This window comes from Talpa europaea (assembly GCF_964194135.1).
Source record: "Talpa europaea genome assembly, chromosome: 10".
Lineage (NCBI taxonomy): Eukaryota > Metazoa > Chordata > Mammalia > Eulipotyphla > Talpidae > Talpa > Talpa europaea.
Genome location: NC_140077.1, coordinates 45,713,988 through 45,781,453, shown reverse-complemented (window position 1 = coordinate 45,781,453; position 67,466 = coordinate 45,713,988). Strand labels below are relative to the sequence as shown.

The 67,466-nt window shown below is 36.7% G+C and overlaps 2 protein-coding genes across 5 annotated transcripts in view; one reads left to right on the top strand and one right to left on the bottom strand.

Moving 5' to 3' along the window:
- DNAJC12 (DnaJ heat shock protein family (Hsp40) member C12) overlaps window positions 1-20,918 on the bottom strand; it is a gene marked incomplete at both ends in the record, with an annotated part of 31,996 nt that extends 11,078 nt beyond the window's left edge. Inside the window, 3 exons of the mRNA XM_084244910.1 lie at window positions 1,443-1,582; window positions 12,086-12,164; window positions 20,841-20,918. Of these exons, the coding sequence (XP_084101036.1) occupies window positions 1,443-1,582; window positions 12,086-12,164; window positions 20,841-20,918 (297 nt within the window). The remainder of the gene's footprint in view (window positions 1-1,442; window positions 1,583-12,085; window positions 12,165-20,840) is intronic.
- Window positions 20,919-45,329: 24,411 nt separating this feature from the next.
- Window positions 45,330-65,850, top strand: SIRT1 (sirtuin 1; the record flags this gene model as incomplete). 4 transcript variants are annotated; one of them, XM_084244432.1, is made up of 9 exons in its annotated part: window positions 45,330-45,726; window positions 47,052-47,168; window positions 48,657-48,898; window positions 50,613-50,765; window positions 57,879-58,026; window positions 58,671-58,750; window positions 59,517-59,703; window positions 61,137-61,694; window positions 65,522-65,850. In XM_084244432.1, the coding sequence occupies 9 exons, from the start codon at window positions 45,330-45,332 to the stop codon at window positions 65,848-65,850; spliced, it is 2,211 nt and encodes a 736-aa protein (XP_084100558.1). The 4 variants fall into 4 exon arrangements, with proteins under 4 accessions (XP_084100558.1, XP_084100557.1, XP_084100559.1 ...); XM_084244431.1 differs by having other exon boundaries at window positions 45,330-45,766; window positions 47,023-47,168; XM_084244433.1 differs by lacking the exon at window positions 47,052-47,168.
- Window positions 65,851-67,466: the final 1,616 nt, after the last annotated feature.

Here is a 67,466-nt window from a genome sequence, read left to right as displayed (position 1 = left end):
AAACCAAATGCTAGCCCAGCACACTATTTCAATTTTGTTGACAAGACAAATGATGCAGCCAGTAAGGAAATACCAATGTAATCATTGTAAGACCTCAAACAGTTCATAGTGAAACTAAATTCAAAGCAGAAATGATGTGTTTGGAGGCAGGAAATTAATATTTAATGGAAAGACTTTGGCAATATAAATTAGAGCTGGGATTTGGAGAAGAGTTTTTTAAAGATCCCTAGCTAACTTGATATTAGCAGGTAAAATTAAGTAACAGAGTTCAGTGGTTCATAAAGAAAAATGAACTATTAATCAAAATGCACTAGAATAGCAAAGGTCATTAATTCAGCTGCAGTTAACAGTAAGTCACACTCTGTAGAGAGGAAACATGGTTGTGCAGAGGTGGCAGAACAATATTTAGCCATGTCAACAAGGAATTTTGGATATACGCTATGTAAAAGAGTATGTGAAGTTAAGTTTTATAGTTTTTAAAAGATTGTCTTTATTGTACATATATGGTTAGTCCTTCATAAATAATTAGTCCACCTAAATAAATCTTACAAAAATGTGCTTCATTCCAAAATGAAGATGAATAAAACAGTCTTTATATTATGTACAGTGACTTTAAGAGGTTTACTTTGTACTTCCCTATTATTTCGAAGACCTTCCCTCACCATTACAGTTCTTTTTATGTGAAAAAGACAATTTGTTCATTCTTCTTAAAATAAAAACTAATAAGTAGTAAATGTAAATCTAACCCTAAAGAACTGTAACTTAAGAGATGTGATTCACACTATAGACTAATTCTAACAAGTTTCCTCAAAAACTTGCCTATAAGGTTTCTTCTATGTCTTATGCCATAGAAAATTGTCCCTATGAGGAAAAAAAAGCTAGATAGTAAATCATATCAAAAAATGTAAAAACCTTTAAAATTCCATTTTCTCTATAGTATTTAAAGGTCAGTATAAGAAAAAAATTAATGTATAACCATAATTAAGTAATTACTTTGATACTTAGGTTTTTAAACAGAATGAAGAGAGAGAGCACAATTTAGTTTTCTTTCTTCAACTTATGAAATTTATGACTTGAGAAGAGAAGAGGCTAATGCCAATATGAATTTAAAAGAATGCAGATGAATTTGCAATGATTCAATAGACAGCAGTATATGAGCAACTTGAGAAGCAGTGTTATCAGAATGTATAAAACAGTAAATGACAATGTGAAGTGTATATACTAAAGAGTCAAAGAAACTTTCTGGCACTGACCTACTGCCTCTGTGGTGAATTTGTCTTCAAAGAATTTTGTGGACCTTGATTTATACCCAGACTCTGTCAGCTGCTTGGTGTTCTTCCTCATATTGATTATCGACCCTTGAAGCTAATACATGAGTCTAATCCAGACTCATCCTATATCGCTTGCTTCATAAATTCACATCACCCCAGAAAGAAACCTACCGTTTTCACAGAGTCACTCAAAGCTTCCCACTGCTGGAATGGCATCGAGATCTGGCTCCTTCGCCAGTGGTCATAGCGAGCTCGACTCTCTTCATTAGTGAGAATTTCCTTTGCCTTCTGCAATTTCTGAAAAGTCTCCACTGGAAAACAAATCAAGAAATAAGCACTTCTCTCTTAGAGAAATTATGTTAAACTCCCAAACATTCAAACTGATCTCACTGAGATATGCTATTTATAATTATGTGACTGAGGACTAGCTCCCTTTGGCAAGCTTTAGGTACCTCACTTGTAAAAAATAAAAATACTAATAATAACATGGTAGGTAGTTGATAAATGGTAATTTTTGTCACTAATCTATTTGACCAGATGGCATACAATAAATTTTCATGGCTCTATTGGAAAAACATCTTGGAGACACATCTAATGTTTTTTCTGTTCCTGGGTGAAGTTAGATCAATATCACAAAGCAATGGTGTTTACGTATACCAGCAAAGAACAATCTGAAAATAAAATTAAGAAAATAATTTCATTTAGCATTAAAAATACTTAAGAAAAATGTTAGCAAAATAAATGCAATATACTGAAAACTTATAAAACATTGCTGAAAGAAGTTAAGTATTTAAATAAATGGAAAGCAATCCACACTCATGGGTTAGAGGACAACTGTGACATGTGGATATCCACATATAAAAGAATGGAGTTGGATCCCTCCCTCACACCATATACAAATGTTAACATATACAAATAATGTGATCAACATGAATCGTAAATCTAAATGTAAGAGCTAAAATGATAAACTCTGAAAAGACAACATATGAGTAAATCTTTGTGACCTTATTAAGCAATGGCTCCTTCGATATGTCATCAAAAACACCAGCACAAGCAACAAAAGAAAAAAATTATACTTCGGGCCTCCCTGGCACAGAGGCTGAGCGCTAGGTTGCGAAGCTGCCCGCAGCCTCTGCAGTGCCGGTTCAATCCCCGGCTGCTCCTGGCCACCGGAGGAGGGTCCACATGGTGCACAGACCTCTCCTGCTGCCCGCTGCTCCCCTCAGCAGTGTACTTCGGTCCTTCTGCCTGCTCTGCTTCCCGCTCTGGCTCTGGTGAATTCTCTCACCCTCCCGTGCTTCTGACTGTACCCAGTGCTTGTATAAATAAATAAATAAAGGTTTAAAAAAAAATTATACTTCATCAAAATGGAAACCTCTGCACTTGGAAGAAAGTGAACAGACAAGCTGTGGAATAGGTGAAAATATTTATAAATCAGAGATCTAATGCAGGATTTATAGCTCAAATTTATAAAGAACTTTTGCAACTCAATAAAATCAATAATCTAGTTTTAAAATGGGCAAAGTATTTGCACAGACATTTCTCCCAAGAAGATATACAAATGGCCAATAAGCACATGCGAAGATGCTTGACATCATTATCCATTTAGGAAATACAAATCAAAATCACAATAAGATATCACTGCATGGCCACTAAGATGGCTAAAATAAAAAAGATAATAACAAGGGTTGGAAAGGATGTGGAAAAATTGAAAGCTTCATATATTGCAAGTGGGATTGCCCAAAAGAGTGTAGCAACTTTGAAAAAGTTTGACAGTTCTTCAAAATGTTAAACAGAGTTATTATATAACCTAATAATTTCAACCCTAAATATATACACAAGAGAACTGAAAACATTCTTATAAAAAAATGCTTGCATACAAATGTTCACAGAAGCATTATATTCATATTAGCCAAAAAGTGAATACAATTCAAATATCTATCAACTGATACACAAATAAGCAAAATGTGGTATATCCATGCAATGGATATTACGTACTGATAGATGCTATGACATGGACAAGCCTTGAAAACATTGTGCTAAATGAAAGAAGCCTGTCACAAAAGGTCACATATTGTACGATACCATTTATATTAACTGTCCAGAAGAGACAAATCTGCAGAGTCAGTAAGTAGATAAGTGGTTGCCAAGATCTGGGCACAGGGAAATGGGAAGGTAATGAGTTTCTTTCCTTTCCACAACCTGATAAGATAGATGCTGTAGTTGTTGATCCTTTTTTACGAACCTAATACAGAAAGACGTTACTGTATCTTTGCCTAAAACTTCAAGTGATAGAGTCAGAATTCATATGCAAGTCAGACAGGCTCCCCAGCTATGCTCTCTAGGCAACACTTGACTGACTGCCTTCCTGCTCCTTCCATTTTCCTGCAGTGCATGTTACACTCTAATCTCCACTTTCTCCTCCACCTCTAGGGATAATAAAAATGTTATCATCCATCAGTAAGATTCAGGTCATGCCCTTGAAGAGTTCAGAGTCCAGTAAGGAAGCGGACAAATACACAAATCATTTCAATACAATGTGATAAATAGAAATACTGGTTCTACTTGGGGAGTCAGGAAATACTTCATTGGTTTTCTATATATTTGAATACATCTTTGACATTGTTTTTCTCACCTATCTCATCTCTAATACATTAGCAAACCCTTCTGGCTCTATTTTAAAATAAACCCAAGAGCTGACCTCTTATCACCACCTACACTGCCACAGCCCTGCTTTCAGTCATCTCTGCTTAACTGATCTCTCTGCCTTTGCCTCGATCTTGTTTCTACACAGCAGTTAGAGTAATATTTTTAAAATAAGTCACACAAGATCACGCCAATGACTTATCATTTCCCACATAATGAAATTGAAAATTCTTTCCTCGGCTGGTAGGCCTGACATGCTCTGCCTGCCTTATAGTCCTTTCTTCCTACTCTGACCTCACTTTCTTCTGCTTTCCCCCACATCCCCTTCAACAGCCATATTTGCTTTCTTGATGTTCCTTGAGTACATTAAGCACATTCCAGCCCCAAGACTTTAGCACTTGCTGTCCTTTCTGCCAGGAACTCTTCTACCCCTGGCACTCACAAGATTTATTTCTCCCAGGTGTCAGCTCAGCACTTGTTGAGGTCTGTCTCCTCTTCCAGAATAAAAACTCCACAAGGACAAAGACTATATCTGTTTTATCCTCTGCTCCACTGAAGCAGGACAGTAGGAGTCAGAAAGTATTTGCTCACTGAATGAATAAATGAATGCTTCCATTTTTTTTTTTACAGGTGCCTAATCCTCTTAATTTTTTTAATATTTATTTTTTACATCATTGTTCATTTTTAAACAATATTTGCTTTCCCCCCCAGGTGTAGTCCCCATAGAATTTCCTTCCCCAATGCACCCGTGCACCATCACCACAGTCCCCTGTGCTCCTCCCTCCCTCCCTCTGATCCCTCTCCCTCCTCCTCCCCTGAAGGATGTCTCTGGTTTATAATTGTCTGTTTTTGTTTTGTTGTGTTTTGCATTCGAATGCTTCCATTTTGGTGTGAATATAAAAATATCCATCCAGTGCTATTCCCTGAGCTCCAAGTACCAAAACTGATAACATATCCTCAAAACAGTTTGTAAATTTGGGACATTTTAACAGTATCATTGACAAAAACAAAACTACCTTGATAATGCTAAAAATACCTCATGAAAAGTAGTCAAGATCCTCTGGAACAGAAGGTATTAGGGCAAATGTGCAGTCAATACTGATGATATACCAACTGTAAAAATCCTGCAATGTTTCTATAGTTGGGAAAGAGCTACTGATCCCAAGCCCCTCGTGGCCTAAACATCATCACTTCCAGCACTCCCCCCAGCAGCCAGAGATACTGCTCACCATAGCAGGGCAATTCTAGAACCTGCTCCACAGCTGGACAGCATTGACACCTTACAAGCCATTAGCTATTTAATACGACCTCTCCAGGTAATGATAATAGTGAGTGTTAAAGGGAAGACCCTAAAGTTGGACCTATTGAAAGCTATAGGAAAACAAACAAATTAATAGCATCTCACCATATCAGCTCACCCTGGTGAGCAATTCCTTCTGTTACTGAAGACCATGTAAATGCCCCACTGTATAAATGAGCTGTCACTTTTCCCAACAGCAATAAAAGGTCCATGAAATTATCACTATGGATGCACATGCCAGTTACTACTAGAGCAGTGGCTGTAGAGATTTACATATTTATCTATGAGTCACCTTCTCTTTGTATATTACTGTTGGCCTCATTTCACAGTTTCCTGAACAAAAGAAGTCCATTTGGAATTGTTCTAATGTCAATCACTCAATAATTGATATAAGCAGAAAGCAAATGAGACTTTATCTTTCCCATTAGGTGACCTTTCCCTTGCTCCATCCTAGTCACCACATTTAATAAAATTGGGCTCTGGTTTATATTTGTCCTTTAATATACTGGCTAATCAAGTGAATCACACAAGATAAACATTTGCCAATTCTGAGAAGAGAAATCTCATTTTATAATCTTATATGAGCTAATGACACTGGAACGTTTGAGAGGCATTCTGACTTAATCCATAAGTGTACTTTGAAAACACACGGGTCTTTTTAAATTCATATCTTGCAACAAAACTTGTATTACTCTACCCACATTTTACATGTAGATCACTTATTGCTACTTGAGAAATAATAAAAATGTAATGTCAGAACATGCTTTGAAAAAAACCTGGGGGAAAATATACCAACTGTTAAGAGGGGTTTTCTGGCAGAAGATATAATAGCAGACTTTCACTTTCAATATCATTTATTACCATATGTTTTTTTTATTCTAAAGGGGGAAAGCAATAAAGAGTTTTTTAAGTAGGTAAACAATGAGACATTGAAATACATCAGTTAGCAAGGGACATAGAGCTCCCTTTCTTCAAAAATCCAAAGGCTTTTGAATCCTGTAAATCAATAATAAAAATACCATTTCACAGGTCCTACAGTAAGTCTGAAAGAAAAGTTAATAAAGCACTGTCCCAAAGCAGTTACTGTCATGAGACTGGCATAAGCAATAATCAGGAACTTTTGAACTTCATGACACAATTTCTATAACACAACCAGTCCTACCTACATGAACACAATTGAAGAAGAGAAGACATTTCTAAAGCCTTAGATTTTTATTTATGAAAGTAAGAATATTCTAACAGTTATTCATAAAAGGGAAAACTATCTCATTTTGTTAAATTTTACCTTGGAATATTGCATAAAATAAGAAAGTTCACTGAATCAAGATTGTCCACGTTCATTGAGCGCTTCCTGCAGCCAGTACTCATCTCCACAGCAGACACATTAGATAATATACTATTAATCTAACCATTTCACCTATGACAAATGCTAAGGCTTGAAGAGGTTCTTCTTGCCACCTACCATCTAAATGGAAGCTCAGAGCAATCTAGACAGACAGGTCTGTATTCACATCTACTAATCTATCATGCTAACAAATCCGTAAAGTGAATGGCAATGATGAGACTACATTTAATGGATCAAAAGTTATACAGATATCCCTCGCTGTTCAAAAGTTCACTTCACTCTTCCAAAGGGCCTATGGTGGTAACCATTTTCACTATATGAAAGAAACCTAAAGAGAATTTTCACTTTTAAGACAAAAGGCAAAAAGTTAAAATAGCATTTACAGTTTCCTTTGCAGAGAACTTTTATAGGGGCAGCACACACCCTGAAACTTCCCTTGGCACTGCTTTATACAAGCTGTGTGTTTATCTTATCTTTTCAGCTTTTACTATATGTTAGTGTTATTTTAGGTTTCATGTGTTATTTGGTATGATTTGGTAGGTTGTTTTTTGTCTGGAAACTGCTGAAATTTTTTTCCAAATTAATGGTAATTGCTTCTTCACTTTACTTTGGCTTAGGAAAGGTTTCGTAGAGATGCTCTACTTTTGGATGACAGTGGAGTTGGAGATGTGGGGAACCAGTACATACATACAAATTTAATTTCTTCTACCTGTGGTTGGTCTATTGGGTAGTCTTTCACCTTAATGAAAATAAATTTCAAAGTCTGTCTAACGTATTTCCAGATTTATGGCAAGCTAAAAATTCAGCAACAGGTTGAATTTTGGCTTAATATTTTAAAATATTTTTTATCAATAACCTTAATCCTTCTCTGAGTATAAAAAGAGCCAGTTAAATTTTAAGAAAGTCATGTTAATCCAATTTGAATAAATGGATACTTAAACAGATCTGAAAACAGTCCCTATCAAAGGTTGTATCATCAATCAACTGCTAGCCTGACAAGGGAGATATGATAACTGTGTACCTTTTCATTTTAAGCAATATGTACACAGTCCAGTACAACAAGTAACTTTAAGGTAGCCCATATGTGAAAACTACCATCACTATGGCAATGGAAATCTTAATGATTACACATGTAATGATTCATCATGTACCCTGAAAAGATATTGTTTTCCAGGGACAGAGAACAACTTAAAACCAGGCTTCACTGGAAAAAAAAAAAAAAAAAGTTAAAGAATAACCTGGGGTGGTGGCTGTTTTTCAAATGTTTATACTTTTGTTAGGACATCTATCCTAATATTAACTCCAGTTCAGAGAGGTAATAAATATGTCCATGAGTTCATTCATTCACTCATTCAAGAAATGATTTGTGCAAAGTAGGTGTCCTCCATTGCATGTGCTGTCCTAAGTGCAGGACATTCCACTGTTAACAAGATAAGCAGCCAGCCTATTTCACTGAATTTCCTGGACTACAATAAGCAAATAGGCAGCATGATACATAGACTTTGCTGCCTAATTTGGAAGGGGTTCTGAATAGTTGGGGCACACAGGACTTCCCAGAGGAAGTGATGGCTAAACTGAGACCTGATGCAGGAACATGACCTAACCAATCACAGCAGGGCAGGAAGGTGTGCAGGCATTCCTGCTCCAGGCAGAGGAAGCAAGGCTTTCTCAAGACTCTAGACCTGGAGAGTAGAAAACGTGGGTTTGTAGACAGAGAAAAACTGAGGATGGAAAGATAAGGCATGGGGAGAGGAGGAAGTACCACATAAAGGAGTATGTTCCTAAAGACCCAGTAATTACAAAAAGTGAACTATTACAGACATAACGTAAAGTGAAAGACGTCACACATAAAGGAGTACCTATATACTGTATGATTTCATTTATATGAAATTCAAAACTAAACAAGACTAATCAATGGTGACAGTGATCAAAGACTTGGAAAGGGTGCTAACTTTGAACAGAACATGAAAAGGGACTGGCAGGGAAATGTTATATATCTTCATGGGCAGTGTTAAACTGATATACACTGGCAAAAATTTACCAAGTTTACATTTATGATTTTTTTCACACTTCCTTAAACAAACTATGCCTTAAAGGGGGAAAATCCAATGGGTAAAAGTAATAGTTAAGTATCTAATAGAAGATGACTTCACAGATTAGAAAATGATCTATTTATATAAATCAAAGGGATCAGTAATTTCCAGAGAAAATTACTAAAAAGTTTTCAAATAGGAAAAATATTTTTTTCCACTGTACTGGAAAACAAACTATTCCCAACTCAATATGAGCTCTGAAAATTGTTCTGCCTAATGCTTTTCTTTTTTTTTTCTTTTTTTATTTAAATTTTATTTTTATATTCCCCATACAATTACAACCCCCTTATTTTGACCCCAAGCCCTGCTTTCCTCACCCCCCACCCCCCATAGAATGTCTCTGGTTCATTGTTGTTTGTTGATTTTGATATTAGGAAAAATATTTTTTTAATGAAGAGGAGTTTGGGGTTTATCATTTGTGCAATATGGAGCTATAGACAGGGATTAATCATAACATTTTCCCTATGAAAAATCAAAGTATATATATATACCTTATATGTATGCCAGTGTAGAAAGAAAATGAGAATAACCATAGTGAACAAGGCCTGTGAACAAAGGGGATAAGGATAGATGGTGGCTAGTGTGGAGAGTCAGAGATAGTACCTTCCTCCTCCCCGCAGTGTTCTCTATCCATCTTCCCCTAAAACTTCCAACTTGCTACTGTTGTAGAGTGCAGAACTCCTGGGGAGAAATATAAAGCCAAGGCAAAAAAACCCACAGCACACAGCATATTGAGATTCAGGGGAATATAACACCACATGGCATTGATGAAAGTGGCTAGGGAAAAGCAGGTAACCTATAAGGGAAATCCTATCAGGTTAACATCAGACTTCTCAGAGGAAGCCCTACAGACAAGGAAAGAATGGAACAATGTATTCAAAATACTTAACAATAAAATGCCATCCATGAATACTATATCCTGTAAGGCTCTCAATCAGACATGAGGGGAAAATAAAGGTCTTCCCAAATAGAAACTGAGAGTTTGCCAACACTCAACCTCCTCAACAAGAAATGCTGAAAGGGGATGTTTTATCTAAATCAAAGGGAAGAAAATCCACAAAAACTGAACAAGGAATTAGGTAGAAACAGAAAACTAAAGAAAAATAACAACATATCAATAACTACCCTAAAGGTAAATGGACTGTATTCATTAATCAAAGGCAGAGTGGTCAATTGGAGCAGAAAACAAAACCCAATTCCTGCTGTCTCTAAGGTCTAAAGATAAACACAGACTCACAGTAAAAGATTGGAAAAAAATCTTACAAGCAAACAAGAACCCCAAAGAATGCAATAACATCCATACTTATATCAGATAAAATATATCTCCAACTGAAAAAGTCAGCAAGGGACAGAAATAGACACTACAGAATGATAACAGATCATTACATCAGGAAGACATAATAGTCATCAATATATATGTACCAAATAAAGATGCATCAAACTAAGACAACTATTATCAAATTTAAAATCAGATATTGTCAGCAATACAATAGTAGTAAGAAATTTCAATACCTACTTTCACCAATGGACAGATCAACCATACAGAAAATCAATAAGGAAATAAGAACCTTAAATGAGGAATTAGATCACATGGACTTAATAAACATTTATAGGACACTGTACCTCCAAAAGCTGAATACACATTCTTTTCAAGAGCACACATAACATTCTCTGGGATAGGTCAAATGTTGGGTCACAAAACAAATGTCAATAAATTCATTTTATTTGTTTCATCTCAAGTTTGTATTCATCACAAGTATATTCTCTGATTACAATGGTATCAAAGTAGAATCAACCACAAAAAGAAAGCATTTCATTACTGAAACTCATATGGAACCAAAAAAAGACACTAAATAGCCAAAGCAATTCTGATTTAAAAAAAGAGGAAGAGTGGTGGTATCACAATCCCAGGCTTCAAAATATACTACAAAGCTGAAGTAATCAAAAGAGTATGGTACTGGAACAAAAACAGACACACATGGACCAATGGAGCCCAGAACTACATGCACACATCTAAGGACAGTTTAATTATAACAAAGGAACCAAGAGGATACATTGGAGAAAAGAGTCTCTTCAACAAATGATTTTGAGGAAATCAGACAGGCACATGAAAAAGAATGGAACTAGATCACCATCTCACACTTTACACAAATATTAACTCAAAATGGAATAAAGACAAGGATGTAAACCCAAAACTGTAAAATGCATTGAAGAAAACATTAGCTTAAGTGATGTCTTTGTGGATTCATTGCTGATGGCAAGAAAAACAAAAATGAATATAAACAAATGGGACTACATCAAACTAAAAAGCTTCTGCAAAGCAAAAAGATATAATAATAATAATAATAATAATAATAATAATAACAACTATCAGTCAAACAAAAAGACACTCTACTGAATGCGATAAAATAATTGCATACACCTGGCCTAGGAATAATATACCCAAAATATAGAAATAAATTCATATAACTCACAAAAATAAAAAAATTAAAAAATGGTCAGAAGAAGACATATAGATGACCTATAGGCATATGAAAAAAATGATCATCACTTACCATCAGGGAAATGCATATGAAAACCACAATGAGATACCTCATCAAAAAGATCAGAAACAACAAGTGTAGGCAAAAATTTGGAGAAAATGGACCTCTTATACACTGTTGGTGGTGATGTAGACTGGTCCAGCCCCCAGGGAAAACAGTGTGGAGGTTTCTCAAAATATTGAAAGTACATCTATCATATGATGTAGCAATTCCACTCCTAAGTATTTACCTAAAGAATGCAAAAACACTAATTTGAAGGGACATATGCACTCCTATGATCACTGCAGTACTGTCTACAACAGCCAAGTTATGGAAACAAACTAAGTGCTTAAGGACAGAGGAGTAGATCAGAAAAATGTGGTATATATACACCGTGGAATACTACTCAGCTATTAAAAAAAAGAAAGATGGACTCTTATCATTTTCCGCAACATAGATGGAGCTGGGGGAGATAATGTTAAGTGAAATAAGTCAGAAGGAGAAAGACATATACCAGATGGCTTCACTTATATGTAAAATATTAGAGAAACAAAACAAAGGATCATACAAAACCAAACCAATAACAAACCCTAGCAAAATGATTGTGGAATTAGTTTACAAGTGGGGCAAAGAGGATGGAAAATAAAAGTGGCATACTGGACTATAGCAGAGGATGGTGGCTGCCTTGGTGGTAGGTGTGATATTGTGACACAAATCTGAAGAGGTGTGTAACTATGACTCCAAATAACATACAGTGTTGTAAACCAACGTCACCACAATTAAATAAAAGATGGAAGGAATGAAAGAAGAGAGGAAAGGAGCAAGGAAGGGAGGGAGAGAATCAAGTTACTGTTCAATAATTTTTTTAATTCTACACATTATTCATTTTCATGAGAAACAGACATTACCTGCTTTGGAGTTTTCAGGATGCTTGTCAGGGTGACATTCCAGAGCTCTGACCTTAAATTCAGCCAGGATTTGTTCAACCTAAAACAAAAATTAATGTTTAAAATATGGAGTCAAACTTTCACATTATGAAGGAAGAAACTGGGTATCAGTTCTTCCCAAAATAGCCAAAATAGCCAACCCAAAAATTTTTTTACGATTTATTTATTTATTCAAGAACTGAGGTGCAGGCCAGAGGCATGGGAGGGTGAGAGGATTCACCAGAGACAGAGCGGGTAGCAGAACAGGCAGACTGACTGAACACATTGCTAAAGGGAGCAGCAGGCGATACAGCAGAGGTCGGCTACACCGTGTGGGTATCTCCCTGGCTGGCCAGGAATCGAACCGCGCTGCAGAGGCTGCAGACAGCTTCACAGTGCTGCGTTCAACCTGCTGCACCACCAGGAGGCCCCAACCCATATTTTTATGTTGATTCTTATATTTGCACTTTGATTTTTACTCTAAGAAATTATTTCCTCAATAACAAAATTCAGAAAGCATCTAATAAAAGCTCCTATTTAAATAACTGTGATTATGATTTAACTTACTAGTATATTTAGATGATAACTCAGGATACCTATGAGCTCAATATACTGAGGTCAGAAATGATCGGATAGGTTTATCCAAAGAATACTTGGAAGATGTACTCACACATCCAAATTGTTGAAAAGAGATTTAGCCATCATTCATTATTCAAGAGTGGCTATCCAGATTATAAATCATCCATTATAAAATTTCTTCCTCCTGCCTTTTGGCTCTTTTTTATCAAGAATTTCTCAATAAAAGAAGAAGGACAGAAGTCAAATTTGTTGATTATTACTAATTAGCACCTTGGTTAGAGATTTTGACTGGGAAAACAGAAACTCCAACCCAAACTAAAAGAACAATTGAGAGACATCTATGATTTGACTTGACTTCAGACACCAATCCAATCCCCATTATCATGAATTGGATTTATTAATCATAATTGCAAACACAACATGAGACAACAGTGATAGGTTATGTGACTCTCAAATCTGATTGCTTTATTTTAAATTCTAGTACTTCCTTAAGATTTTAATCAAGTTATGTAATTTCCACCTGCCTAGGCATCCTCATCTTTGCATTACATTAATAATGTAAGTACAGCACAACATAAAGCTTGCTAATAGTCAGAACACAATAGTAGTGTTTAATCAGTGGTTAATTAACTTGTCCAGAGTCATTTAAATGGTTACTAAAAAGCTAAGTTTTTGTTAACTAAGCAATTGGACTTCAAATCCAATAATCTTTTTATTTATTTTTTATATATATCTTTTTCATCATTTTTCATTTTTGCACAATGTATGCATTTTCATCTTGGTTATAATCCCCATACACTTCCCTCCCTGCTTGTTTTGATCCTACTCCCTTCTCCCCACCCTGTAGTGTGATGCTGGTTTATAGTTGCTTGTTGATCTTGATTTTTTAAAATTTTTGTGTAAAACTGTGGTGTAGGCCAGAGATGCAGGGGGTGAGAGGATTCACCAGAGACAGAGTAGGGAGCAGAACTGGCGAATTTACTGAAATACACTGGTAAGGGGAGCAATAGGCGAAACAGGAGAGATCTGCTGCACCATATGTGGGTTAGCTCCCTGGCCAGGGATGGAACTCAGGCCATAGTGGTGATAGCACTGAGCCTGGGTTAACCCCTAAGACACCAGGAAGGCATCAAATCAAATCATCTTAATCACTGTTTTATATGGCCAAATTCTTTAGGTTAAAAAATCCTATCAAATTCCATATTTACTACCCACTAACTAATGAAAGCAAATTACCTCTTGTGTGAGAAATGAATTCTCAAGCTGTTCAGCTCAATATTGTTATAAGATCACTGGAGAAACATTTTTATCAGTTCTATGTCATCTTTAATTAATTCTTAAAATTTTTCTTCACTTTTATTATCTATTATAGACAGATTGTAGAATCTGAATTTATAATACAAACTGTATTAGATATCCATATATATAAAGTTGAGACTGATAAGTCTTTTTTTTTTAAAGATTTATTTATTCATGCATACAAGAACTGGGGCACAGGCCAGAGGTGCAGGGGTGGTAAGAGGATTCACCAGAGACAGAGTGGGGAGCAGACCAGGCAGAATGACCAAAATACACTGCTGAGGGGGGCAGCGGGCAAGCCAGGAGAGGTCCGCCATGCCATGTGGGTAGCTCCCTGGCCGGGGATAGAACCTGTGCCACAGTGGATGCGGACAGCCTCATAGGTTGCCTCTTAACCCCTTGTACCACAAGGGAGGCCCGAGACGGATAATTCTTTTCCTTGTTAAGCAACTACTGAGAACCCAGTGGACTAACACGAAGAGATAAGACTTTCTGTTAGAACAGTAATTCCATTTTCTCTTCTTGGGTGCCGCCTTTAACTATCAGTCACCATAATCTGTTTATATAACAAAGAAATTAAAAATGAGACTTATTTAAAGAATTTTAAATATTAAAGATTCTAAAGATTCTAGTAATAGTATTTTTTAATTAACAAGTAATGCATGAATACACAAACTGAAAAAATTTCCTATCAATCCAGAATAAAAAGTAAAACTCTTTTACCCCTTTTCCACCAAGGTAACAGGTTACATCCTTTATGACACATTTTACACATTTATATACAGAACTATGTATATATCTTGAGAAGTTTTGATAACTTCGGGTAAAAGGATAAAATTAAAGCTATTGATCACAGGTAGAAAAATTGGGGGTTTTATCATTACTGCTGCTTTAATTTTCAATTTCTACTCAATTAGGCAATATTCTAAAATGTGGTATTAGTTCATAGAAACAAATGTGTCAAATAGTTAAATCTTAGTAATACTCTGTGATTATTTAGTTTCTTTTTTGTATTTTCTGCATTTTGCCAATATTATGTTTTTTAAAAATTAAGAATAGCCCCTGTCTGTCTCTCATTATTTCTTATAGTTTTACTGTTGCAAAGTTTACCACAAATCTCCTATATAGGACTGGCTCTGAGTAAAGGTTAAGTGTGTTGCTTTGTCTTGGGCACGCTCTATTTCTCTCCTGGCATCTCCATACCATGTGTCCAGTGCCAAGTGCAGCCCATGGGCAACTGAGGCCCTCCATGTCAAGGTCCACTGAATCCTGCCTTCTTGAGCCAGTGCCCAATGGCCTGGAAAACTACCTATCCTGTTAACCAATAAACACTAAAAACTGTTCAACTTTAGTCACAATCAAATAAATCAAAACCGCCAAAGAATGATAATGACCAGTATAATTAAGGATGCAAAAAATTAGCATTTCCTGCTTTCCTGGTGAGAATGTAAATAGATGAAAATTTTCTGGAAAGCAATTGTGAGGTTATACATATATATATATATACACACACACACACACACACATATATATATATGAAAGCTATATATTTAATTTTTCATACTCTTTGATCCAAAAATTCCAATTCTAGGAATTATTTCAATCAGAGGTGGGAAAAAGATTCAGTTATAAAATGATTCAATGAATAAATGCTATAAATTTTTTTTCTTTTTTAGTACTTTTTATTTCAATGTCTAACCTTGATAGGAATTTTATTTTTTGAGTGATGGGGTCACTCTTAGGGTGAAATTATAAAACCTTTCATCTATTACAACTATGCATAATCTTACATTGAATGAAGCATAGTTTTGTTGACAGGAATGCTCTTAGATTTTATTTGGCTTATTTTCCATTTAGAGTCCACGAAGAGCTAGCTGCCCTCTAAAAATTGTCCTTAATTGCATTGAATTGTATAAATTTATTTTTTAAAATATGCATATATAGCATTCTCTACTTTTAATATACAAAGTAAACTATATTAATATACTGTTTATCTACCTTCAGTGCTTCAGGAAGAATAAATTCCATCTGCTTTTTATTTTGTTATTTTATTACCATATGGAATTATACAATATGTACCTTATTCTTAAGTAGATAATTTGATTGAGATCAGTCAGCTAGGCACAGATGGCAAAAATGTCTAGTTATTTGAATTCAATTTGGCTTTCTTTTAAACTTATTTTTCCAGCTTATACATGAATAATCAAGTCTTGAGTGTTTTACAAAAATTTTACAAATTAGTTACAACTCTTTTTTAAATATAAATTATTTTATTTTATATAATTCTTACATCATTTTTCATTTTTGCATAATGTATGCATTTTCATTTTGGTTATATTCCCCGTACAATTCCCACCACCCTTATTCTGACCCTAATCCCTCTTCTCCTCCCCCCCATCCTCCACTGTAGTGTGTCTCTGGTCTATAGTTGCTTGTTGAGTTTGATCTTTACTTTATTATAGTCTTTTTCCTGGTCCCTTATTTAGGTTTTCTAGATTCCTGCTATGAGTGACACCATCCGGTATTTTTCTTTTTCTTTCTGACTTATTTTGCTGAGCATGATCCCTTCCAGCTCCATCCATGTTGCTGCAAATTGCATGAGTTTATCTTTTTTGATTGCTGAGTAATATTCCATTGTGTATATGTACCACATCTTCTTGATCCAGTCATCTATTTTTGGGCATTTGGTTGTTTCCAAAGCTTAGCTATTGTAAATAGTGCTGCTATAAACATAGGGGTGCAGGTGCCCTTCTGAATTAATGTTTCTGTGTCCTTTGGGTAAATACCTAGGAGTGGAGTTGCTGGATCATACGGAAGCTCTATCTTTAGTAGGTTAACAAATCTCCACACAGCTTTCCATAGTGGTTGGACCATAAAATGCTATAAATTTTAAACAACAATGTTGTATGAAAAGTAATAAGGTATTAATAGAATATTTGTTAAAGCTAATTGCAATATAACTATAGGCTGGTATATTTTACACTCATAAAAAGATCAATTTGTGGAAGACTTTGCATATGTATGTTGCTATGAGAAAAGACGAACTATGAGAAAAATAAAGTATTATGTGCAGTATAAATCCACGTTATACCTCAAAAGGATTATGTAACATTCATTTAATTTGTATGTTTGTGTGTATATATGTATATATATATATGCTAAGATTAATTAAGACTTATTATGTGCCAGACACTATTCTAAGCACTTTATATAATAGTCTCATTTAACTCTCATAACTCTATGAAGTGGGCACCATTCTTATTCCCATTTTGCATATTAGGAAACCAAATCAGAAAAATAAGATTAATTTTCCCAAGGGTACATAGCTAATAAGTTGCAGGGGCAGGATTTGAACCCAGGCATTCTGATTCCAAGCTCATATAAAAATACACATATAAATATATACACATATACGTGTGTACTTATTTACATAATGCAAAAATACAACATATATGCATATATAACAGACATGCACATGTCATGCGCCTAAATATTAAGCATTCTCAGGGTAACATTTTCTTTTTCTTTTTTAAGATTTATTTTCTTCAAGAACTGGGGTACAGGCTAGCGGCATGGGAGGGTGAGAGGATTCATCAAAGACAGAGCAGGGAGTAGAACAAGCAGAAGGACCGAAGTACACTGCTGGGGGGAGCAGCAGGTGAGACAGGAGAGGTCTGCCCTACTATATGGGTATATCCCTGGCTGGCTGGGAATCAAACCGGAGCTGCAGAGGCTGCAGACAGCTTCACAGCGCTGCGCTCAACCCGCTATGCCACTGGGGAGACCCCTTAAGGTAACAACTGCTGTGGTTTCTTTATACTTCACATTTCCTTTTTGAACATAGATTAATTTTAGAAATTAAATTTTAAAATTTCTATCAGTGCAATAACTTGATCTCGGCCAAGAAATACTCTCAAACACAATAGGAACTGATCTGATTCCCAGTTGGATGAATCTTCTTTAGTTTTTCAGGCCACACAAATGCCCCATTTCTCTCCCTACATGAATCTAAATTATGACCATCAAGTAAGACTATCTCAAGTCCCATCTCTTCTCTAACGTCTTTTGAGATATTCTTTAATTACTATTGTACTTATATGCAGTACCACACAGTTTGTTCTCAACCTCCTCTGTATTAACTTTGGTTTCTTGACTAGATACCAAATTCTTTATACACTCACACCATATTTCACCATTTTGTTTTATTTTGTTTTCTCCCATCACTTTTAGTCCCACATGATGGCACATGTTGAGTAAATATTTGAGCATAGACTGACAGATGTTCTTTAAATATCATGACTGGCATCAAGGGTATGCATACCTTAAAAGCCACCAAGCATCTGAAGGATGTCACTCTACAGAAGCAATGTGTGCCCTTCCATCGTTTACAATAGTGGAGTTGGTAATTATGCCCAGGTCACTGGGGCTAGATTAAGGGTTGATGGTCCTAAAGGAATGAATTATTGCTGCATATGCTTAAAAATCCATAAAGTAATGCTGAGATTGAAGGTCATGACAGACAAAGAAGGTCTAAGAAATATTCAGACTGGAGATGACTAAGGGAGCGTAACAACTAAGTGTAATAGAGAATCGTGGCTTGGATTATGGAAGCGAAAAGGGACATAGTTAAAAAATGATGAAATAAGAATAAGGCCTACACTTTAGATCACAGGTTGACTAACTTTGTCCCACAAGCCAAACCTGGTCCACTGCCTGTTTTTTAGATGAAGTTTTGCCCTGGTCATCATTTTCATATTATATAGCTTTCTCACAGTGGCAGAACTAAACAGTGGTGGCACATACCATAAATCCTGAAAACTATAAGATATTTGTTATCTCAGGGCTAGCATCAGTGTCAAGCAAGCAGGGTACCTAAGCTTATGGATCCTTTCTCCCCCACTCCTCAGGATTCTGCACTTTGGCAATTCTAAGAGTTAGCACCTCCTTAAATTTTGAGTCCTAAGCAGTCACTGCTCGCCTCACTCTTCCCTGATCTTGTCTATCTAGTCTGTTACCAGACAACTGTTTGCTGGCCCCTGTTAATACTATCGCACTATGTCAATACTATGTCAATTTTCTGGTTTTGATCATTATACCACCAATACATATGATGGTAACATTAAAGGAAGCTGTGTGTATCTCATTTCAGTTTGTAAGTAGAATCAAAATATCAAGTTGTCAAGATAATACTTTCATTATACTTTTAATATGTCACAGTATACACAGAGAAATGTGTCTACCACTGGTTACCACAAACAAAATTAAAATTGTAATAAATGATCTGCTATAAACATTATAAACAAGCAATTGAATCATTTTATTAGGTTTGGTCAAAACTAAATCTCCTTCTTGCAGACTGAAAAGACAATAGCATAAGTATAAAAGATGGACAAGGGGTCAAGAATGGGAATATAATGAAAATACAATGACTTTTATCACCTAGCATGACAAAGATTTTTAAAAATCCTAATTGTGAAATTATGTTCATTTGATTTTAAGAGTTCCTTCAAAAATTATTTAGCAATAGTCTAAAGCATGAATACCATACATGGTAAAAAAATGGTAATACATTTTCTCAATTGCTCCAAGCAAATTACCACCAGAATAAAAAAGAGTAACATATTATTCTAAAGGAAAAATATGCAACTAAAACATCATTATAACCTATCTTATGTGTTTAACATCAAAGTACCTAATATAACTTACTCCATGTAATAAAAAAAGAGATTTTAATCCTCTGTGTTCAATATTGCACCCTATTCTCATAATAAAAGTACACTGTATTACTAAATTTCAGTCTTATGAAACAAAGATAAATAGAAAAGCATTTTGCTTTAAGTGCTTTTAAATGCATTAAAGATAATAGTTATAAATACTTTTAATATATTTAATATATAATAGTGAATATATTTTGTATATATCTCAGTAATATTTAAAATATGAAACACTGGAAATAATGAAGTATTTAACAATAAAGAGAATAATTAACTGATTCAAATATTATGCAGTCATAAAATTGTGTATGAATTAATTAAAATGTGTATTAAGAGTGTTTAACAGGATGGAGAAATCCTTGTAATAATGTCCATGGATAAAAGCAAGAATCAACAAGTATATATAATATTATCCCAAACATGTCTTCCAAAACATACACACACACACACACACACACACACACACACACAGGAAAAAGACTGGAAATTAATATACCACACATTAACATTTACTTTGGGAAGTAGAATTATAAATGAGTTTTCCATAATTAAAAAAATGTACAACCTTTATATTTGGCTATAGGAAACTTTAAAAACATTATTCTCTTACAGATCAAGTAAACAGCTATAGAGTTCTCACATGATTTGTTTTAAAAGCTACTCTTTTAAGAAGTAATATCTCTTTTAGGAAGGAAAAACCATTTGACATATTCACAAAAAAGAATATTTCTTGGTTCATATGAAAATATGCTCATATGAAAATACATATTTTAATAAAACATTCCACAATAACTAATTGCTAGAAAATTATTTCATTTTAATTATAGTATAGTTTTTGTATAGTATGAAACACTGCCAATTACAATTACAATAAAATTCCAGAAATGTATTTTTAGTATATTGTGAAAGAGTATAAGGCCATGTGCCAGAACACACATATTTCACTCAGCAACTTGCATAAAATTTCATCAAACACTATTTAACATACAACACACATTTAAATTCTGAACTTTCTCTGAAACCAAAGTGTTTTTTAAAAATACAAGATTAGATTTTAGCAATGAGACTAAAACTTCCAATTTAAAACCTTAAATAAAAATTGTAAATACTGTTATGAAAAAGAACAGTTTTATCCACTGTCTTACCGAAGACAGTTCATCGCATCCCAGTAAGGCGTAGTAATCTTCAGTATCTTCTGACCTGTAATTCAGTATTGCATCCATTTAGATTACTAGATCAGCTTTTCTTCCTCCTGAAACAAGAGGCAAAATGCGTTTCAAACTAACAAGAAAAGTCCTTTTAAATCTGGCTTACAGCAGCACATTCCAAACGGCAGTAACCAGATTGGCTGGTCACAGACTACACAGCAGATGTCATCCCAGACCATTGTAAAAGCTATGTTTCATTGGTTGTTTACAAAAGAGAAACACTAGACCACGTGCCTGACTGTTGCAGTGCTGTCTGGGATCTGTAGTTTGACTTTAGGTAAGTGATGCCTATCAACCATAAGTCTTATGGGTTGACAAAGACTGTATTTTAGTCACAGTTAGCCATCTCTCCATCTCCTATGTTTTTTATCTTTTTCTTTCCTTTTTAAGAGATGAAGAAAATTGACGCTAAATGGTAAAATCTTAGGCTTTGTTAAATATGAGTAGCAGGAATTTTTCTGTGTGTTTAGAATTTTTCATAACTTTTAAAAGTTTTAAGAGTAGAAGATGAAATAAGTCAAATGGAGAAAGACAAGCACCTCATGATTTCATTTATACGTAGAGAGACTCATATAGAACTAAACAAACAGATGCACAAAATAAAACAAAAATAAACTTTTTAGACTATAAGATCAATTAGTGATTACCAGTAAAAAGGGGGTAGGTGCAGGTTAACTGGGTAAAAAGGGGTCAATTGTCTGAAGGATAGAACTGGACTTTTACTGGTGAACTTAATGTAGTATATACACATGTATGTATTTTTAATTATGCACAACTGAAATTTATGTTATCATTCAGTGTTATTTCCGCTTTTTTCAGAAAAAGGAAAAAAAAGGAAATTGCAAATTTTCATTCATTTCATATCATAGCATAAGTAATTTATTCACTTGACAAATAATTAATGAAAACCTTTTTTGTGCCCAGCAGATTGTAGGGAAAGGTATGCTAAACAAGTCTCAGTTCTTATAGTTTACATTTTGAATGGAAAGAGACAGACAAGAAACATCCAACAAAATCATTTAAAATAATGATTTGTGCTATAAAGGCAATAAAATAAAATAAAAGTCTTTCTCTTTTGTAAACAACCAATGAAACATAGCTTTTACAATGGTCTAGGATGACATCTGCTGTGTAGTCTGTGACCAGCCAATCTGGTTACTGCCGTTTGGAATGTGCTGCTGTAAGCCAGATTTAAAAGGGCTTTTCTTGTTAGTTTGAAACGCATTTTGCCTCTTGTTTCAGGAGGAAGAAAAGCTGATCTAGTAATCTAAATGGATGCAATACTGAATTACAGGACAATGAGGCGAACTCTGTGATGACTACAGTCAGACCACTATGCCATTTCACCTAAGCTGGCACTCTTCAGATTCAGGAGGGTCTAGTCTAAGGTGAGTCCAGGAAGTCTATATTTCAGCTCATTGTGGCCCTAGAAATTACAGTTCATGTCTAGGATTTAGAGAAGGCCAGTGGTCAGAGATACAACATTTTAAGTTTAGCCCTTTAGCCTTAACTGTTTAAATGCTCCCATAAATTCTCAACTTAAAAAAAAAAAAGCTTCATCAAGTCCACTTGTATGCATCTTTTTAAAGATTTCTTTCTTTCTTTTTTTTTTTTTTAAGATTTACAAGAACCGGGGTACAGGCCAGGTGCGCAGGAGGGCAAGAAGACTCACCAGAGACAGAGCGGGGAACAGAACAGGCAGACTGACAAAATAAACTGCTGAGGGGAGCAGCGGGCGAGACAGGAGCGCCATGTGGGACCCTCGCCAGCCTGCTGGGATGGAACTGGCGCTGCAGAGGCTGCGGACAGTCTCACAGCGCTGCGCTCAACCACCTGTGCCACCAGGGGAGGCCCAAAAGGTTTATTTCTGAAGACAAATAAAGCTTGAAGGTACTTTTTACTAATCCTTCATTATATATACACTCTTGTTAAAAGTTCTACATGAAATTTGAAAATAAAGTACAAATTAGGGCCTCCCCAGTGGCACAGCAGGTTGAGCACAGCTCTGTGAAGCTATCCGCAGCCTCTGCAGCACGGGTTCGATTCCCGGCCGGCCAGGGAGAGTCCCACTTAGCGCGGCAGACCTCTCCTGTTGCGAACGCTGCTCCCCTCCGTCTGCCTGCCTGTTCTGCTCCCCACTCTGTCTCTGGTGAATCCTTGATGATTCCACTTAAATGAAATCTCTGGAAGTCAAATTTGTAGAAACAAACAAAAAAAAAAATAGAGATTACCATGGGCTGGCTGAGGGTTGAGGGAGTTGTTTAATAGGTATGGAATTTCAATTGGATCAGGTCCTTGATGAAAACACTTGCACTGTGACTTTATAAGAGAAGCAGCACACCTTGAAAGGAAGTGCCCAACTAGACAGTCATGTTCTTCTTATTTTATAAACTAACACAAATTTCACATTCCTGTTTTGAAATTAATTTTCATTTACATAAATGTTATTCACCCTCAAAAATTTGGGATTTTTTTAAAAGACACAGTATTCCAAGGTTAGTAAGTAAAAAGTGGAAGTTTTGCCTCACATCCCCCTCTGCCCAGAGGGAAACAGTGTGAAAGAGTTGAGTTATTTTTCTTGTATTTTTCATATTTTTCTAAATGTTTATACTCCAGAACTTCTTTTAAATGTAGAGTATTGCACTGTGATATCCCCACTAATGCCTTATTCAAACAATAGCAAATGGTAAGAATATATCTTATAAACCTTCCAACTCAACTCTAAATTTCACCAATAAGACAAAAAACAAAAGGTTTGAGGTCATGTAAGAATACATTACATATGAATATAGTGTATATACTACATGTAAAATAGCCAAATGTCCATATAAAATACTTAAATTTCATTATTTATATAGTTATATATATTCCATTATATATTAGTTGTATATAAAACGATCAAATGACCTCTTATAGTACTTATCTTTTAGATTTAGCTAAACCTACATATTTAAAATCATATCATGTATTAATTTAGTAATAGTGCTTTTCTTCCATTGTATGAAAACTTGGTAAAATTAGAAGAATAAGCCATCTACCTTTTTTCCAAAAGGATGGTTTTGGAAAAAACTTTGCCTTATATTTGAATATACATAATATTTTCTCAATCTGGGGATTCTACTTTAATCATTCGTAGGTTTTAAAAACATTTGCATAATTTTTTCTCTTTAAGATGTGTATTGATTAGAAAGAATACTTGAATAAATATTAATGACCTTTGGGGGAGGTATTCAGAAAAAGGTAATAAAGCAAAATGAGCAGGAGATCTGAGAAAATTTGGAGGGCCTCTTTATTTGTTTCCCCAAATCAACCTTCAAAACTGCTGAAACATCTCATGGGAGGGTTGTTCTACCTAAGTAGGATGTCTGGAAAAAATCAACGTTTATAAAACTAAAGCTATTCTTCCTATACCAAAATAAATTACAGATAATCAAATAGTCCAGAAACTGTTAAAAAAATAATAAACATGATATACTAAGATTAGGCAAACACCTTTACAAGGCCAGAAAATACAAAAGCAAAACCGTAAGGTAAATAATGTGGTAGGTAAGAAAATTCACATTTCTCATAACAGAAAAAAGGCTGCTCCTAATTTCCCTAGAATGCAAATAAAAACAGACAAATCAGTATAAAAAGACACAGGTCCTGTAAAAAACTGGGCAAGGATATGACTAGTTTAAGAAATATAAATGACCAGTAAACATGAATCGAAATGCAACCTCACTCCTAATTCTCAACTATAATACTGTAAATCAGAGTCATAACTGTTCGCCTCTCAGACTAGCAAAATTTCTAGTTTGATAATATCCAATGCCAGAACAAAAGCCAAGTGAACATACTCACACACTGTTGGATAAGTGTATAAATTGGAACAATTTGTAAATTTGGTGGTATTTATCAACTTTTATAAAACATACCTCATAAACTACATATTTCTGTCTCCACGAATTTACCCTGTGGATTTACACCAAAATATGTTTAAGACGATCATTGCAACAATAATAATTGGAAACAACCAAAATGTCCCTGGATGGGATAGAGAAGAGGAGCAGTGGAAGAATAAATTATAGTATTTGTGGGATGTAACTATTTTATAGCCATTAAAAAGAGAATTAAAGTGCAAGTATGGAAAACTCTCTAGGATGAATTATCAAATGAAAAAATAAAGTTGACGAGAGTATTGTAGTATTATCTACTTCGTGTACTTTTTATTAACATGTACATTTGCGCTCAGCTTTTCCTCTAAAAAGCGGGTACGTTTTCTTTCCAGAGAAGGGAACCGGGGAGATACAGAAGGGAAGCTTTTAGTTTCAGTTTATACCTTTCTGTAATGTCTGTATAAAATCAAGGTAGTCGTCCCGTCTTTGTTATTTTCTTTATGCTCATTAGTACTTTAAAAGAGCAAACATCATTTTACATATGCTCACTGAAGAAAACCTTTAAATATATGCAACAAATACACGGTAGAATTTTACAGCAGAGCGCCTCAAGATTCAGGTGTCCTACCTTAGAGACGAGGATTAGGAACACCGCCCACTAGCCTCCCGCCCCAGGACTACAACTCCCACGAAGCATCGCGGGAACAGCGTGACGGAGGCGACCGGGGACGTCCTAGCCACTTCCGGCTACCAGAAAACCGTCCCTCCGGAAGTGCATTTAGAAAATGTTTTACTTCAAATTCCCTCGTCTTTAAGAGGGAAGGAAGAAAAAAAAGTGAAACTCAATCGTAAAGGGAAAGGCCTGGAAAATAAGAGTTTAAAAGCCCCAGAAGCTCAAAACGAGAGGAAGTCAGGCAGTCAATACATGGGCTCTGCGCGCCTCCTCAGTCCTCCGAGGCGCCGCTTCCCCGCTTCTCGCTTTTCCTCCCAATCTCGCGCCTAAGTTCCGTGCTACAATTTAAAATCGACCCGTTTCCGTTGCAGGGCTAACAAATCCGAGCCTCTACGGCGCAAAGCCCAAGTCCCAGAGACTCCCTGCAATCGTCAGTCCTGTAACACAGGCCCGGCTCCCTGCTCAGTCTGGGATCCTGGACTCAGTTCTGCTCTCGTGACAAAAGCGCCTCCGTTCTGACTTAATTCCTAGGAGCCTCTGCTCCTCAGAATTTACTGCTCTGTTGCGCATCATAAGATGCGGTGGAGGAGAAAACGGAGTCTTCCAGGACCTTAACTTCCCTAGGTTTTCGTCCCTCCATATGTAAAAAAGTCTGGTAAAATCCCTCCTCGACTATGAGAGCCAAAACGGCTTCTGCCACGATATTGGAAATGCCATAGAGAATCTTTCTGTTAAGTCAGACATAAAATAGTTTTTATAAATAATTCTCCCTAAAGGCTCTTGAAATGCTATGAGGTACTGGGGAGTAAGGTACTGGGTATGTCAATATACTCCATGCTCGGTTTTGCTAAGAACCTAAAACTGCTCTAGTGTTTTAATTTAAAAAATAATAGTAACAATAGGAGTGATAATTAACACCTCTACTACGCTTCTACCAGTGTTAAAGCTTTAAACCCTGTCTGACTCAAAGACTGTGGTGATGAAAATGGATAAAAAGCTACATCAAATCTGACCAGAACTTTAGCATATTTGAAAAAGCACTTGACTGGATGTTAGGAAGTCTGGTACCTTGTGTCAGCTATCCACTGTTTCCTTTTTGAGCCACACTTGATTGTGAAGGAGGATGCCACACCAAGGGCAATGATTTTCAGACTTAAAAGGTGCATATAAATCACCTAGTGATCTGGTTAAGGTGCAACTTCTGCTTCAGGTTGACTAGGTGATATCTGAGATTCTGCATTTCTAACACATGCACCCCACAACAGTGAAGTAAGTTTCTGTTGGTCTAGGGACCACACTTGAAATAGCAAAGGACAAGATAACCTCTGAGCTCCTTTCACACTTTTAACCACTCTCCATTTGATCATTTTTTCTTTTCTCTCAAGGAAACATTAACGGTTCTATGAAAGAGGAAAGTGACTAAAGATTCCTATCTGAATCCAAAAAGGCAAAGGAAAGAACTATTTAAGCTATGATAATAATGTCTCTGGAAGGATACACAAGCAGTTGCTTTCAGGGAGGGGGACTATGGCCCAAGTACTGGAATGGAAGGTAAAGTTTGCTGTATACTTTCCTGTCTTTTGAATTTTTACAGTATTTTCTGTATTTTCTACTTTTAGAAAATAATTCATTTTAAAACTGTCATAGAAAAGTGATTAATATGCCACTTGTTAGGAAAGAAGAAGTCGCCAAATTAATAGTTTGGATCTTCTATCACTACAACATAATTATTTTTAAAGGTAATGGAATTCCTTTAACAGTCACTTGCTCAGAAAACAAGCACTTCAGGGTCTCCCTGCCATTCACGTTTTTTCTCATCTCAAAAAAATTGCAGTGAAATACATTCGTAATGTAGTAGTCAAATCAGATAAGAAGGTAATTTAAGGAAATAGTCACTTAAGGGTATGAATCTGAACAAATCATGAGGTAACTTTGGCAGTAAAATCAGTGAGCTATGGTCCTATGAGTCCTGATTCCCAGAACTTTTCAGAGCAGTGGTCCTCTAGTCTGGCAACAGATTACAGTCACTTGGAAAGTTTTATATACGCATATGTATATATATATACATAGATAGATAGATAGATAGATAGATAGATAGATAGATAGATAGATATCACCACATTGTTACATATTTATGCACAGAAATACACACACACACACACAATGCCGAGACCCTGTAGACCAATTAAAAACATCTCAGGGAATGGAGCATGAACATGGATTTTTTAAAAAGTTTTCCCCAATCATTCTAATGTGCAGGAAGGTATAATCTAGACCAAGGATATTAATTTGATACATGGAAAAAAATAATGGAATAAAAACAAGAAACCTTTAATGAATGCTTTCTATGTCCTAAGCTCATGTACTCTAGTAATTCAGATAATTTGAATTCAATTCAAATTTGATTCAGAAATTTGATTTCAGATTTGATTCATAGATACCATATGATTTCTGTGAAAACCCAAACTTTTCAAGAGTGCTTGCTAAAAGGAATGGAAATTTAAATATAGAAAAATAAATACTCATGAACATCATAGCTCAGCAAAAATCTTAACTAGCTATCATCCTACTTAATAATCCTATGCCTCAATTGCCCTTTTCCATCTTTACAACGGTGGAGGGGGGTGCACTGATAGAGTGTCTACTTCACAGGGTTAATTTGAGGATTGAAAAGTAACAAAAATCAACGTCTCTGGTATCCAGTGACAGCTCCCTTAATGTCAGTTATTTTTATACTGGTAAAGAACTGCTAAAGGGTGGATTGGTTGGTGGTGGGGGGGGAGTTGTGAGGGGTTGTGATGATGAAAGTGAGTCCTTAGGCAAGGAAAACTATGTAGAAGGGTGAGCTGTCGAAGAGGGGAGTAAGGTAGCTTGTCTAGATGAAGAGAAGTTAGGCAAGAGTAGACTTAAGCAGAGACTCCGAAACAATGTTGGCCAGGACCTGGATATTTAAGCCATGCAGTTATAAGACAACCTCACTGGGGCCTCCCTGGTGGTGCAGGGGTTAAAGACAGAGCTCTCACAAGTTCGATGCCCGGCTGGCCAGGGAGCAACCCACATGGCACAGCAGACCTCTCTTGTCTTGCCCACTACTCCCCTTGGCATTGTATTTCAGTAGATCTGCCTGCTCTGCTCCCCCACTATCTCTGGTGAATCCTCTCACCCTCCCACACCTCTGGCTTACACCCCATTCTTGTATAAACAAATCTTAAAGAAAAAAAAAAAAAAAGACAAGCTCACTGGAGTGTTTTCCTCATGTTTTAATTTTAAAACCTAAAGACTTTACTGGCTCCTGCTTCATGACCGCAACAAATCAGTGCAATGATTTTTTGTTTATTTTCCCAAACCACCATTTCGGGAGGATTACATTATTTCAGGAACTCAAACTTCTGGGTGTTTCAGAGTTCCATTAAAGATATTTTAGTTCTCTCATAGGATGTTTGCACTCCCTCCCAGTTACTAGCACTACCTCATGCTCGCCACTAGAGGGACTAGAACCAAAGCAATCATCAGCTTCTAGATAAGGTATTCATTTTCCTTAATATTCAATATTTAGTATTACAATCTTTTCCATCTGAAGCATATTTCTTATTTTATGTATTTTTAAGTATTCATAAAATTAAATCCTACTGCGATATAGTAAATTAAAGATTCCTACCGACCCTTATCTCCAGCTCCCATACACAAACAGCCACTTAATAAGATTCTAATGTATACTTTCTGATATTTTCAGCTTATATACAGACATAAGTAATCTTTTATTTAAACCCATATTTATTCCTTAGCTACCACTCTTTGTTCCTCTCCTACCATTTTTTGCCTGTTATGTGAACTATATTTCAGATCTTCAAACTTGCCAAATGTGTTCCAACCTCAATACCTTTGCATTTACGACCTTATCTTCTTTGACCACTTTATTCCTCCAGGTCCTCCTCAGTCATGTGTCAACTCATATGTCACTTCCTCAGAGAGGCCTTTTATAACACTTATCAGGTAACTACACATAGTACAAGTCATTCTCCATCACCATGTTTTTGTTTTTTATACTTTCACTGCTTGAAATTACCTTATTTATATGTCTGCCTACCTGCTCACTACTAAAGTGTAATCTCCATGATAGCAGAAATCTTGACTACCTTGTTTACTTCCATATCCCCAGTATTTATAATATTAAAGACTTAAAAGTATTTGTTAATTAATTAAATAAATGAGTGCTGTACATACTATTCTACAACTTGGTTTTTCACTTAATAGATCTTACACAAGATGTATTTTACTTTTTGTGGATAGGCTAACTTATACTTTTTATATATTTCAGTCATTTCTAAGTTTTCAATTTAATATTCTTTAAGTTAGACATTTATATGGTGCAAAAATAAAACAACATTTAAAAAAGGAAAGTAAAGACACCAATTAATCAAAAATACCTTCTACAGCATTCCTATAGAATATATTAAATATCAATCATCCCCTTATAGTTTTTATTACAGTTCTCCAGTTCTTATCATAGACTAAATCAAGTATTTGGCTTATAAATAGACAGTTTACTAAATAAGGACATTTAAATGCAAAAGCATTTGCCTGGAAGATAGACCAGGAAGTAAAACAGAAGGGGAAACCACCAGCTTTTCTTAGTAGATGTCGTATATATAATAGTATATAGTGTTTCTCAACACTGGCATTTTGGATGATATAGGATTAGGACTGTCTACATGGCAGGGCATTTACCATTTAAGCTCTGAACCCATAAATGCTAATAGTTTTTTCCAATCATTGTGGCTGTGGAAAATTCCCCCATATATTTCCAAAATGCTGCATGGAGGTAAGGCATTGCTGATGAAATCTTCCAGTGCAACTCCTACATTTAAAAAATAAGGAAACAGGGGCCTCCCCGGTGGCGCAGAGGTTGAGCGCTGGGTTGCGAAGCTGGCCGCAGTCTCTGCAGTGCCGGTTCGATCCCCGGCTGCTCCCCGGCCACCGAAGGAGGGTCCCACAGTCCCACATGGCGCTTAGACCTCTCCTGCCGCCCGCTGCTCCCCTCAGCAGTGTCCTTTGGTCCTTCTGCCTGCTCTGCTCCCCGCTCTGGCTCTGGTGAATCCTCTCACCCTCCCGTGCTTCTGACTGTACCCAGTGCATGTATAAACAAACAAATAAACAATAAATAAATAAATAAATAAATAAATAAATAAATAAATAAAAATACATGCCTCTTAAAAAAAATAAAAAAAAAAATAAGGAAACAGGTTCAGAGAAGTCACTGAGATAGACGCTCTCACTTTTTCCCAAGTGTTCTGCCCATTGTTGAATGTAATACTTCACTCATTACTCAGGGTTAAAAGAAGAGCAGTTCTCCATTAGAATCCCTCCATTACCTGCCCATATCTTTCTTGCCTTTCTTCTCTATCCCTTTTTTTCTCATTTTGCAAAACGGTAGGTTCAAGATTCAAATTAAACCATTTCATCCATTTATTTTAACAGATTTATTGGATATATATAGATATGTTTCAGGCTGTGGACGAGGGACTAGAAACATAATGGCAAACAAAACAAACATGGCTCTAACCCTCATGGATAAAGTAGGGGAAACTGACAATTTTAAAGTAGAATAAATACATACAAATATATAATTACTAATTGTGATAATGAGAGAAATGAAAAGAACATAAGGGGAAACTTATTTAAAATTGTAGCACCAGGGAATGCCTGTGAGATGAAGTTACATTTGCGATAATGCCGGAAGGTGAGTAGGAGTTAAGGACAGTTGAGCAATACCCTAAGCAGAAAGGAACCAGGAAAGAAGATTGCCCTTGGAAAGTCATAATGAGCACAGGGTATGACTGAAAGACAATACTGAGGATTAAGAGGATGCAGGACCTCACTAACCACAAGAGGAGTCTGAATTGGGCCTCCCTGGTGACAAAGGGGTTAAGACACAGCCTATGAAGATATCCACAGCCTCTGCAAAGCCTCTGCAGCACAGGTTCAATCCTCAACCAGGAAGCTACCCACATGGTACAGCAGACCTCTCCATACTCACCTGCTGCTCCCTTCAGCAGTGTATTTCACTCAGTCTGCCTGTTCTCTTCCCCATTCTGTCTCTGGTGAATCCTCTCACCCCCCACCTCTGGCCTGGAACCCAGTTCTTGTATGAATAAATAAATTTTTTTTTTAAAAAAAAAAAGAGGAGTCTGAATTGTTTTCTGAGAATAAAGATACAAGTCACAAGAGTGGTTGCCAAAGGGGAAAGGATTGACTATGGCACAGAAAGAAACTTCCCAGGGTATTGGAAATGTCCCATATCTTGATTGGGGTGGTGGTTACAGGGGTATACTTATCAAAAACCTAAATTAATATTTGTGCATTTCACTATATGTACATTTTTACCTCAATTAAAGAAAAAGGATCACTATGGCCCCAGTTACTTAAGTGATGCAGTTCAGAGTATAAATTCCATAAAATTGAAATCATAGAAATTTTATTTTTAGTCTGAGGCTTATATTAAATTAAGGAATCTCTCAGCCCTCAGAGTACTATTTAATTCATTTAAAACTACTGAAAAAAAAAGGAAAAGAAAACAACTAATAAAGTAATCTCTTTACATCATTCCTGTGGAATATATGCTCTAAATATTACATATACCCTAATACGATATCTACCTTTGAGTTCTTACAGCAGACTAAGTCAAATTTTTTTAAGAGGCATGTATTTTTATTTATTTATGATTTATTTATTTGTTTGTTTGTTTGTTTTATACATGCACTGGGTACAGTCAGAAATGCGGGAGGGTGAGAGAATTCACCAGAGCCAGAGCGGGGAGCAGAGCAGGCAAAAGGACTGAAGTACACTGCTGAGGGGAGCAGTGGGCAGCAGGAGAGGTCTGCGCGCCATGTGGGACCCTCCTCTGGTGGCCGGGGAACAGCCTGGGATCGAACCCGCGCCGCAGAGGCCGCGGGCAGCTTCGCAACCCAGCGCTCAACCGCTGAGCCACCGGGGAGGCCCCTAAGTCAAATTTAATAGTAGGCTTCAGTGGACCTTACAGGACCCAATAACTGAGCAGCTTTAAAAAGACTGATGCCGGGTCTCCCGGATGGCGCAAGGGGTTAAGACGCAACCTATGAAGCTGTCCACAGCTACTGCAGCACAAGTTCGATCTCCGGCCAGTCTTTTGTCCAAATTAGTCTTCGAAAATATGATGTTGTATGAAACAAAATGATCCTATGTGTGAGTTTTCTTTTTTTTTTCTTTTTTTTGTTTTTCCTTTTTTTTTCTGGGACCCTCGTCGGTGGCCAGGGATTGAACTGGCACTGCAGAGGCTGCGGGCAGCCTCGCAACCCAGTGCTCAACCACTGCGCCACCAGGGGAGGCCCCTATGTGTGAGTTTTCTATGAATTTATTTTCCCATCTCTACTGCAGGTTCCCAAAATTCAGGAAATTCTCTTCTGAGTATCCCTCCACCTACCTCCCCTCATGAAGCACAGAACTTTTGCACTAGATAGGTGTAGAACAAATCCCTATTGAATTTAGAGTGCTTTAAGAAAAATGCTTCAATTCACTTAGTAATCTGCCTTCTGGAAGTAATGAGCTGGTAAAAGATGGTCTACAGGAAATAAATAGAATGGAGAATTGGGAAGCAAGAATTTGATTGCATCCAGGTAGAGGGACACCATTTCTAGTAGACTGTAGTACCAATGTGTGCCCACTGGAAGACCCTCTTCTACTGAGCTATCCTACCTGCCACATTCAGTGTTTAGGGGGGGGAGGACTGGCAGAGAATAAATATAGTAAGATATGGGTACTGACCAGGAGAACCCATTTTCTCGGTCCAAGGTACTGGAAGACTTTGCAGGGGACGTATAGGTGCACAGAATTCTAAGAAACTCTGTTCCCAGACCTTCAACTGTACCCTTTTGTAGCATAACTCAGGCTATCTCTCTTCATCTCCCTTCACAACAGCATTTTCCCACCTTACAAAGAAAAGTCACACTGAACATTACCGCAATATAGCAATGTCCCAAGTGTGAGAACTTCTATTTGTGAGAACTTGAGAATTTGAATTCTCAAGATGTCAAACAATCACACAATTAGAATGACCCCTTTAATGTTTTAATCAAAATGTCATACGTACTCCTTAGCTTCTTGCCTTCCCCAGACTTAAATGTATTTCTGTTAAGGATGCATCACTGATTCATAAATGGGGTGTATTTGCTTTGCTGGGATATTCAAAAATCAGTATGAACAATGGGAGAGGTGGAAATTCTTGCTTAACAACCTCTCTTCTTTTATCCCTTGGCTGGTGCTAAGAAAGTATTGTTCCCAAAGGAAAGTATAAGGAAAGCAAAGACAGCATAGTAAGAAATATTGAAAAGCGTTAAAATCGTTTTTATGAGGAATTTGTTTTGAAAATTCTCTTCATCTATTATAGCACTAATCCCTAGGATGTGTCACTAGCTGGGAAGCAGACACAATTGAATAACTGAAGCAGAACAGCATAGCAAGGATGATTCTCTTAAATGCAACTCAGAAGTTTCCTTGGAATAGCAAATTAATCAGAAGTTTTTGATTCTGACTAAACCCAAAAATAAACATTTTACATAATTTCTTTTAGATTCTATATGGATTATTTAAAATAATATAGTAATCACATGCTTTATTAAATTATATCAAAAATATTTATTCCCTTACTACAGACTATCTGTGTTAGTTTTCTATGCTGGACTGGAGTCCTGGCAGAGTTTAACTAAATCCACTACTTAGGATCTCACAGGTTTAAATCAAAGTATGGTCTGCAGCTTCCATCATAGCTGAAGCTCTTCTCCATGTCCATGCTTAATGGTTGTCAGAACTTAGCAGGTCTGTTACAAAACTGAGGTCTCAGCTTTCTTGTGAGGTGCCAGCTGGATTCTACTCTGCTCCTAGGGGCTAGGCAGTTCCTTGCCTAGTGGCCCTAGACAAGCACCTCAGGACATGGACCTAAGTTCTTCAAAGTCTTCAGAAGGTAACCAAATCAGGGAATGACTATCTTATCTTATTCACAGGCCTTCCCAGGAGGGTATAACAGGATGTGTAACCATTTTCACCTTATTTCCCCTTTTAGAATTATATTACTTTTTCTTTTTGCTAAATACATAGAAAAAATGTAAAAGTGGTATCCAGAAAATTTAATGGAATAATTTCGGGATTCATCTTTAATTAAAGGAATTGTTTCATAATTCTTATTTAACTATTACTCAAAATCAAATATCAAAGATCAATATGCACACATGCATTTGCTTGTAAGACCACTTTTATCATACCTCTAATTTTATAAGTAACATAATTTTAGCTATGCATTATATTCCATTATTGTAAATTAGGTAATAAAAGCCATTTAGGCTTATGATGTCTTATTTGCAATAAAAAAAAGATTAGGGGCATCCCTTGTGGTGCAAGAGGTTAAGTGTCAGCACTGTGAAGCTATCAGCAGCCACTGCAGCATGAGTTCGATCCTCAGTAAGGGAGCTAACGCACATGGCAAAGCAGACCTCTCTTGTCTCACCCACTACTCCCCTGAGCAGTGTATTTCTGTCAATCCACCTGTTCTGTTCCCCACTCTGTCTCTGGCGAATCCTCTTACCAGCCCACACCTCTGGCCTACATCCCAGCTCTTGTATGCATAGATAAATAAAAATAAATCTTTTTTAAAAAAGTAGATTAATTTATATTAGAATAAAGTTGATTTAATCTTATTTGGCTGCTTTTAGTGGCATGATACAGACTTATAAACTTTTTTTTTCTTGAACAAATTTCTATTTTTGAATCTATGTGTGACTTGAACCTACAAAGTCAGAGGAAATATCTTGTTCCAGAAAGTATTGTGCTTCTATGCCAGGGTTTTGACTGCCTAGGAATTTTGCCAGTTACCTGAAGGTGATATTAATCTTCATGGTAATTTTCCTTCCATGAGAAAATGGTGATTAAGTGTGATTTTAATTATCTACTTTATTTCTTTTCTTTACCACTGTTCTCATGGAGTCAAGGGATGGTTTACTAATTTACTAATTTAGGACATTTGAAATCCAACTACCTTAAATTTTCATTATAATTGCAACAGATGCTGTATTTTAAAATCCTACCTACCATGTTTTCTCAAGTATATTCCAATATTTATTGAATGCCTTCTATATGAATGATAAGTGATATATTCCCCAAGTTCTATATAGTCAGAAACTATGTATTTTTTGTCTTTGTTTATATTCCATTATGTATTGCAGTCCCCAATATGTAGTAGATACTTAAGAGAATTGAATTAAATGATTGATTGAAGACTAAAATCCTTAAAAGATTATCACCAAATAGGTAAGGTAATATAAATGCATAAATAGCCATTATAGTGCTAAATGTAAAAAATAATCATATAAATATCATCTACCAACTTCTATAAGAATAGAAATATTCAAAAATTAAAAAAAGTTAATATTTCAGGATGTACATAATACTCACAGTAAAGCAGATTTCTCTATTCTCCAAGTGCTGGCCCAATGATTATAGCATACTTTGGTTGTGTTTAAGGGACTTTGCTGTGTCTTTGAACTTGAGCCAGTACCTTCTGTGGAAATTCACAAGGTTAGTACAATGCTTCTGCCCCATTTGTTCTTCAGAGGGCTAGTAGGTATGCCATTAGCACGGAACATTATTAATCTGAAGTTAGCCTGTTAGCTCCAGAGAAATCTCTCCCACATGAAAGTCAGGCAAGATCATTAGACTATAGAGATTATTTTGATCTCTACCATTCTCTTTCAGATATGCAGTAATATTTAGAATGAGTAAATACTGCTCAAGGGGTTTCCCAGTATTAGGAATTGGTTGCCATATTAAAGATTATTACCCATCTTGGTTTACTCGGTTTGATTTCTTTTTTTTTTTTTTTAAGATTTATTTATTTATTTATACAAGCACTGGGTACAGTCAGAAGCGCAGGAGGGTGAGAGAATTCAGAGCCAGAGTGGGGAACAGAACAGGTAGACTGATGAAGTACACTGCTGAGGGGAGCAGTGGGCACATCAGGAGAGGTCTGTGCGCCATGTGGGAACTTCACCTGTGGCCGGGGATCAAACCAGTGCTGCAGAGGCTGTGGGCAGCTTCGCAGCCCAGCACTCAACCGCTGCACCACCAGGGGAGGCCCTCAGTTTGATTTCTTATTCTTCCTTTGAGGTACTAGCATCGAAACTTGACTGTATGAAGTTAAACAGTTTTAGTGATTAGGAAATTTATGATTCAATAAAAAAATTATTGAGTTCCTGTGCTATCTGGTAGGCATTAGGTGAAAAACTGAGACCAAATTGAAAAGAAATAAGTGGTCAATGACCATACAGTGTGTAAAGGGGTTATACATGTGCACATTCTTATGATATTTTCAAGTACTAATTTTAAAATTCTACTAATGAAACATTAAATAATTTATATAAATTTTAGTAGTATATGATTCAATATGTATATTGGTATATATATCATATATGTAGCTATTGCAAAATGATCACCATAAGTCTGGTTAACCGACCTATCACTACACACAGTTGAAATTTTTTTCTCGTGATAAGAACTTTTTAAGGTCTACTCTGTTAACAACTTTCAAATGTATAATACATTATTATTAGCTACAGTCACCATGCTATACATTACACCCCTAGGACTTATTCAACTTTACCTTCTGACCACCTTCAAAGTTGCTGCTTACAGTAACTTACTTTACTTATTTATACCCTTATAAAATGGTTTTATAATAGTTATCACAGTACACATTAAAGAAAAGGCATTTTCTGACAAAGTAAATCTAGGTGCTGATTAAATTGACAATAAGGACTAGCTTTGCTAGTTAGATTAGGCAGTGGACAATTTCTGTACTTATACTGCTCATTATAGCCATAAGCCATACATGGCTATTGAGCAATTTAAGTGTGGCAAATGTAATTAAGGAATAATGCTATTTTTAAATAAAAAAACCCCAAATTATAAATTTTATTTTGAAATGTTTTTATTATTTATCTAAACGAAACATATACTACATCAATTTCACCTGTTTCTTTTTTTTTTCTTTCTTTTTAAAAAAATTTTTATTTTATATATTTTTTACATCATTTTTAATTTTTTGCACAATGTAGGCATTGTGCATTTTCATCTTGGTTATAGTTCCTATACAATTCCCACCACTCTTGTTTTGATCCTACTCCCTTCTCCCCACCCCCCCTTTAGTGTGTCTCTGGTTTATAGTTGCTTGGTGATTTTGATTTTTACTTTATTATAATTAGTTTTTTTCCTGGTCCCTTATTTAGGTTTTCTAAATTCCTGCTTTGAGTGAGACCATACGGTATTTTTTTCTTTCTGGCTTATTTCACCAAGCATGATCCCTTCCAGCTCAATTCATGTTGCTGCAAATTGCATGAGTTTATCTTTTTTTGATTGCTGAGTAATATTCCATTGTGTATATGTACCACATCTTCTTGATCCAGTCATCTATTTTTGAGCATTTGGGCTGTTTCCATAGCTTAGCAATTGTAAATAGTGCTGTTATAAACACAGGGATGCAGGTGCCCTTTTGAATTAATGTTTCTGTATCCTTTGGGTAAATACCTAGGAGTGGAATTGCTGGATCATATGGAAGCTCTATGTTTAGTAGTTCAAGAAATCTCCACACAGCTCTCCATAGTGGTTGGACCAGTTTGCACTCCCACCAGCAGGGCAGGAGAGTTCCTTTTTCTCCACAACCTCGCCAACATTTGTTGTTGCTTGTTTTTTTAAATATGTGCCATTCTCACTGGTGTAAGATGGTATCTCATTGTTTTGATTTGCATTTCCATGATTACAAGTGATGTTGAACATTTTTTCATATGCCTGTTGGCAATTTGCATTGCCTCTTTGGAGAAGTTTCTGTTTAGCTCTTTTGCCCATTTTTTGATTGGGTTGTTTACTTTGCCTTTTCTGAGTCTCGTCAGCTCTTTGTAGATTTTTGTGATCAGTCCTTTATCATTAGTGTCGTGTGCAAAGATTTTCTCCCAATCCATGGGGTGTCTCCTTGTTTTGGTTACTGTCTCTTTTCCTGTACAGAAGCTCTTCAATTCAGTGTAGTCCCAGCATTTATCTTTGTCTTCACAATCACTGCTTTGGGTGATGTCTTTTTTTTAAAGATTTATTTATTTATTTATTTATACAAGAACCGGGGTACAGGCCAGATGCGAGGGAGGGTGGAGAGGATTCACCAGAGACAGAGCAGGGAACAGAACAGGCAGACTGATGAAATACACTGCTGAGGGGAGCAGCGGGCATGACAGGAAAGGTCTGCCATGCCATGTGGGACCAGGATCAAACCAGTGCTGCAGAGGCTGCGGACAGCTTCACAGCGCTGTGCTCCACCGTCTGCGCCACCAGGGGAGGCCCTGGGTGATGTATCTTTAAAGATGTTACTGAGGTGTATGTCATGTAGTGTTTTGCCTATATTTCCTTTTTATTTTATGGTTTCAGGTCTTATGTCTAGTTCTTTCATCCATTTTGAGTTGGTTTTTGTGCATGGTGTGAGGTAGTAGTCAAGCTTCATTTTTTTTGTAGGTAGCAACTCAGTTTTTCCAGCACCATTTATTGAACAAACTTTCGTTGCTCCATTGCATATTCTTTGCTCCTTTGTCAAAGATTAGTTGACCATAAATCTGTGGGTTTATTTCTTCATCTGTTTCTTTTAAATGTTTTTTAGGGTGGCTGCTAAAAAGTTAGAATTACATGACTCACATTCTTATTTAATTGGACATTACTGTTTTGTACATAGATTGAGCTAACACTGCTAACAAAAAAATATTCAAGAGCCTTGATAAAAGAATTTTATCAAAATAAGTGCTGAATTGAAGTCAGCAATATTTAATAGTCTAATCTTCATGAGATTAAATAAGGTACCGCTAATAGAAAATTAGGTACAATTAATAACTGGTAAGTCTTGGTGCCTCCCCGGTGGCACAGGGGTTAAAGTCTCAGTGCTATCAAGCTATACGAGCCACCGAGCCACTGCAGCATGAGTTGGATCCCTAGCCAGGAAGCTAACCCACAAATGAACAGCAGATGCCTGCTGCTCCCCTCAGCAGTGTATTTCAGTAGATCTGCCTGTTTTGCTCCCCATTCTGTCTCTGATGAATCCTCTCACCCCTGAACCTCTGGCTTACACCCCAGTTCTTATATGCAAAAATAAATAAAATAAATATTTAAAAAAATAATTGCTAAACTTATTACAGAATGAGAAAGTGAAGGACTCTAATGACCAAAGAACATATACTTTTGAAAGTCAAGTAGTTTCCAGTTATTTGCTTTCCAGAAATCAAAGGAATAATAAAATTGTCATGTATTTGATTATAAAAAATTAATTTCGAAAATAGAAAATTATGTGATTTTGACTTGTAACTAGGAAGAAGTTCAAAAATTGTGTGAATAGCTATAATACAATTACAATTCATAAGACAAATTCACAATTATAGCTATGTATATATGTGAATGGGTTTTTTAAGAACTAATTGATTCAGAACCTGTTTTATTCTAGTAATAACTACTATTCATTCCCAGATATTTTAATTGAAAAAAATTAGATTATATTTAGTGTATTTAGTGTATTAAATTAGTGTATATTTCCAATACAAATTAATTTTTTTCCTTATTTATCAGAATTGATATTATTTTTGGTAAGTTGGATCATATTAATAATTGTAGCAATAGCTCAATCCAAAAGAAATACTTTGAACTTTCAGAGGAAGTTTTTTTTTAATCAAATAGGAATTTAAATATATATATATGTGTGTATATATTTAGGGCCTCCCTGGTGTCACAAGGGGTTAAGCACAGCACTGTGAAGCTATTGGCAGCCTCTGCAGCATGAATTCAATCCCAGGTCAGCCAGGGAGCTACCCACATGGCACAGCAGACCTCTCCTGTCTTTATTTCAGGGAATCTGCCTGTTCTGTTCCCCACTATGTCTCTAGTGAATCCTCTCACACACCTCCCCCCGCCCTGCATCTCTGGCCTGTACCCCAGTTCTTATATGCATAAATAAATCAATCTTTAAAAACATTACTTATAATAGCCAAGACAGAGAAACAACCTGTGGTGTCCATTAACTGATGGACATACACAGTGGAATCTGTACATACACAGTGGAATATTATTCAGCTGTAAAAAAAAGAGGGAAATCCTTCCATCTATGACAACATTAATGGAACATGAGGACATTATACTAAGTGAAAAAGTTAAACAAATGCTGTAAAATATCACTTATAAGTGGACTCTAAAGAAAAAAAACAAACATATCTATGCAGCAAACAAATTGGTGGTTGCCTGAGACTAGGATGGGGGGAAGGAGCGAGTAGGCAAATTGTATAAAAGTAGTCAAAAGGTATGAAAAACATGTAAGTCTTACAATACTCTATTACATATTTAAATGTTGCAGGACAGAAATCTTAAAAGTTTCCATCACCTACACAAAAGTGTTACAATGTGTGGTAATGGGTAACTAAACTTTTCCTGTTAATCACTTCACAATATACATATATATCAAATCATTCCGACATATACCTAAAACTAATTCAATGTTATATGCCAATTTTATCTCAATTTAAAAAACAAACAAAGCCAGTATAAAGAACAAGATTGATAAATTAGTTTACATTAAAATGAACACTTCTGTTTTTTCAAAAGACACCATTAAAGGGGTGGATTTAGTAGGTAAAATGCTTATAGGAAACTTTTAATAAAGATACAGTGAGTGCATGCAGCTGACAAACTGGCTACACAGCTGGATTATATTTTGGTGTTGGTCATTGACTTCTATTTGCTCTTAACTCCATTTGGTCACCCTGAATGATAAATTTCCCAGACTTCCTAGTGAGCAACCACATGACTAATTTCTAGGCAGTTCTATGTGAAGAAGTATTAGTGTCATTTCCACAACTGGCCCAAAAAGAGCTCAACAGATATTACTAAATTTCCTTGTCTGTCCAGTTGCAGAACCACAAGATAGAAGGAACAGAGCCTCTTGATCTCTTTTCAAAGGAAAGCTGACCCAAAGTATCATTTGACTAAGAACAAACAGGTAGGATTGTTGTGTGAGGAAGAAATTTCTGTTGCATTTAGCCACTGACAATTTTGGGTTATCTATGGTTAACAGTGAGTCTACGCTAACATAATGATCACAGTGGTTTTTATTATATTCTTTTCCTCAGTCATGTCTTGAGGGATTCCATGGTGAAAATTTGGGAAGTCTACTTAACTAGAATAGCCCTGCTTGTACCTTTTTAATATATGTAATGTTTGACATGTGAATGAATGAATGTATGATAAAAAGACTGCAAAGCCACACAAAAGTTTTACAGTGAAAATAAATCCAGAAACAAGGTATGCTGGAGATTGAATTCTTTAAAAATTCTTGAACTAGGAGATATAGAGATCTTCTGAACTGGTGCACACATCCATGTTCTGGGAGGATGATGTGCCCCGACTCCGTGGGAACAGAAGCTCCCCGTTCTGGACCTTGCCCTATGTACCTATTCATTTGACTGTTCATTTGTATCCTTTTGGTATGTTTACTTTGTAAATATCAGTAATATGTCTTCCTGAGGTTTATTAACCATTCTAGGAAAATTATTGAACCTTAAGAGGGCATCATGGGAAACTCCCAATGTATAGCTATTTGGTCAGAAGTAGAGAGGCCTGGGACTTGTGGGTGGCATCTGAAGTGGGAGCAGTCTTGTTAGACACTCCAGGTATTGAGTGTCACAATTGAATTGACTGATTGAACACACAGTTGGTGCCTTATCCTGTCAAACAAGGTACCAGAAATCTAATGTAAGTTTCACTAGCTTTCTCACCTGAAACAAACTGAATTTCCTTACACTTGTTGCCTTTTTTCTTTTCTTTTTTTTTAGGATTCATGTTGCTCATTACTCTTTATTCGCTAATTCTTTTTCTTTACATACTTCAATTTTTCTTTCATGATTTTTATTCATTCATTCATTCATTCATTCATTCATTCAATAAACATATATGCTAGTTACTAGAGAGCTAATGAAACAGAAGTAAACCATATAAACTAAACTGTTATAGTTGGGGGAGCTAGCCAATAAAACACATAGAGAAAAATAATTTAACAAATAAAATAGGTAACATGCTCTATAATATATTGAATAAGAAGTAAAGAGAACTCATTCTAATGAACGCAGCACAGGGAAAAGTATGACAAATATGTGGCAGGCATGTTTGTATTTATCTTAAAAACAGATTTCAGTTATTTTGTACACATAGAAGCAAATACATTTATCTCCATTTTGTACCCCATTTCATTTTTTCACAAATAGCACTATCCATACTGTTCTGCAAACTTAAAGGTGCATCCTCATTATGCAATATGAAAAGCTCAATTTAGAGAATATTAATGCTAAAATTATTTACAAGAAGGTCAAGACAAGATACACTGAAGATTTGAAGTACTGAATGTAAACTTGCAAGGACTAACAATGACTTGAATTTCAGGCAAGTAGTTCTCTACCACTTGGAGGCCAGAAGTCCAGCTGGGATGATTCCTTTGTGTTTGTTTGCTTGCTTGCTTGCTTTTTAAATGCAATTTCTGTCTCTCATTTATCCTACTTTCTATTCATAACCCACCCCTGACCTTTTAGTGCACCAGCAATCATTGATCAGCTAGCATTTCATAAAAACTAGCAAGGCTTTGATGCATAATTTACAGAAATAAATGAATGAGTGACTAAAAGGATGTCTGTAAGTTTACCAAAGTCTCAAAAAAGGTGGATTTGTTTTTTTTTTTTTTTGATGGGATACCAACTCTCATATTGTACATATTGTCATCTCACATATTAAATCCCCCAAATATTGTTAAGAATCAATTTATGAACTATTTCTAAGCTAAGATAAAAAAGAGAGCCAAGTATGCCCATCAGAAAAGATGAGGCAGGTTCCTTTATACTTAGAAATTGAAGAGAGATTTGGTTAGCAATCAATGAAGATTCCAAGTCTTCTTGGAAGAAAAAGGTGATCACTTTCAGAGATAAATAGAAGTAACCAGTTATAACAGGATAGTATCAGTTTAATTTGAGGTACTTTTGGATTTAGTTGGTACTTTAGAAATGTTTCCAAAATCCTATTTTTTTTTTTAAGGATGAAGAAAGAATTTAAGGTGCTTGCCTCCGGTCACCTAAGTAACAGGCACTGTACAGCCAGGACTCATGTTAAGCTTAGGGGACATTATACTATAAACTCCCAGAAATACTTTAAGCAGAAAGAAATGCTGCAATCCAGAGTGGATACCCCACTAAACACTGGCTCTAGAGCTGCCATGTGCTTTACTGAGCCTTAGTTACGCAAAGTGGAAGGGTTTCAAGTAAAGAAGGAACTGATATTTCTTAAAATAAGGGTATACTTATTTTACATCAAGCTATCTCATTTCTCATCACGACCAAACAAAATAGGCCTTACCACCATTTTTGAGGTGAGAAAATTGGCTTTAGAAAGATTAAATCGCTCAAATTTTAACTACAAACCAGATGTGTACACGGGTCAAGTCGTGCTCATTCCCTTTCATACCGCCCCAATTGAGCCGTAGACTCATCCTATAAAGTTCAGAGGAGAGCAGCACGCGAGTCAGGAGAGGTCTCCTGCGCCCTGCCGGTGGCCCCTGGCTGCTGGGAATCAAACTCCTTGCAGCAGAGGCTGCAGATAGTGTCATTGGGTCTTAACCCCTTGTGCCACCAGAGAAGCCCCCTCCCCCCACACCTCTGGCCTATACCCCAGTTCTTGTATGCATAAATAAATAAATCTTAAAAAAAAAAAAAGTTCAAAGAAGGAAACTCACTCATTTGGAACCAAGATAGGGCCAAAAAGTAGATTGGTTGACCCCTCAATACCCAGGCCACTGGTACTTTCGTGCAGACACCGGCTTTTAAGGATTTGCCAATCTACACCACTCTATAAATGAGGGGAGTGCTGGAGGTGGGGTAGGAGAAGGCACCCAAATGGTAGGAAGGTGAGAACTGAGTGTGTCCTTGCTTCTGCTCACGCCTGTTAACAAAACCCAGAGATTGACATATTTCAGGGTCTAGGTGTTGGCCACCATTGTTTTCCTTATTTCCTCTTATGAATCAAGTTTTAGGGCCTCCCTGGCGGCGCAAGGGGTTAAGCACCACACTATGATGCAGTCCCCAGCCTCTGCTGTGCGGGTTCCATTCCCGGCCAGCCATGGAGAGACCCACATGGTGCGGCAGACCTCTCCTGTCTTGCCCGCTGCTCCCTTCAACAGTGTTTTCTGTCAATCTGCCTGTTTTGCTCCCCACTCTCTTTCTGGTGGATTCTGTCACCGCTCCCCCCCCCCCCCAATCTCTGGCCTGTGCCCCAGCTCTTGTATGCATAAACAACAAATCTTTTTTTAAAAAACCAAGTTTAACCCTAAGTTTCAACCCAGAAAAGGCTAAGGCAGACAAGGCGTGCACCTCAGACCTTAGTGGAAACTCGCAGTGTGAAGCAAAATTCCAGCCACGCCGGCGGCGGGGACTTGAGGCTGGTTTAAAAGAAAAGTTGAGCAAGCGGCGGAGCAGCGAGTCAGGCTCCAGGACGGCGTCGGGCGCCGCGCGGGGTGGGGCGCGGCCGCCGGGCCGGGCTTCCTCCCGGCCCCCGCCGCCCCCGCGCGGCACGTGACCCGCCGTGTTGTGGTCCGGCCCGCGTGGGTGGCGGGAGCGGCGCGAGGGCGGGGGCGGGTCACGTGACCGGGTTTAAATCTCCCGCAGCCGGAGCCGCGGGGGCGCCAGAGCCGCGAGTCGGGCGGGAGCAGCGGAGGCGAGGGAGGAGGGCCAGAGAGGCAGTTGGAAGATGGCGGACGAGGCGGCGCTCGCCCTTCAGCCCGGCGGCTCCCCCTCGGCGGCGGCGGCCGAGAGGGAGGCCGCGTCGCCTCCCGCCGGGGAGCCGCTCCGCAAGAGGCCGCGGCGGGACGGCGCCGGCCCCGGGCAGAGCCCGGGCGAGCCCAGCGGGGCGGCCCCCGAGCGGGAGGCGCCGGCGGCGGCCGGGGGGTGCCCGGCCGCGGCGGCGGCGGCGCTGTGGCGGGAGGCGGCGGCGGGCGGGGAGCGGGCGGCGGCGGCGGCGGCCGGAGGAGACAATGGGCCGGGCCTGCAGGGCCGCTCCCGGGAGCCGCCGCCGGCCGACGACTTCGACGACGACGACGAGGAGGAGGAGGAAGAGGCGGCGGCGGCGGTGGCGATCGGGTACCGAGGTGCGCGGGGCGCGGGCGGCCGGGGCGGCGCATCCCCTCGGCCCTCTCCGGGGCCCCTCCCGGGGCGGGCGCGGGCCGGCGGGGGGCGGGGGCGGCCCGGGGCCGGCTCTGCGGCGAGCGGCTCCCCCGGCGGCTGCGGCGGCGCGCCTGGGGCGGCGGGCCCGGCTGCGGGCCCGGCTGCGGGAGCGGCCCGCGGCCCCGCGCCCGCCCTGCGCCCTCTCCCCGGCCGCGGCCCGCGGGGCGCGCTCGCTCTGCGCAGCCGCCGGGCGGGGACGCTCTGGCAGTTGGGTTCCGAGAAGTTTTGCGTTGCAGCATGTTGCTTTTCTTACAAGATCTTTTGCGCCTCACCCCAGCATCCTTAAATCTGCAACTTTCGCTCGCCCTGGGCATCGACCTTTTTGTAAATTGCCTTTGCAAAATGACACCTGTTCAATTTGTGACTTTTGGGGGGGGCGGGGGAGGGCCTTTTTTTTCAACTCGCTTTAAATTACAAATACTGAAGCTGTTTCTAAAGCCATATCCTGCAAAATTTGAAGAGCTTAGCTGTTTGCAAAGACATTATTCGTCTGGTAATAGTGGGCATGGGAGAGTCCACTATCGGACAGAGTGGGTTGCCCCCCCCCCCCAATTGCGTTCTTTCAAGTTTTTTAGGTTGTATACGTGTAGGGGGTGGGAAACCCTGAAAGCACGAATTGACGTCTTTCGGCCTCACTAACATAGATAGCTCAGTTGTATTTGTCACCTAATCCTGAGGGTTATATAGTTTCGATCAGAGGAGTTTGCCCTGAATAGTTGTGCGTTTTATCAATATTCATTTGCGTTAATAAATCCAATCTACAGGCCATTCAGCCACCAAAAAGAGGAAACAAACATGTACATCAGGGGTTGGGTTAATAAAAGGATCATTGATTACAAATAATTTAAAAAGGGAAACGAATAATGCAAAAATATCTTTGTATGTTTAGTATTATATAAGAGAAGCACAAATTACTGTAATTGTATTTACGGACTTTTGGTTAAGCTTATTTGACAAATTTTTGAACTGCATTATTTTTGATAAGTAGATTCAGTGTACTTTTTATGTTTTAACTGAGTAGACTTAATTCTAAATTTTAAAAAATGGAAAGTTTTAAGAGTCTGGGCATAATTCCTAAAAATAAGGATATATTGCTCCTATGAATGGTGCATGGTGACCCTTACACAGGCAATATCAACTTTAAGGGTTTTATTCAATGAAAATCATTGCTACTTACCATTAGAGATCTTCATGCATTTTAGATGCAGATTTTCCAGCAGCCTTAAGTTACTTTTGTTTACTTTTGCAGACAACCTTCTGTTTGGTGATGAAATAATCACCAATGGTTTTCATTCCTGTGAAAGTGATGAAGATGATAGAGCCTCACATGCAAGCTCTAGTGACTGGACCCCAAGGCCACGCATAGGTATGTTTTCAGAGAATGCATGCCTTTTTTGGTATTTTCATTTTGTGTTAACTAAAATATATAATTTTCTTCCCCCTCAAGCTGGTGATGAGGTTTAGATGCTTGCTGAGATTTTTTGTCAGCTCATGTTTTTAGGGAAAGTACAGTGCTTTGTTCTGTTTTTGTTTATAAGCAGCTCTGGCCTATGGAAAGCTAATCCTGGTATTTCTCAGACAACCAGGGCCTTTTCTTCTCACCTGGGATCCTTTTCACTTGTACCCTCTGTGAGGAATACCCTTCTTCCAGTTAAAATATGCTGTCTCACACATATCCCTACATTATTTTTTTAGCACTAAATGAGCTATTTATGTTTTTTTTTTTGGTTTATTTCCTCTTCTAGACAGTAAGTCCCACGGGGACAGTAATTTGTGACTGATTTTATTTGTATACTGTTTTGTCAGTACCTAGAAAAGTGCCCAGCATATAAAGTTTCTGCTTTGTAAATATTTATTAAATATGTGCATGGAATAAAAAGCATTTTAAAGTAGAGAGCACTGATTTTTGTACCACAATTTTAACATAACCATCTCTAATATGATCTTTTCCTTAAGGTGTTCTCTTTAAACATAATGATGACTGTTTCTTCTTCTTAGGTGTAATATTTGCTATATATTTGTTTTTCTCAAATGAGGAAACTGATATAAGAAATTCAGGTTAAAAAATTAGTGCTCAAAGCATCAGCATTGTATGTATCATTTGGGAGATTTGTTAATATCAAACTGAAGATTTTTTTTTTTTTACTTTTTTTATTTTTTCTTTTATTTTTTAAAGATTTATTTATTTTATACAAGAACTGGGGTACAGGTCAGAAGCGTGGAGGGTGAGAGAATTTGCCAGAGCCGGGAGCATAACAGGAAGACCCAGTGAAAACACTGCTGAGGGGAGCAGTGGGCAAGGCAGGAGAGGTCTGCTGCGCCATGTGAGGTTGTCCCTGGCTGGCGGGGAATCGAACTGGGGCTGCAGAGGCTGCGGACAGCTTCGCAGCGCAGCGTTCAACCAACTGCGCCACCAGGGAGGCCCTCAAACTGAAGATTATTATAGAAAGAAAAAAAATTATGTGTAGATCTCCTTTATGTTTTCCTTTTTGTCTTTAATGATGTTCTGGATTTTCAGGACTGATAATAGGTTATGTTAATTTATTTGTCGAATTCTTTTGTATATCTGTTATTACGATGTATTTTCCTGGAATTTACCTATAAAAACTTAATTCTGATAGTCTGACTTTTAAAATACGTACTTGGTATTTCAGAGCTCAAGGGTATGCCCAATTCAATTTGATTTCCCTTACTTCTGTGGGGTTGAGATTTAGCTTTGAAGATGTAAGAAATACCTTATTGCATTTTCTTATTTAGCAAAAAGTCTTCCTAAAGATTGCTAATTTAGAAAATACATGAAATGTTGCATTACTTGCAAGTGGATTTGATCTTAACTCCTCATTTCTTCATATAGGTCCCTATACCTTTGTTCAGCAACATCTCATGATTGGCACAGATCCTCGAACAATTCTGAAGGATTTACTACCAGAAACAATTCCTCCACCTGAATTAGATGATATGACACTGTGGCAGATTGTTATTAATATCCTTTCAGAACCTCCAAAAAGGAAAAAAAGAAAAGATGTTAATACAATTGAAGATGCTGTGAAATTACTGCAAGAATGCAAAAAAATAATAGTTCTAACTGGAGCTGGGGTATGTAACATGTATAATTAACACTAGTAAAAGGGGGTGGTGGCATACTTTTTTTCTTATGTTTTTATTTTTCTGGTGTAGAAGAATTTATCCTTACATAATGTTTATGTTCGGAAACCTCTAAAAAGTGAGTGCAACAGCTATTACTAAATTTGTTCAGTTTTTCTTTTTAAAGATTTATTTATGTATATAGAACTGGGGTACAGGCCAGAGATGTGGGGGGTGAGAGGATTCACCAGAGATAGTGGGGAGCAGAATAGGCAGATTGACTGAAATACACTGCTGAGGGGAGCAGTGGGCAAGTCAGGAGAGGTCTGCTACGCCATGTGGGTAGCTCCCTGGTGGCCGGCCCGAGATCAGACTTATGCTGCAGTAGCTGCGGACAGCCTCACAGGTTGCGTCCCAACCCCCTGCACCACCAGGGAGGCCCTGGTTCAGTTTTTTTAAAAAGTCAAAATCTTAAAAAAATTTATTTGTTTACTGACATAGTGGAGGTAAGGCAAGATTTTTTCAGGTGATTCTGCTTGCATTAAAGTGTCTCAGAATATGATGGAGAAACTGGATCTTTGTTACATCTGTATGGCAAAACCAGTAACCTGACTCATATTCACAAGTAAAGAACTTAGTGTTGGGAGGATAACAGGTTACTAGTTCTCCCTTTTAAATTAAGGTGATATGATTATGGTGGCTTGGCATTTTTCATTTGCCCCAGTTTAAGGTTGCAGTTACCAGCTATGAAAGACTTGCTTATTGTAAGTATTAACAGAATACAGAACATTACATGGTAGTAGTAGCCAGAGCAACTGCTGGAGTGTAATTCAATCCTGTTTTCTGCCATTTTGTGTTAAAGGGAAGGATGTCACATTTTCTTAAATGATGAGCAAAATTATGAGTTGCTCCCAGATATGATTTGTGATTTACACAGGTTTGTCTTACTGAAGTCAATGTGGAATCAATGCTAGTAAAATTATGGAAAAAAAAAAATCATTGCTGAAATCCTTATTTAAAATGTCAAGGTTTAGTTGTAGGAAAAAGGTGTCTAAATCTATTTTTTTTTTTTAAGATTTTTTATTTTTGTGTAGAATAACTGAGGTGTAGGACAAAAGTGGGGGGTGGGGGTGAGAGGATTCACCAGAGACAGAGTGGGGAACAGAACAGGCAGATCCACTGAAATACACTGCTAAGGGGAGCAGCAAGCGAAACAGGAGACCTCTGCTGCACCATGTGGGCTAAGCCCCCTCATGGCACTGTGGTGGGCCATCATGGTGGTAATGTGCTGAGACTCAACCCCTAGACCATCAGGGAGATGCCCCTAAATCATTCTTAAAATTGAAATATTGTACAACAAAATGTTTAAATAGTGAAATTTAGTATTCTTAAGATGGTAGAACCCTAGCAAGATGAAAGATTTCTTTGGAAGTACCCCCTTCTCAATCAGTTTGCAACTGCTTTAATTTATTGGTAAAATAAATGTTAAAAGTTAGCCTGGCTTAAAATTCCTTATCCCGTTATGAATGGAATATGTGGTGAATTTAATTATACCGGTTTGGGAGATGTTTTATTTCTACTTGAAATAGGGCAACATTTCTGTTACCCAAAGGAAGTTTTAAACTAAAAGTCTTCAAATATTCCCTAGTTGTTTGGTACAAAAGCTACAATTATAAAGATAGAGGTAGAAGATTCAATTGTATAAAGTATATCATGCTTATTTCAGGTATCTGTTTCTTGTGGAATACCTGACTTCAGGTCAAGAGATGGTATTTATGCTCGCCTTGCTGTAGACTTCCCAGACCTTCCAGATCCTCAAGCAATGTTTGATATTGAATATTTCAGAAAAGATCCAAGACCATTCTTCAAGTTTGCAAAGGTACTATGAACTCTTTAGTTGTTTCTTTGGCATCCTCTTATCTTGAAAAAGTATTTTATTCACATACAGTCTGAAGCTTACCATGAATTGTCTAGAAAAATTGGTACTGGTAACTGTGGTGTGGAGTAAGATCAGAGAAATAAAAAGTCATTTCAGTCAGAATTCTCTTCTTCCCAGAGGGCTATCATTTAATTTATTTTAGGATTGAGCTTATTTTCAAATAAGACTTTTATATTTTTCAAATTTGCATGTCAGTAATAGCTTTCATATAGTGTAGTCTTTTCAGATGTTAGTAGGCCATATAAAAGTAACATTACTGTTTTAAGTTCTAATATTTTTTGTGGGTTGTAAAATTATAACCATGCTTTGGTATGTTTTTTGGTAGACAGTTTTTAACATGAGTGTGACTGAAAAATTTGTGATGGGGTGGAGAGGATTCTTAGATTGCATTTAGTCAATTTTGTTCTGCTCTAGTCTAGTCTAATCTAGTCTTTCTGGAATTCAGAAGTTACCTAGCCATGGGGCTGTTGAGTACTTGAAATGTGTTGATGTGATCTTTGAGAGACAGAAGAGCTTTGGGAAAACCTATTATTCAAAATGATGTGAAAATGTCATTTTATTTATTACACAATAGAAAATAATGGTTACAGTGGAAATAGTAATACTTTCAATATTGGGGTGTAAATTGTGGCAGTTTTAAACTTTGGTTACTAGGAAATTTTAAGTTATTCATGGCTCACCTTATATTTCTATCAGGCAGCTCTGTTTCAGAGTTAAGTTTGATATTATATTACACTACGACCAGAATCTTTTAGTCATTAGAAAATCTTTTTCCTATAGTTTAGTAAGTTACAAAATTGTTATTGCTAAACTTCACTGTGTTTGAAAGGATTTTTTTTTGTTTCAATGACTTTTATAGTGACTCTAGAAGATCTCTCAATTTTATTGTTTATTTTTTGCGTAGAATTGGGGTGAAGGCCAGAGGTACAAAGTGGTGAGAGGATTCACTAGAGACAGTGGGGAGCAGAACAGGCAGATTTACTGAAATACACTGCTAAGGGGAGTAGCAGGTGAGACAGGAGAAGTCTGCTGTGCCATATGTGGGTTAGCTCCCTGGTTAGGAATTGTACTCACCAAACTCAGGTGGTAGACTTGATAGCACTGATACTTAACCCCAAAGCCACCAGCAGGGAGTCCCAGTACCTGAATTTTAAATAAAGGGATACCTTCAGATACTTTCAAATCATGAGATCTGCTTATATAACTAGCTCTTTGCACTCCGAACCATTTTACGATATTTTGATTTAATTTCTTGTGCCATTTCAAGATAAAACTTCAGGGGAACATGCATGTCTCAAAAAGTTGCGTTGAAATAACCTCAATTCCCCGTAATCACTAATAAATTGCAATGTCCCCTGAGAGGGGCTATCCGAGTGATATGCTAGAATTCCGATATCCCCTGAGAGGGGACAGCGGAGTGCAAAGGGCTAGTATATAGTATTTAAATTGGTGACTGTCTTTGAAGATACACTTTGTTTCAAAAGAATAAATTTAACATGAAGTCATAAAAACCGGAAATATTAGTGAAATACATACATTTTAGAAGAAAGCAAGAATTTCTACACAAATAGTCATTCATTGTATGTAATTACTGAGTAGAAACCTAGATTTCATTTAGCTTGAAAATTCCAAATAATAAAGAGATGTGGTTAAATGGTTACTGATCCATTAGAGCAATTTCTCTATATTGATATTTTTGGCTGGATAATTGTTCTAGGAGCTCCCTCTCCAATCTTGGCCATCACAAATATCTCCAGACATTGCCATTTTGTCTCCTGCAGAATTATTCCCTGTTTGAACATGAGTGTATTATAGTGTGCCAGACTGTGGTACCACTTAGAATTTTTTTACCCAAGAACAATTAAGGCCATTATTGATGTTATGTAGCCATGTTCTGAACCATTATCCTGTATAATAAGGGTTTACATTGATTAGTAGTAGTTCTGGTCATAGTTCTCAGGAGTCTAAAATAATTTCCTGATGCTGATACAAATGAGTGGTTGTATTAAGAGTAAGTGAATGTGGGGCCTCCCCAGTGGCGCAGAGGTTGAGCGCTGGGTTGCGAAGCTGCCCGCAGCCTCTGCAGCGCTGGTTCGATCCCCGGCTGCTCCCCGGCCTCCGGAGGAGGGTCCCACATGGCGTGCAGACCTCTCCTGCCGCCCGCTGCTCCCCTCAGCAGTGTACTTCGGTCCTTCTGCCTGCTCTGCTCCCCGCTTTGGCTCTGGTGAATTCTCTCACCCTCCCGCGCTTCTGACTGTACCCAGTGCTTGTATAAATAAATAAATAAATCTTTTAAAAAAGAGTAAGTGAATGTGAAACTTGAGTTAGATATAGAAAAACTTTTAAAGGCCTGTGTTTTAAAATGTTGCAATGCCATTTTTAAGAAAAGTAGAGGGAGGTATATTAATTGAATTTTTACTAACTTAATTCTAAAAATGTATATTTAATACATTATCACTTTACTGATAATGTGCAAACACACCAGATAATGCAGGCATACAGATGAGGAATCTGAAAGACCAATTCATTACCTAAAAATAAAAACATGCGTGGCCCCCCCCAAAAAAAACCCCAATTCACCTTAACACAGTGTTAAGACATGTGGATTACATTTGTATAAATGTAAGTATATTTTAAGTTTTTGTTATAAAAACATGCTTTTTTTTTTTCCATTGCTTTGGATTTGTAATGTTTCGTACTTAGTATAACAACCTTTCTGTAGATACTTGAATACTTTGTAATGGTTATAAAGTTCAGGTGGTATATACTATAATCCAAAAGTACACATTTTGGCTGTTTCCTGCTTTTATAACAAATACTATTGCCACAGTTATTCTTTTTGGTATTCCTCCACTGTTCTTAGTGTTAATTTTGAAAGTGAAATTGCTAAGGGTTCTATTTTGCCTTACTGCTACCTAGAAAGGTTGAATAAAATCACTCTAGTCAGAGTATATAAAAGGCATGATTTATTATTAACCCCAGACCCTTGCCTACCCCCCCCCACCCCTCAGGGGGATAAAAACTCTTCATTAAAATATTATTTTATATGGAGTGGGAGGTGTATATGATAAAAAAAAATTAAACAGTACAAAACAAATGTTATTTGGCCTCTCCCTTCAATCTGTAAAATACTTCCTTAGGTATCCTTTGGGAGGAAAAAAAAAAGTAAACCTGTTTATAAAATCAGTTTAACAGGTTAAAAAAATTAGCATCCTCTTAATATATAGTGTCTGTTTTTATTAGTGGATTACTACTTTTGACTATTCGCTATGTGTTTACCTTTGAATGACTTGTTTTGTTCTCAGACCTTTTTTTCCATTATGATACTTTTTCTCATTCTAATTTTTGGGAAGATTATTCTTGAAGTGTGTTTATATTAGGTGATTGAAATTCCAGCCCAATATGCCCACAAAGATGTACAAAATGAAATATACTTACTGGACTAGTCTAGTCTTGACTAGTTTGTAATACCTAATAGAAATGGTACATAACCTGAAAGGGGAACTTGAGGTTGAGGAATTAATTGAAAGGCAGTGTGCGTAGTGGTGAAGAAGGCTGTGTTTTGCTTGGTCTCAATTTAGGGTTTGAATGATGACTTTACCTAATGGCTCTTGTGAGTTTTTGGCAAGTTACCTTTTTGCTTTGGTTTTTCCATTTACAGAATGGGAATACGAATACATAAATATACATAAGTATGCACATACATACATATAGGTGTATGTCTACGGTAGAAGTGTTCCTTTATGCCTGGTGCAGTGAAGCTCATTCAGTGGCAACTGAGAGCTTGACTAATTGAAATTCTTAGGTTAGTACAGAGGTTGCAAACTAGACCCTCAGTTCCAGATGTGACCTGTTTTTGTCCAGCTGGTGAGCTAAGAATTAATTTTGAAATGGGGGAGAAATCAAAATAATAATATATTATGGCATATGAATATCATAGGTAATTCTAATGTTATTGACCATAAATAAAATGTTAGTGGAATGCAGCCATATTTATTCACTTGCATGTTTTTTTTGACCACTTTTTGTACTGCAATGGCTGATTGGAGTGTTTGTTATAGAGACCATTAACAGAAATTGTATGGCCCAGCTCTGAATGTATATTATCTGGTGTCCTCGTATGGAGAAAATTTGCTAAATCTTGAGTTCCTCAAAGAACCAGACTTAAGAAAAAAAAGTTAAAATTGTCTAGTGGCAAACTGATTTATAAGTATTGATTTGGTAAGATACTGAGTAGTCTATCATAAGTGGTTTTATGGGAAACAAGGAATTATGAGGATTTTCTTTACTCCACTGATTAGTTTCACTTCCGTCAGCGTGAAGAATTTAGGTTCTAATTTCTTAAACATCTCTACTTCCTCCCTCTGCCGAAAGAGGTGGATATTAGCAAATAGTGGTATCTTAAACTTTGATGAGTCATTTTAGTTTTGAGAAGTGCAGTGAACACCCCTGTCTTTGACTAAATGTTAGTCACATTTCTAGAAATGGATAAGAAAGCAGAGTGCTTCTGTAAAGCCATTGAAAACTCACTACGGCAAATAGTTGTATTCTTGCTCATGGAGCCTGCTCAGGAGGTATTAATTCATGCCTGTTTTAATTGACATCTTTTTGTCACTTTGCCTACTACTGTGGATCCTCTTACTCTGTTTTCTAGCCAATTCTAATATTTGTTAATACTTTTTAACTGCTGTATCCAGAGGAAACTTTAATTTGTAGCCTGTGGCCATTTCTGGATTGGTTGTATGTTTTTAGACACAATGTATGGAAGCGGAATGTCTTTTTAATATTTCAAGCCTTTGGTCTTAGCTCTGCTCCCATTCTAATCTTTAAGGATTCCTATAGCAATAAACAAAGGTCGCATAATAGGACTTTAGGATGTTCAGATTTGAAATGGCATTTCTTAGAACAGGGTTAACATGCCATAGTTCCAAAATGAAATAATTTGTACTTGACCTGAAAATTGTATTCCCAACCATTTAGCTTTAGCAAACCTTTCATGTTAAGAGCCTGCCTTAGGAGTAGTTTTTGTATTAAGATAGTCCTTCCAGAGTAGTTTTTCCCTCCAGTAATTCAGATTATGTATCTTAGTTTAACACTGTGTTAAAATGTAAAGATTTCATACATGGTTCACTGAATAGTCAAAAGAAGGTAAGACAAATCACTTAGGTTCTAACATAAAATATAAAATCAAGCAAAAAGATCCCTTCTTACATTATCTGTAACCATGGGAACTTTTTAAAGTCTAAACTACCCTGACATGTTATGGGTTGGATATGAAGGGAAACTGCAGCATAGAACTGAATCTGGTGTGTCCCATGGGATTTTGGGCTTTCACCCTCTTTTTAAGGCATGGGGATGATAAGACACACACACACCCCAGAAGGTGAGGTCCTGGTAGTCTTGCTCAAGGAGCCTGCTCTGGAGACAGCAATTCATGCGTGTTTTAAATGACATGCTTTTGTCACTTTCCCTACTACTGTAGATCCTCTTATTCTGTTGGTCTAGCCAGTTCTAGTAGTTGTTAATACTTTAACTGCTATATCCAGAGGAACCTTTAAATAAGATACTATGATGCTTAGTCCTCTGAATGTAAGTACACTGAACACAGCATCCACAAAGAAAACAATGGTTGTGCAGCCAACACAACCCAGTGGTCCAAAACATCATGGCCTTCAGTTTTCTGTAGATAGTAGCTTTAATAAGGTTTTCTTGTTCTTTCTATATGCATTACCTGTTTCTTAAATTGCAAATTTGTCCCTGGAATTCATCTCAATTAGAATAAGGCAAAATCTGGATTTTTGCGTAACATTTTAAATATGTGGACATATATGATAGTTGTTATAATGAGATCTGCATCATTTTTACTTAACTTGCTTGCTTAATATCCTAAGCTGTTTTGTATGGTAGGTTTTTAAAACTGGAAATATTAAATAGGTTTTAAAGTAAAATCACTTATAATCTTAAACTTTTTGTATAATATCAAAGTGAAAGTTTCCCCACTTTTATTTATAGCTTGTTTTTACCCTTCCTGATTTAATATTTATATGAACATATCTATATACATGTGCATATAATTTCCTTTTTTTTGATGACAAAAACATCAAAAGCAAAACTACACACCAGTGACTAGCTTGCTTTTTTTCTTGTATATCATGGACCATCTTCCAGGGTATAGTGCATCTAGAACCTCCCTCATTGATTTCAGTGGCTGCGTAGTCTATCAGGGATGTAATAGATTTCTACAACCAATTCCTTATTGATGGACATGTGGTTGTATGTAGCTTTTTGCTAGCATTGAAATAAGTTAGAGGCTGTAAGGAATGGTAAGGAAGTAGGTAGCAGTACTACTTTAAGAAGGTAGAGAAGAAACTTCCTTTGCCATAGTCACTTACTAATGAAATTTAACAAAAACACTGTCAAAAGTTTGAGAGGACCAAAATTGATACTTTTTCTCTGATCTTTTTGCCATGTGTATATCTGAATTCTTTGTTTTTAAAGAAGAAACAACATTGAAGCATTATTTGGGGGGAAAAAACACACACACAAAATCCAGCAACTCAGCATTCATGAGCAACTCTATACTATACCAACCAGTATGTGCCTGTGCAGTGGAAGGAAAACAATTTTGGTAAGGAATTAAAACTTAAGCTTTAAAAAGTCACCATACCTTTATTTTTAATTTTAGTTTAAACTTCCCCATTTTTCCTTTAAAAAAAAAAAAAGAATTTGCAGCCAAAAATTAGATCTTGAGGTGTGTATTTCTTCTGACTTTTATTAAAATATTAAACATTTATTAGAGATATTTTGGGTTGACTATCCTTTTCAAGGGGCCAAGTTCACTAATTGCTGAGTTTTATACATGTTACAGCAGCAGTCATTTTGTAGGTGTGTGTTGCATCCATCTAGATGCTTTGAGGTGCTCGTGTATTTTTTTTTTAATTATGTATGCATAGGGACTTATCAGTGGTATTTTTTTGTTGTTGTTGTTAAGTTAAACATATGGCATCTGCTGCACTTATTTGATCTTTTTTTCTTATCATTTGTATCATGTAGGAAATATACCCTGGGCAGTTCCAACCATCTCTCTGTCACAAATTTATTGCATTGTCCGACAAGGAAGGAAAATTACTTCGCAACTATACTCAAAACATAGATACACTGGAACAGGTTGCAGGAATCCAAAGGATTATTCAATGTCACGGTTAGTAAACTTCAAGATTGCATTCTATTTATTTTATAGGAAAAACTGTAATTAGAAATACTATTATGCAGAAATAGAGAATTAAGCCTTTGGATCTTAAAATATGATTAGCTATAGAATTAAGAAAAATAGAATACAAAAAATGAAAGCAGAAATATAGCATGCCACTTAATTGTGTAAAACATTAAATATTGTGCTATTGGATTACAAAAGAGAGCAGTGCATTCTACAAAAGTAGTGTTAGATATATATGAAAAAACATGACATCTTTAGTTTGTTAAACTGGGTAATTCAGATATACAAGATGTAAAAATTTTGAAAACTTGCCATCTAAACTAACATTTTCTTATGTATCTAAACTGTAAAGCTCAACTGTTAAGGTAATACAGTTGTAATCATCCAACTCTCCAGAATTTTAGTCATGGAGGAGTTGGTTTATTTTATTGAAAAGAGTAACTTTATCATTGTCAGTATATCAACATCTCTGAGGATTGGATTCTCTCCTAAATTATTTACTGAGAAGTTTATTGAAATTATAAAATTTCTTAACTTTTCTGGTGTCAGATTTTGTAGTCTTTGTGTGTAATGTTAAAGAAATAGAAATGTTTCTTTACTGAAGAATATATATACTTGGCTGTTTTTAGGTTCCTTTGCAACAGCATCTTGCCTGATTTGTAAATACAAAGTTGACTGTGAAGCTGTACGAGGAGATATTTTTAATCAGGTGATTTATCATTCATACTTTACGAGTAAGGCATTTCTTTGATATGTTCTTTGCCCCCAAATCCTGTTTTTTCCCGACAGTATGTGGTGTAGGAAGATCAAGAAAGAATGTTATTATTGAGAATTCAGGTGAAATACAAAAGAACCTTTCAATACCTTAAGTCAAAAACATTGCTCCATAATGTCTCTAAAATGATGAAATTAACTTAATTAGCTAAGCCTTAAAAAAATCTAGGTTATAACAAAGTGTTACTTTGTTAGTTTTTCTCCTTTTCCTTTTTGAAGTTGTCAGAATCTAATCTTAAGTTATTTGAGCTAATGCTTGAAATCATTTTAAAAAGTATTGTGAAAGGTAATTCTCACTGTCTAAAAAATGTAGGAACATATCAGAGGATAACCATCCAGAAATAGATTCTATTGCTTAGTTGCATATATAATCCTATGTAATTATGAAAGATGGATGCTTATATTGAGAGAATCATTTCTTAAAGATTTTGTAAGAGTGAGGTAGGTGTATATATTTGTACACACACATACATGTACTGGTTTTACCTGCTAATGTACAAGACTCTTGGATTATCAGATGTAGGTCTACAGATTATAATAGTACAAAAAGGATAAACTCAATTTTTCCTGTTAGGTATCCACAGCTTTTCTATTTTCTTTGATAATTTTGAAATGCATTTTAGGAAGTGTGGAAATGTTAACTGTTTCTAACTGAGTTTTCCCTTCTCTTACTCACCTCAACTAAAATCTGGAACATTCAGGTGGTTCCTCGATGTCCTAGGTGCCCAGCTGATGAACCACTTGCTATCATGAAGCCAGAGATTGTCTTTTTTGGTGAAAATTTACCAGAACAGTTTCATAGAGCCATGAAGTATGACAAAGATGAAGTTGATCTCCTCATTGTTATTGGGTCTTCCCTGAAAGTAAGACCAGTAGCACTAATTCCAAGTAAGTTGGTGATAATTCTTAGAGAACATTTCTGTCTATATTGCCATGGGTTGTAGGTCTGTTTATAATAGACCTCAGTTTCTAGTTAAAGAGTGGCAAAGAATCATGAGTTTATTTTTTAGGTTGCATTCTTGTTCATGGTTAATTTGACATTTTGATCAGGGGAGAGGGTTGTCAAAATAAAGATAATATCAAATTCTAATGTATATGAAAAATTTAAAAGGAAACAGTTCAACTAAAACTTTTTAGTGGAATTTTAATGTTCAAAAGTTAGCTTCAACTAATTCACATATACTTATAAATAAAACAGCCCTTAATCCATGTATTTTTAGTCTTAATTTGATTAGTTATTGATCTTCCCAATTTAGCAGATTTCAGTATAGTATATTTAAATATTTAGTGTAATGTTCTCATCTAACAGAGAACTTGGCAGGTTAAAAAATGGTTTGTTCTTGAAAGGAATAAAAATTTTATGTCTTCTCATAATCATTGTATATGGATCTGCTTTACTCATAAGGGTATCTTGTATGTATTAAAATGCTCAAATAGAATTTAAAATCCCTATTCTCAGGAATATGTCTTTAACAAGTGCTCATATATACTACCTTTTTTTCTTTCTCTAGTGAGGCAGCAAGGTTGAGGAAGTTCGAAGGAGTAAATCATTACCACTAGAGTGCCCTAAAAAGTGAGGGAAGAGAAGAGAGGAGAGCATATCAAATCCTTAACCAGCATTACAGTAGACCCTTGTACCCACAGCAATCAAATTAGGCAGCCAGAATAAGGTTAGAAGAAACATCAAATGCTCCAATTTCTATTCACTAGCTCACACATGGTGCCTTTTAGGCAGTTCAACTAAATTTTCTCTAAAAAGTGAAATTCTATTATAGTACAATTTATAATGAAACAATTCAATGTATAAACTCCTTTTTGAGTTATTTTGTGTTGAAAGCTAACAGGAATTTTTAAAAGCTTTCTGGGAGGTTGTATATCAGTGATAGGCAAAGCAATTTTTTAAATATATAAAACAGGTATGCAGTCGTAGACTTGTGTCACTGTATATATCAGGAGCTATTTCAGTAGAATGACTGCCAACAGTTAACTGTGCACTTGACATGTTAACTTAATTTTCACCACAGCCTTGTGGAAAAGTACTGTTATTATCCCACAGGTAAGGAAATAGAGGTACAGAGTGGAAGTCTTAGAGGATTGGTCGGAAGTAACCAGGTGTGACAGGAGCAGAATCTGAAAGATGTCTGACTGCTTATCTTGTTTACATGATAATATGGTGAAATGTAATGGTTTGGTTAAGTATTAGTGGCATGTTTCTTCTTTGGTTTTGGAAGCATGTTAGATAATTGCATAGTACATTTTTTTGTTGAGGCTCTGTTAGGTTATCTCTTTCCCCCTTTTCTGACTCTTTCTATTGTTTTTAGGTTCCATACCCCATGAAGTGCCTCAGATATTAATTAATAGGGAACCTTTGCCTCATCTGCATTTTGATGTAGAGCTTCTTGGAGACTGTGATGTCATAATTAATGAATTGTGTCATCGGTTAGGTGGTGAATATGCCAAACTTTGCTGCAATCCTATTAAACTTTCAGAAATTACTGAAAAGCCTCCACGAACACAAAAGGAGTTGGCTCATTTGTCAGAGTTGCCACCCACACCTCTTAATATTTCCGAAGACTCAAGTTCACCAGAAAGAACTTCACCACCAGATTCTTCAGTGATTGTCACATTTTTAGACCAAACAGCAAAAAGTAATGTTGGTGATTCAGATGTGTCTGAATCAAAAGATTGTATGGAAGGAAAATCACAGGAAGTACAGATTTCTAGGAGCACTGAAAATGTTAGTGAACAGTTTGAAAGTCCAGATGTGAAGAATGTTGACTCCAATACTGGGGAGAAAAATGAAAGAACTGTTGCTGAAACAGTGAGAAAATGCTGGCCTGCCAGACTTGCAAAGGAGCAGATTAGTAAACGGCTTGATGGTAAGAGAGGCTGTTGAACTATTTTTACAAGCGTAATTGTAACAAAATATTTGTAACAAATTAGCAGATTTTGGCAAGTTAACTAATAGGGTAATGATGTGCAGCTATATGTAACAGTTGATTCTGTCTAGGGATACTGTTACAAAGTTTAGGTTTTAAGCTACAGAAACAGTGGTATGTTACATCATCTGCGGAAGAAAATGTTTCTAAGTCTGCTATAGTTACTGAATTTCTTTAGAGAATGACAAAGGTAAGCATTAAAGAGGAGGAAATGGGGTATTAAGTTCTGCCATTTGTAGCAAGAGCTTTAGCTGTTAGAAATTACTCAGCTTTGGGTGCTTACTGTTGTCAATCGCTTTACCTAACTTACCTGATACTAATCTGATGAGGGTAAAACTATTATCACTAATCCTCTGCTACAGTAGGAAAACATGAGGACCACAGAGGTTAAGTACTCCATTCACAGTAACAAAAAGGATGCAGAAGAGCCACTTTGGATTTAAGTCTGTCCTTGGAACCTGTCCTCTTAATCACTATAATGCTCTGTTGTCTCAGATCTAGAAAACATGCAGTTCTTCTTTCTCAATGTCAAGAATGCATCCGCCCTATTTTGAGACATGGGCAGTTGTAACCAATTAATATTAAGATGAGTTAAGTGATTTCTTACTTGGAAGTTCATAAATTGAACCAAGTAGTACATATTTTACGCTTAATGTTCTAAGAGTTGTCAACGGCAATTTTAAGCAAAACAAGGTATATAATTAAAAACCTATTTTATCATAGGATAATTGATAACTCAAGCTCCTACAGTTAACATCACCAAACACATCTAATCGTTAACAATAATTTGTATTCAGTCATTCATTTTGCAACCCATTTACTTCCAGTTCAGGACTGAGGTTTGCTGAAGCTTATCCCAGCAGCTCAGGGTATAAGACACATCCACCTTGGAGAAGACACCCTTCCATCATATGATACACACACCCATACACCCTTCAGTCAGACTAACACAATCTAGATACACCAGTTAACCTAAGTATGCATATCTCTGGGATGTGGGAGTAAACTGAGTACCTAGAAAAAACTCATGCAGACATGGGGAGATTGTGCAAAACTCAGACTGTAGGGTCCTTGTTCAAACTCAGTTTTCCCCCTCATTGAAAATCTATATATGGTGGAAAATGCTAAATTAATATAAGTAAAAAAATCACAAGAGTCCCATTCCATTTACCATACATGGTATAAACTGATGAATTTTAGACAAAAGTATTTGTGTTCTGCTCATTTACTGTAAATTATTTAGTTCAATTGATGAGGCATTTAACTTTTTCCCACAACAGATATTATAGAAGATATAACCAATCTACTGGTAGGTGGGTGTGTGTGTGCGCGCGCATGCATGTGTGTAACTATGAAATTAGGTGATAAAAACCCAAAAGAGTAAATGCTGTTTGGAGATTAGGTTTATGGAAGGTTTTCCCAAAAAGCTAGCTCTGACTTCAGCCTTGAGCAGTAACTAGAATTAAAAGTGAGGGAAGTTTTCCCAGGGAAACTAGAAAAAAAGCATACATACAATAAGGCTTGCTTGAAAATGTGGCAAAAGGTAGGAGGAGAAAATTGTTTAGTCAGGTAATATAAATATCTTTACTATATATTATCAGCTCGTGCACTGGAGTGAATACTTCTGCATTGGGGTGTGACACATGGCATAAACATATCAAACACTGCCTCAGGAACCAAAGCTTGAACCCAAAGTCATCTGTTTGGCATTATTCTTTGATTCTACCTATTTAGGAGTCCTTATAAGGTATAGACTTTGCAAATATAGACCCTGAGTTGTCTCAGATCTCTTGGGCAAGGTTAGTTCAGTTTTTTAAACCTGTAAGATGGAAATAAAATAGCATATACTTCATAGTATTGTGAGAATTTAAATGAAGAATGTGAAATTGTAATTGTTAAAACCAAAATAAATGTCACTTTTTTGCCCCTAATTTTGAAAAAGAAGCAAGTTGGAACATGTATGAGGTAAACTTACAATCTCTCTTGATTGCCAATAGGAAGCAATAATAGGCTTATGTAAGATACCAGGTACTTGTCAAATAGATCGTTCAGTAGTGGGGCGGGGTGAGGGGGAACAAAAAAAAAAACTTTTTGGGAAGCATGGGTGGAAACCAGAATGAAAAGTGCAGACAGCAGTGTGCTAGGACCCCTTAAAAAGATTCAGTGGGTATGATTTAAAGGAAGATAGCCCCATTAAGAAGTACCAGATGGACAGGTAAAAAAAAATCCAGATGGGATTTTTTGTTAGCAACTGGAGTATTTGTCTTCCTGTTCTGGTCATGCAAAATTTAATACTAACAGTGTCTTAGGAAATTGAAGAATACTCAAGGAAATAAGTGGTTTTCACATTGCAATTTGTGATCTAGTAATGGACTGAATTTTTTTTGGGGGGGTGGGGGAGGGCATAGAAGAACTGGGAGGTATAGGCCAGAGGTGCTGAGGTGGTGGGTGGTGAGAGGAATCATCAGAGACAGAGTGGGGAACAGAACAAGTGGATTTACTGAAATACACTGCTGAGGAGAGCAGCGGGCGAGACATATCTGCTACACCCAGGCTGGGGATGGTACTTAGGCTGTAGCAGTGATATTGCTGATACTTAACCCCTAAGCCACCAGGGAGGACCCTGGACTGAAATTTTTGTGTAGTTTAGATCAGAGTTGTCACACATTAGGTTGTTAGAGTGAGCAACTGGATCATGCATGGTACCATATATAAAACTTGAAAGTTAATTTTGAAAAAGAAACTTAGATGTGCTTGGTAGATGGTATGTCACTCTGGATCAACTATGTAGTAGTCAGATTTTTTAATCCATCTGGGATTTGGCACAGTAAATATGTATAAAAACAGATGGGGTTACTTGTTCGTGTGAATTTAAAGATTAAGAATCTTAAAATGTGCCGTGTAAGTAAAAACTAAACTAAATTTGACCAAACTACAACTTTTAAGAACTTTGTTAGCATTTATAGATTTAAATTGATGCTCTCAGCAGAACTTAGAGGTGCCTTGACCTGGGGCTCATAACTTATGGGAGAGAAAGGTTAACTCGAATTTGAAAAGAAAGATTAAAGTTCAGTGTTGCTTCTACAAAACATACAGCTTTAGTAAGTGGGTGGTGAGGTCTGTGAAACTAAATTTCTAACTCCAGGTGATGCCAGTATCTAGATGCTACACTTTGAATAGGTTAACCTCCTGTGTTTTGAGACGTTACTTTCAATGAACATGAATTAAGCATCTAATGTAGACTGGGCTGCATACTTGCATCTCATCAACTCTGTTCAAAGGAGTCAGTTAACTGTTTCTGGAAAAAAGGTAACTATGATAATACCTCATCAGGTTCTTGTAAGAATTACTTCAGTTTCAAGATCAGGAAATTGAGACATAGATAAGCAGCCAAATTAACAAAGCTTAACCCTTTGCACTCCGCTGTCCCCCTCTCAGGGGACATCGGAATTCTAGCATATTACTCGGATGTCCCCTCTCAAGAGACATTGCAATTTATTAGTGATTACGGGGAATTGAGGTTATTTCAACGCAACTTTTTGAGACATGCATGTTTCCCTGAAGTTTTATCTTGAAATGGCACAAGAAATTAAATCAAAATATCGTAAAATGGTTCAGAGTGCAAAGGGTTAATGAATGGCAAAACTAAGATTTGTACCCAGAACCAAGAGTCTGTAGCTTATTTTTGAGAACTACTACAGTAAACACCATGAGTGGCGGTACTCTATAAGATAAAACTGAATTATGTCTTTATTACTGTATTTCAGGTAATCAGTATCTGTTTTTACCACCAAATCGTTACATTTTCCATGGTGCTGAGGTATATTCAGACTCTGAAGATGACGTCTTATCCTCTAGTTCTTGTGGCAGTAACAGTGACAGTGGAACATGCCAGAGTCCAAGTTTAGAAGAACCCATGGAGGATGAAAGTGAGACTGAAGAATTTTACAATGGTTTGGAAGATGATGCTGATGTTAATGAGAGAGCTGGAGGAACTGGATATGGAGCTGATGGAGGTGATCAAGAGGCAGTCAATGAAGCTATATCCATGAAACAGGAACCAACAGACGTTAACTACCCATCAAACAAATCATAATGTAATTGTCCAGGTACAGGAATTTTCCCACCAGCATTAGGACCTTTAGCATGTCAAAATGAATGTTTACTTGTGAACTCAATAGAGGGAGGAAATCAGAAAGGTGTAATATTTATAGACTGGTGAACTTAGATTGTTTTCATGGGTAATTTTTAACTTACTTATTCTGTACTTGTACACGCAACACTAACTTTTTTAAAGAAAGGTACTAAGTATCTTTAATCAGCTGTTGGTCAAGACTTTCAAAAGTTCATTTGTATAATACATTCATATGTATATATAATTTTGCCTAGTGAGTTTCACCATTTTAAAGTTTTCAAAAAGCCATTGGAATGTTAAATTAATGTAAAGGGAACAGCTTATCTAGACCAAAGAATGGTATTTGTCACACTTTTCTTTGTAACATTGAATGGTTTGAAATCCTCCAATCTCTGTTCTGCTAAACTTCTGATTATTTAGCACAATTACCTACTTTTAAGCACTGGCATTTTCCAAAACTTGTGGCAGCTAACTTTTTAAAAATCTCATGACATGCTATGTGTGTAGAAGGAAGTCAACAGTAGGAAGAAGGGAGAGCACTCAGTTGTCTTTGCTTTTTAAAGTAAGACTTGGTGCTAAGAGTTTCAGGAATATTGTATTGTTCAATGAAGATGGCTTTTGTACATCCCGTGGACATGCAGTAATGTCTATATTGGCTCATAAAACTAACCTGAAAAACAAATGCTTTGGAAATGTTTTAATTGCTTTAGAAACAATAGTGCCTGCCTGGGTACCCTTAGTTTTGAGAATATTTGCCATTGTCGTTTAAATACCTATCACTGTGGTAGAGCGTGCATCGATTCTTTCCCACCCACACGTTTAAACTGCCAAGATGTGAATATGCAAAAGCCTTCATGAATTTATAATAATGGTACTGGGGAGAATGTAATATTTTGGACTGTTGCTTTTTTGTTTTCCACTAACAAGGATAGCAACAGCCCCCTGATTATGGTTCCAAAGTAAAAAGATGTTAATTATAACTCAGTAAGTACAGGAGATTTTGGTATAATAATACCAAACTTTACTAGCATTGTGGAGATGAACATGATGTAAACTTGTAATAGCAGAATAGTTAATGAGACTAATTCCTACAACGTGTCTTTATTTAAAAGCTTAGCCTGCCTTAAATCTAGAATTCAATTTTCTCAGCTGCAGAAGCTTCTAGTCTTTCAAGAAAGTTCATACTTTATAAAATTGCACAATAAGCATTTACCTTCTGACCTTTTCCCAACATTACTACCAAATTAGAACGTATTCCTTTGTTGCTTTAGTATTTATTACAGTTTGTAAGAGGTTTGAATTACAGCTGTTCTTTAAGCATAAGATACCAAGCTAGGACCATTATTGCCAGGGAAAAAAATTTTATTGGCTATTTCCCTACCTAAAAAGATGTTGCCGTTTGACTTTATTTGGCTACACTAAAGAATGCAGTATATTTAGCTTTCCATTTGCATGATGTGTGTTTGTGCTATAGATGATATTTTAAATTGAAAAATTTGTTTTAAATTATTTTTACAGTGAGGACTGTTTTCAGCTCTTTTTATATTGTACATAGTCTTTTATGTAATCTACTGGCA